Source organism: Ruditapes philippinarum, unplaced genomic scaffold (genome assembly GCF_026571515.1).
Source record: "Ruditapes philippinarum isolate M1 unplaced genomic scaffold, ASM2657151v2 ctg6702_1_1_1_1, whole genome shotgun sequence".
Lineage (NCBI taxonomy): Eukaryota > Metazoa > Mollusca > Bivalvia > Venerida > Veneridae > Ruditapes > Ruditapes philippinarum.
The window spans coordinates 1-50,868 of NW_026861010.1; the positions used below are offsets into that span (position 1 = coordinate 1).

At 33.9% G+C, this 50,868-nt stretch overlaps 2 protein-coding genes across 6 annotated transcripts; one reads left to right on the forward strand and one right to left on the reverse strand.

Annotated features, from left to right (window-relative positions):
- Window positions 1-911: 911 nt before the first annotated feature.
- LOC132714204 (uncharacterized) lies at window positions 912-36,911 on the reverse strand. 5 transcript variants are annotated; one of them, XM_060696997.1, is made up of 13 exons: window positions 36,810-36,911; window positions 26,571-26,717; window positions 24,664-24,765; window positions 20,198-20,645; window positions 18,209-18,289; window positions 13,868-14,002; window positions 10,629-10,741; window positions 9,872-9,898; window positions 7,136-7,340; window positions 5,677-5,823; window positions 4,913-5,033; window positions 4,176-4,288; window positions 912-3,330 (listed from the first exon to the last, which is right to left on the reverse strand). In XM_060696997.1, exons 1-13 carry the CDS (start codon window positions 36,845-36,847, stop codon window positions 3,190-3,192), a joined length of 1,818 nt encoding a protein of 605 aa, XP_060552980.1. In that variant the 5' UTR covers window positions 36,848-36,911; the 3' UTR covers window positions 912-3,189. The 5 variants fall into 5 exon arrangements, with proteins under 5 accessions (XP_060552980.1, XP_060552979.1, XP_060552982.1 ...); XM_060696996.1 differs by lacking the exon at window positions 36,810-36,911 and adding an exon at window positions 31,090-31,268; XM_060696999.1 differs by lacking the exons at window positions 13,868-14,002; window positions 36,810-36,911 and adding an exon at window positions 31,090-31,268.
- An 8,445-nt stretch (window positions 36,912-45,356) lies between these two features.
- LOC132714205 (uncharacterized) lies at window positions 45,357-46,316 on the forward strand. Its single transcript, XM_060697001.1, has one exon. The coding sequence runs from the start codon at window positions 45,357-45,359 to the stop codon at window positions 46,314-46,316; it is 960 nt and encodes a 319-aa protein (XP_060552984.1).
- The last annotated feature ends 4,552 nt before the right edge of the window (window positions 46,317-50,868 follow it).

Genomic DNA, 50,868 nt, shown 5'->3' on the forward strand with positions numbered 1-50,868 from the left:
AGCCCAAATTTGGCTAGTTTAAAAAGGAATAACAAACCAAAGTTCATGCCCTATAAGAATTTGACAACTTACCTGTTTATATAAACAAGGTGTAGAAAGCCTTGGCATTGTGAACCACTATACATGTACATAAAAATATAATGCCATGTTTTAGGAGGAAAAAATATCAAATTTTGCATATTATAATAAGTAGACCATTATAAAGCACTGTAAACTGACTTAAACATTATATCTACAAGAAAATCTCATGGAATATTACCAAGATGATGACTATTCTGAAGACTGCTTTTGCCAGGTGACACTATGTAATAATGGTGGAGAGAATGATTTGTTGATAAAACAAGCAATTTTCATATACATTTGTATAAAATTTTATTCAAATGAGTAACAAAAACTACATGCGAGTATGTTTCATAAATGATCAATATTTGTAACTTACAAATGTAGGTATAAAAAAAATGCATTGAATGAATATTTTTAGTTTACATACATATTACAAGTTCTATACATGCATTTTTTTGGACAGAAGTTAAATTTCTTGGTCGGCTAAAAAATTGTTGGCACAATCTCACTATTCTTTTTAGCTTAATCGAGTTACCTTTCTGTCAGCAAGAGCTTACCAAATTATATAATGGTCGTGTTTAAACTTAAGCCCCGATCGTGCTAAAATGTGCTCTTCCATCTTTAAAATCTCGACCAGGACAAAACGATTTATCATTCTCGGAGGAAAATAAAACCAGACAGCAAGAATGTACTAGCTAATTTTGATCTCCTTTAGACACATAGGTAGAACATGTTGTCGCCAACAGGACAAGAGTTAATATAAGGGATTTTCGTACTCGAGAAGTAAATAGTATTAACATAGATGTTATCGGGAACTCTGGAAATGTGGGTTTTCCGGGGAAAAAGTGATTTACTGCCTGCAGTACATAAAAATCCTCTGAATAGATAGCAAAAAATAGAAAACAATTAAAATAAGATCTTTAGAATTATGAATATTATTAACTAGTTATAAATTCTTTTATACATGTATTTAACAGTTAATTTATAAGAAATTTAGTGGAAGGAGTTTATGTTCATATACTTTAGTAGAAATAAAATGTATCAGCACCAAATTGACCTATCTGGGAAATGGCAAGGATGGAAAAATGTATCTACGCATAAATAACATGAGAGTACAGTATACACAAAACATGAAAATCATGAGATATTGATGATGATTCAAAACAATAATATGGATTAACGAAAATAACAAAAATGCACATATTACTCTGCGGTTGTATTTTCGCAATATAGAACTAATGAAGATCTTTTTAAAAAAGAGCTAAGCAAATTTGCTTAATTTAAGCATAAATCATTTTATTTTTTAAATCTGTTTTATTCAAATAGTAAGTTAAAGATCATAAAAATAAGACTAAACCTTGATTACATTGCCAGTAACTAACCAGTACTGGCAACATAAAAGGGAAAATTAATAGTTGTAACCCAGTAAATCACAAACCCATTCCCTCATTAGGAAAGCAGACACCTGATATAACCACTAGGGCATCAATCTCTATCTTCAAAATTATTTTAGGTACTTAACCGCTCAAATCTATAGTTTTTAAAAAACTGAAAGAAAATGCTTTTCAATATCAAAATATCAAATATGAAACCTAAAGGTTACTTTTAATGTTAACCAATACATAAAAAGCCTGATTTGTTCATATTCCTAATGACTTGAAAGTTGACTGTTGTAACTGAAAAACAATTATGAATGTTCTTCTCAAATACCTTGCCTGAAACTAAGTTTATTACCATCTGAGGTTCCTAAAGGTATGTGGGGTATAATTCTGTCATGGTAAAATAAATTGTAACATATAAACAATGATCTGAGATGATATTTTGATTCCTCCTTTGAAAATAATAAATACCTAATGTGTATTATATAAAACGTATCACAAATACTAAGTTACATAAATAACCTGACCAATTTGCATATTTAACAATAAATACATGTACAAATTATGCAATTAAATAAACTATCTACAAAATATCACAGACATGAATATGATTTAAACTTTCATCTATCTAGCTTCTTTACGCAACATCAGTGGTCCTACTCTGGTGCCCTTCTGCGCATTATTTCAGACAGAAACGGGCACCTGAGTAGAACAACTGACGTTCAGTAAGCTAACTGGATAGCTTTCTCATATAAGAAAGAATCCAAAGCCCCTCTTGGGACTCGATCCCACATCCGTAAGTGACAAGTGGTTTGAAGTCAATGACCTTAACCACTCCACCACTGTGAGACGCCCTTATCCTTAACACAAGCCATCGAATAGGAATCACAATAAAACATAATACATTAACAGTAAAAATGCATAAAATATTGTATTACAAATCTTGCTGCGACATCTTTTATTAAAGAGTTTGTATCACCCATGAAAATGATGTGTTGGAATGTAAAACTTGAAAAGAGTGTACTGTTTTGTTTAAGAAACAGTAATTCTCTACGCAAACTTCAAGAAGAGTTAATTGATATCACCACAATACATGTGAAATTTTCTCATAAATATAGAAATTTAGGAAGTTTACTTCCCTTATACATTAAGAATCTTACTTCTAAATGTTTTACATGACAGACCAACAACAGATCTAAACCAAAGGCAGGTCTTAATTGCAAGGTGTGATGGTCTTAGTAGCGTTTCTACTGTATTCTACTGTAATTCGAGATGAAATTCAGTAAATTACAAAGGCAGAAGTAGAAACTTAGCAGTCAGATGTCAAAAGATTACATGTTGTAAGATATTTTACAAAGACCAATTTTTTTTCGTGCATTTAAAATTTTCTCGAGCAGTCTTTTTTTAACCAAAAAAAACTGGATTTTCCATTTACCCTGTCAGATTAACAGCAATTATACATGCTGGTTCATATTTTTCTATACTAATAATTACAACATGTCAGATTTGATTTAAATGTACTTTAATTGTATAGCGCACATGTTGCGCATGGTTTATATTCCTTCCGCTCGTGACATTTCTTGTCCTGGTAAAGCAGAATAGATCTAATCTACATTTCCAATGATCTTTCGAACATATACTACCATGTGGTGCGGCCCGTAGTATAAAGAACTTTCTGTCTGCACTGATGTGCAGCCCAAAGCATTTATAATTTAACATTATCATTTTGTCCTGTATATATAAATTATCAGGACATTTTAGAGAACATTTTAGAGTAAGGCGTGTGCGGGAACACTGATTGCTGATTTATTCCCTGTTCGTACTCGTCCACATCCAATAGATCCTCGTCCAGTGAAGCTGTCAGCTGTTGTAAACATACGTCTAATGCCTGAAAAAAAAAAATAATAGGTTGAATACCACTGAATAATTTTTCTCTTTTAAATTCCTAAAAGTAGCCTTTAAAATCATCTGCACAACAGTATGTGACTATTGGGCATCATGGAAAAAAAAAGCATTTTCAACAATAATGCATAAAATGCTAGCTTTTGTGTCACAACTTTGTGATTACTCAAATAAAAGTTATACAGACATAAGTGATGCCCCTTCTAAGCATTATTTCAGGTACGAGCAAGCCAATCAGTAGAGTCATCAAACTTCCATAGAGCTAGCTTGTAAACATCCTCATTCTGAAAGAATTCCAAGTCTTAAATGACTATCAAACCTTAAGTTGTTAAGGTAGTAGGCCCCTTATTAAAAATTTTAGCATATTTTTCAAATGGAAGTCTTTCTTATTTCAAAGCATTCAGGACATTATTTGTGTACTTTTAGGAAGTTTTGACCGTGTAATTATACAGAAATAAGAAAATTTCATTAAAAACAGCAACCTTAATCACTAAGCCATAGTATTCCCCAAGGAAAAATACAGTCCTAGTGTTTACACCTTTGGATTATAAAATCTGCACAATACATGTATATATGTGTATCAAAGATTATGCTTAATGATTACAGACCCATATAAGAATGTATGCAAGTTTCCATACAGGTGTTTCCTTAAAAACTGACGTTACCATTGAAAATACTCTTTTATGAATAAAATGAGTTAAATATTGCAAAGACTGCCAAAGAAAGCAGGAGTTTATGGTATCTTATTACCCAACATATTAGTCAATACAATGTTTGACTAATAAGGGTTCATACTTCTTAAAAGTAAACTAAAAACATTTCACTACATACCGCATCGGTAACCAGTTTTTCATGCAATTTTTTCAGTGATTTATTATTCACAGTTTTCCTCCTGCTAACCGTCACACCCAGCAACTGTTCTAGTAGAATACTACTCATCATATCTGAAAGCAAATTTAATTTAAAGAAAAAAGAACATTAACATTCTGTTTATGTCAATAAAATATTCGGATTTCTTAAAATTTCCAAAAAAAAAGAAGACAAAACAGTAAAACTGATAAAACATCCACAATATTGTTTTGAGATTGCTAAAGACCTGTCCTCAATATGAGGAAAATCTATATTTAGCCACAGTGACCTTGACCCAATAGTTACATGGAAATTTAACAATCCGAGAGTAGAGGTCCATGGTGAGCCCAAACATACAACAAATATAACTTATCACTCAATATAAATGAATATACAATGAAAACAGTTAAGATAGAAAGAATGATGGTCAGACAAATTATGATCTGCACTGTTTGCTTTTTGAATTATTAATAATTTTGAACTTTTCCCTTCATATGATGAATGGTTGTGTTCGGATTGAGAGACTGAGGCAAGTTCATTTGAGATATGTAACGTGGTAAGAGTTAAGTAATTTTTATATCAAAATGCCAAAATTTGGGCAGCCAAGTCAGTGTCGTAAGTGTGCAGGGTGGCCTGGCCATACTCTAGTGACATAGACCAGTCATTATCTCAGCTTTGGCTTTGAGGGTTTAAATATTTCAAGAATATTACAAGCTTACCGTCCATAAATTTGTTAGCATATTCACTCTCTCCCCACACGTTACCCTGCCTTGATACAAGATTTAATATATAGTCTAACATGATTGACTCCATGAGGCGGTCACCAGCTTGACTAGATACCTGGAACAGTTCAACAAAATAGTCAACAAAATAGTCAACAAAATAGAAATTTTAACATGATTCAAAATATTTCCCATAGAAAATATGGGAAGTCAACAACCAGTAATTGAAAATAGCTGGTAATATATACTCCCCAGTACATTACTCTGCAATAAAAACATAGCAAGTACATGTTTATTTTATTCCAGCATCCCACCACTAATATTATGGTATTCAATTTCTTTTCTCATCCAAACTTCTTTGCCCATAATTTTAATATTTAGAGACCTTAGTAGGGTTTTAAACCTGGTTACTAGTATTTTTCTAAGTTGAGAATTTTTTTTGAAGTTGAGAATTTTCTTTTAGATTTTATGCTACACAATCAGTCTTATGAGGACTTTCATAGTTTTACTGCTAGAGGAAGACCTCAGAAGCGCCTCCTTTCATTAAATCAGGCACAAACAGACACATGAGTAGAACCACTAATATTCAGTATACAAGTGCAGGATACCAACCTCACATGAAAGAATCCAAAATCCCTGGCAGGATAAGAACTTGCAAGCAGTTTGAGGCCAACAACCTTAACCATTTGGCCACAGACACCCAAGGTTGAGAAAAGGGTCTTTAAAAGAACACACCAAAAAATTTAAATCAGAAACCTTACCTCTTTAAGTTCCCTGCGTAAAACCTTCGTGTCATAGTGAGTGAGGACAGATTTTGCTATCTCTGGTAATTCTTCCTCTAGTTCTGATTCAATCACCACATCTCTTATGAAATCTTCAGCTATCAAATCAATTAATGCATCCTCAATCTGCAATAGAAAATACTTCAATAATTCAATGTTTAATGTTTGTGCTGCTGATTTTGTGAAATAGAGTTTCAGCTGTTCAATTTGGATTTGATCATTGTGATTTTAAGGGATTTTCAATAAGACAATTAAGCAGACAACAATGTAGAACCTTATATGTCTGACAGTACAAATGAGTTAACATAAAACTTTATCAATCTTTAATTAAAACTTCAATTTTCTTGCATATCACACAAGATTATTTATTGTTTACACTGGTGCAACAAAAACCTGGCTATGAATTACTACAGCTATGAATTTTTAATTATGAAATCCAACAGGCTTTCATTTAATGCTTGGCAAAATATTTTTCCACCTGTTCATTTAATTAAGAGGTATGTACATGTTTAGTTCTATTGTGAGAGGTATGTACATGTTTGATTCCATTGTGAGAAGTATGTACATTTTTGGTTCAACTGTGAGAGGTACTTACATGTTTGGATCCATTATGAGAGGTTTGTACATGTTTGGTTCCATTGTGAGAGGTATGTACATGTTTGGTTCCATTGTGAGAGGTATGTACATGTTTGGTTCCATTGTGAAAGGTACATACATGTTAGGTTCCATTGTGAGAGGTATGTACATGTTTGATTCCATTGTGAGAGGTATGTACATGTTTGGTTCAATTGTGAGAGGTATGTACATGTTTGGTTCCATTGTGTGAGGTATGTACATGTTTGATTCCATTATGAGAGGTATATACATGTTTGGCTCAACTGTGAGAGGTATATACAAGTTTGGCTCAACTGTGAGAGGTATATACAAGTTTGGTTCGATTGTGAGAGGTATGTACATGTTTGGTTTGATTGTTCTAGGTATGTAAATGTTTGGTTCCATTGTGAGAGGTATGTACATGTTTGGTTTGATTGTGTGAGGTATGTACATGTTTGGTTTGATTGTGTGAGGTATGTACATGTTTGGTTTGATTGTGTGAGGTATGTACATGTTTGGTTTGATTGTGTGAGGTATGTACATGTTTGGTTTGATTGTGTGAGGTATGTACATGTTTGGTTTGATTGTGTGAGGTATGTACATGTTTGGTTTGATTGTGTGAGGTATGTACATGTTTGGTTTGATTGTGTGAGGTATGTACATGTTCGGTTTGATTGTGTGAGGTATGTACATGTTTGGTTCGATTGTGAGAGGTATGTAAATGTTTGGTTCCATTGTGCAAGTCTGGGTCCATTGTCTCCTTAGTTGCCATAAATTATACAATGTATAAAGAAATTTACCACACTAGGTAAAGAAATTTACTACACTAGGTAAAGAAACTTACCACACTAGGTCCAACCTCTTCCATATAGTCTTGAAAGAGGTCATCAAAAACAATCTCATTGTGTTTGACCTCAACATAATCTCTCGCCATTTCCCGCACTGTCTCCTTAACGATATCTTCAGACGCTTGCTGTACGGCATCGTTCAATAGTCGTGTAAGAAAGCTCTCTAATGGGTCACTTTCTGTCTGAGAGTAAAGCATGTACCTGAAAAATAGCAATACTTGGCTGTAATTTCATTAAAGGCCCAACATGCATTTAATTGTATATACAATATCGAAGGCCAAATAATATTAAGGGCCCAATTCATCAAACTTTACATAAGTGCAGTCAAACCTGTGTTAAAGATCACCTCTGAATAAAGATCACCATGTTGATAAAAACCATTTTTTTCAATAATCAATTGAGTAGAATAGAGTATCCCCAAAATAAAGACCACTTATCTATTAAGGCACTGTGTTTGGTTCTCTCCATTTGCTGACCTTTGTTCACAGGTTTTACTGTAGATGGTATTTTGTTTAAACTTCCAAACATGCACTTTTTAAAACATTATTATATCATGTTGTTCATTACACTTACATCTGAGCAGAATTGCATGTACTGAGTTAAGTTTGAATGCTGTAATTTTAATGTAACAATTTAATGGTCATCTTTCATACTAAATATGTAAACTTTGCTAAAAAAAAGCGTATATTTTTTTTCAAGAAATTTGATTAATGAGTCATGGAATTTTTGAAAATATCCTTATTATGTAAATACACAAAACTGATATAAATATAAAAACTATATCGTATCACATTCTACACACAATTTAAAGAACTACATGTACTAAAGTATAACTGCAATAATCTAAATAAAGACTAAAATTGAATGAATAATATATATGATATTCACATCAAAAAATGTTTTACCAATTCATTCTTCATAATATTTATATAATTATCTATCAAAATACATCTCTATTCATAATTTGTAACCATCACCGATAATTTACAACAATAATAACATAAATCATCTGTTTAAGGTGTTGACCCATTCTGAAATTTCCATTTTTATAAAGTTAAAAAAAGATAATCAAACATAATATTCTAGGTTATAAGAGTTTAGCTTAAAGTAAGTAAAATCATTTTAGAATGTAAGAGTTCTGCTCTGGTAAAGCTTTCAGACTTTCACAATGAGTCAATTAGCTTTTCATGGCTAGAAACAGCTAAAAATAGTTCAAAAATGTAACAGTGATGAAAAAATAATGTATCCTTCCACTATCATTCATAAGAACATCAGTTTGGTAACATTAACAAGAGATGTTGATAGGACAGAAACAAGACCCTGGATAGTTTAGAATTTTCTAAGATCAAAAAATGCCATATTTCTGTCAAAACCAATGTAAGAGTTATTGGGCCTTGGAAAGTGACCTATGATGCTCTCAAATAAGTGTGTGAAGTTTCAACCTATTCCCTGCAGTAGTTTTGGGGATACCAACTTGTACCCAAAAACCAAACAGAAACAGATGGCTATGTGGATGCTGATTGCAACGCCTGATCGAGTACAATAACTAAGCTCTCCCTGTTCTTTGAATAGTCAAGCTAAAATGAAGGCATTTGTTCTTTAACATTTTCTATTATTTTTCAAGAAACAAAAGAGTACACTTCCAAAACCAGTAGAGAAAACATTTTCAAACATGTGAGAAACTTAAGTCCATACATTTTCCCATACAAAAGTTTTCACTCTTCCAGAAACCAAACACATACATGTGGAGATACATTTGGTTAACCCTCAACTGTATAATTATTTAATAGGTACATATACATGTATTTATCAATATTCAAAGCAACTTATTTACCAACTTCTTTTATCAAAAACTTAATTAACCGTTTATTTTAATCAGCATTTTTCAGATTTTAACTTCCACTACCTAAAGCTGAGGCTTCAGATTCATGTCTAATTTTTCATCAAATATCGAATTTAGACAAGTCATAATTTTCTCAATACTAAAATAACAAAACATTGTCAATTCAAGTGTGCAAATAAAAGAAATAAGCACTTCAAATTTACATACAATACCAGAGTCCTACAATGAGTAAAAAATATGTCAGAACTGCCATCCATTTATTAGTTACAGGTTGAAAAATAATCAATTATGTATGCTGCTGAACTTTGCAAAAAACATACAAAGCACCACCTAGATTAATTGTTACATGTACATAACTCTTAACCCACTGCCTGCTGGGGGCAACTGAATGTACTGAAGCAACCAGTGCAGGCCAAGATCATTGCCTGCACTTTTTGTTGTTCAGTCAGTCCTTTTTTTTTAAGTTTCCCTAAATATGATGTATGGTTTTGTCCAGATTGAAAGAACTGGACAAGTCCATTTAAAATATTAAGTGTGGTTTTGGATTAAGTAAACCTAACTTTTTCATTTTACAGGATTTAGCTACCATCAAATTTACTAGCAATCTTAAGTAACCCTATCTTGATCCAAAATATGATAGAATGTGTATAATTTTGAACTTACGTAATCATTAAATCTTAATAATGAAATGATGATGAAATTGTCTCAGTATTGGTGATAATAATATTCTAATTAATTGAATAAATAAGTTGCTTTGAAACAGAAACATAGAAAATTCAGAAAGATTATTTCATCCAGCCCATGTTTAAAAAAAAAAAAATGATAGCAGAATCTAAGAGAAAAATTTCACTCATGCATTCCATATTTCCTGTGCTATCTTTTATTTTACCTGATACGCTTAGCCAAACGTGGTTTCCTGAAAACAACTCGTATATTGTACATCAATGGATATCTTTAAGCCTTAATAGAACAGGTTAACACAGTTATTTCATCTTGAAGGGTTTTTATATAGTCACATTAAGTGTAAACTTCCTCACTCAGGACAAATCAGTTGTAGCGTAATTTTAGAAAAAAAAATTGGCATGACTTCTGTGGTGCTCAAACCATTTATCATAGCTTTATAAGAGTCTATGCCTTAGATAAGCCTTTATGTTGCATGTTTTAAACCTGCATATTGAAAAATATAAATAGTTGTGTGCAACACAATCTTCTTTTCATTTAAATCATACGTGCAACAAAAAGTGTGTGAAATTCCCCATACAAAGGAAGTATCCCCCATCTAGGTTCTGGTTCTATTCACCCAAAACAAAACCATGCTTAATTAGCGCTTCTTTCTTCTAAATTAGGTAAGGCTATGTGAATTTACTGAATATATTGAATTTATTATTATATTTTATTCAACGAGTTCAAATTATTCAGAAATGAACCTTCTATCAATATAATATTCTATTAGTATCACATTCCCAAAATAAAGACTGTTTAAAGAGAAAAAGAATATTTTTTTCATTAAGCATATCTTTACTCTATGTTATTATAATGCAAATGATGTTACATCAAAATTTGTGCACGGCAGTGCCATATCATTTTTACAGAGTCACAAAAGGGGGATAATGTGATAAATATATTTGTTGTAAACAGTTACTTACTCATCGACGAGTTCATTAAGGGTCGTCCGCACTATATCGTGGGTTAAGTCATGCAAATCCTCGTCTAGAATATCGTCCCGTACATACTCAAATAAACTATCTATGGTGCTCGGCTGAAACAAGACATACACAAGTCATATTCATGTATACAAATCAACCTTTTTGTGAATAATATTTATCATAATAAATCTTATCAATTTATTTTATGATACATTATAAGACACTAATAAGTACTTAATTCATCTACTTTTATATTTATACAAAATGCTTGACAATGGTTTTCCAATATGTATACATATATAACTTTAAATCTTAATTGGAATGTAAATTGTTTAAACTATAATATAATATCAAACTTGTAAATATGAATTTTCAATATGGCATATTCCAGAAATATCTTAAGTACATAATCATTCATTACACACTTTTGTCAACATATCTGTCATAAAAGATCCTATTCTGTCGGATTCACATTTTTTTTTGAGACTTACTCTTTATAAAGAATTACCTGAAATACAAATACCCCTAAAATTGTCTCCCCATATCATTTAGAGAAAATAGTATTAAAAATTTAAATTTCTACAGATTGTCTAATCATATTATAATTGATCATTTATATTATATTAATATCATTAATATCATAAATATAAAATGATTAAAGAACAAAAAATCTATCTGTTCTCAGGGATAGAAAATTATAAATAATACAAGAGCAAAGTTTATCAAGGGGAAGACAAACCAAAAAGGGAAATAATCCCATTTAATTTCAAAACTTACTCTGTCACCTCCATTTGGGTACCAGACTACATGTATGAATTATGAAGTTTAAAGAAATAAAACACTTTTGATTGTTAACAAGAAATGAAATTGCATGCATTTATACAAATGCAACTTCAACACATATAAGTTAATTGTGAACATTTGCATATAACAATTTGAGTTTTCATTTCAACTACAAATGTCTAGCATACTATGAAAGGTGCTTTGCATTATACTATGAAACTAGTGAGTTTAGCATATATATGTTAATCTAGTGTGCTTAGCATAACTGATGCTATTTCAGCCTTTCACCAGAATACTTAGCATATAAGTGATGTTATTTTAGCTTTTCACAAGGATACTTTACTTAGCATAAGTGATGTTATTTTAGCCTTTCACAAGGATACTTAGCAAAAGTGACATTGTTTTAGCTTTTTACTAGTGTATTTAGCATAAGTGATGTTATGCTAGCTTTTGACACTAGTGTACTTAGCATAAATGATGTTATTCTAGCTTTTCACTAGAATGCTTAATGCAGTTGATGTCCTTATTGTTTCTTAACAAACTTCAGCTAGCATAATTCTTGTACTTTAGCTTTAAAAGTAAAAGTCGCTTAATTAGCATATGAAGTCATTTTATCATAGAAACTTAGCCTAGTATAGTTACACTTGTTTTGTGACTGTTCATGAGCATCAATACCCTAGTAGCCTTTGTTTTTGGAGGTATTTTCCATGACTTAACCATCACAACTAGAACTATCACTAAATGTGATTAATACCCCCACAAGACTGCTTCGGAAATGAGGATTTTACTAGTAACAGAATACTTTGTAAAAGAATTGAAATATAGAGTTATGGTTGTGGGCAATTAAAGATAGTTGTGGTTCTTATATGTTGCATTTCCTTTCAATGTGGTTGGCCATTGATGAAGTTTAATTGAATTACTCTGTAATAAGTCCAGAAATACAAAGAAAAGGAACAAAGGGCAATAACTCTATAAATACTGAAGATAGAGTTATAGTTCTTGTGCACTGCACTTCCTCTTATTGTGCTTGACCATTGTATGAAGTTGTTTTGAATTCCAACCAGTACGTTTTAAGTTATGCTCCTGACAAGGAAAAGTATCAAAGGGCAGTAACTCTGTATTTTGTCAAAATGGAGTTTTGGCTCTTGTGCACTGCACTTCCTTTTAATGTCCTTGACAACTGTATGAAGTTGTATTGAATTCCAAACAGTTGTTTTCAAGTTATGCTCTGGACAAGGAAAAGTACCAAAGGGCAATAACTCTGTAATTAGTCAAGATGGAGTTATGGTTCTTGTGCACTGCACTTTCTCTCAATGTGCTTGACCATTGTATGAAGTTATATTGAATTCCAACCATTAGTCTTCAAGTTATGGTCCGGACAAAAAAGGCAATGGAAAAGTAACAAAGGGCACTAACTCTGTAATTACTTTAGATAGAGTTATGGTTCTTGTGCACTGCACTTCCTCTCAATGTGCTTGACAATTGTATGTAGTTATATTGAATTCCAACCATTATCTTCAAGTTATGCTCAGGACAAGGAAAATGCAACGGACGTCTGGACCGACCGACCGCCCGACCGACCACCAGGTGACTCCTATATACCCCCCCCCAAACTTCGTTTTTGGGGGTATAAAAATGTCAAAAAGCACAAAAGCGACGTATAAAGTTATGGAAGCCAGAACTAGCATGTACTCTTCTACTCCAAGGTAATATTGCTGGATTGCACACCACCTGGAAGACATATTCCTCTGACTGCCCCAACAAGAAAGGATCATAAAGCCAGTTGCAGAATTCAAACCCATAAACTTGTTCACAAGTTTATAGATCTTAAGTCAGTGTAATACAGTATCCTTCTCATCATGACCTTTCTGTTACTTGGCTTAGAAATTAAGAAGCAATACTGCTTAATGTGAGAAGCAGTCTGTTTTAAAAAATGAAAAGATGATTACTTTTCCAGTCAATTCTATTTAAAACAAGAGCTGTCAGTAGGACAGTGTGCTCGACATTTGTCAATGCTTGGTATTACAAACAAGAGCCTACATAATGTAGAATTTTCTAAGACTACATGTATGACAAATCTGATCCTTTTCTGGAAGATTTTCAGTTTGACATTCATGTGATACACTTGTATTCAAAATATTTGATATATTAAATTGTGCCAAAATGCCCACTCTGTGTTGCCACATTTCAAAGCTACATTTTAAATGAATTTTAACATGTTGACATGTTGGTTTCGTTCTGTATTAGTCAATGTACCTTAAATATGACATCTAAACGTAAAGCTTGCAATAACACTGAAAACAGTCAAAATACCCTGTGAAAAAAGCCAAGCTGTGAAAAAAGCCCTAGAATATAATGGAAGAAAGGTCTAGATTGAACAGTTTTCTAAAAATACACCTGCTGTATATATTTCTATGTGTGTTCGTGCAATTTCTGAAGCATTGTGAATAATTTACCGATCTGCCAATCTCATTTAGCGCATCTATCATTATATCGGGGATAAACTCGTCTAAAGCGTCATTTACAAATGACGTTACAAAATTCTCAGAAAATAATGGGTGATCTTTCATGTAAAATGCTAACAATCTGTCCTGAAAATCAAATACAGTATTGGTTTAAAAAGAAACAGTCAACAGATAAAAGACAATAAATGAAAACTGTATGATAACAAGAAAATGGGTAAGAAGGAGTTACAATTAACAAGAATTGTCAGGTATTAGAAAAGTATAGTAACAATTTTCTTTTTCTAAAATCTAGGGGTATCAGAGCAGTTTCTGTCCGACAAATGTATCGTGGAAAGTATTTCAAATTCAGTACTTCTGACAACGATCAAATTCAATATGTTGCCACCTTTTCTCTTTATATTTATGGGTACTTGTTTAAATATTTTATTGCAACTTTAGATCATTTTTATTTTAAAAAAAAAACAACAGTGAAACAATCTCTACAATATACATTTTCAATCTAATTAAAGATGTTCTATAAAAATATTTTTCAATAATCTCAGTAATCACACAGAAACTGCTCTAATAACAGTAAATGTTTACATTATTAAAAGATTCTATTTCAATTATGTTATTTGCCCATGACAACAATCCTGAAACAATAAGTCAAAAAGGAATGATGTAAATCTAATGCTACTTTAGAAGAGATCATTAGTAAAGCACAACTTTAAAGTAGCCTCATCTCTTCACCCCACCCTCATTCCCCAATGATAAACATGGACTTTAGACTATGAAACTTAAGTAAATGCATGGTTCAAGTCACGCTCCAAGGTGACCACTTGCACTTTACTTGTTTTGTTTGCTGAAAAAACAATACAACAGCAGTCACCAGGGTTTTGCTGAGAGTGTGAGTAGGTAATAATAAAAAACACAGCTCATTTCCCAAACTGTCTCCTACTCTCTTTACTGGCACATTTAAATAGTAATAAAGGATAATAAAACAAGAGGGCCATGATGGCCCTGAGGTCGCTCACCTGTATATAGCCCCCCCCCCCCAATGTTGCAGGGCCAATTTAACTCAAGGGCTTTTATTTGCACAAACTTGGTAGACACCCATAAGAAGATGTTTCATGCTAAACATCTAAGCTCTAGCTCATTGGGCTTTTTAAAAGAAGATTTTTTTAAAGTTTTTACTATACACATATAGTTAAAAACAATGACACCCCTGGGGCCGGGCCAGTTTTGACCCCACGGCTTTTATTTGAACAAACTTTGTAGACACTTACTAGAAGATGTTTCATGCTTAATATCTAAACTCTAGCTATTTGAGTTTTTTCAAAGAAGATTTTAAGTTTTTGCTATACACATATAAAGAAAATCAATGACCCCCGGGGCGGGGCCAATTTTGACCCCAGGTCTTTTATTTAAACAAACTTTGTAGACACTCACTAAAAGATGTTTCATGCTTAATATCTTAACTCTAGCTATTCGGGTTTTTTCAAAGAAGATTTTTTAAGTTTTTGCTATACACATATAAGGAAAATCAATGACCCCCTGGGGCGGTGCCAATTATGACCCCAGGGCTTTTATTTGAACAAACTTGGTAGACACCTATTAGAACATGTTTGATGCTAAATATCTTAGCCATAGCTCTTTGAGTTCTTTAAAAGAAGATTTTTTATGTTTTTACTATATGCATATAGGGAAAATCAATGACCCCCGGGGCGGGGCCAATTTTGACCCCAGGGCTTTTATTTGAACAAACTTGGTAGACACTTATTATAACATGTTTCATGCTAAATATCTTAGCTCTAACTCTTTTGGTTCTTTAAAAGAAGATTTTTTAAGTTTTTACTATATGCATATAGGGAAAATCAATGACCCCCTTGGGCGGTGCCAATTTTGACCTCAGGGCTTTTATTTGAACAAACTTGGTAGACACCCATTAGAACATGTTTGATGCTCAATATCTTAGCCATAGCTCTTTGAGTTCTTTAAAAGAAGATTTTTTAAGTTTTTACTATATGCATATAGGGAAAATCAATGACCCCCCGGGGCGGGGCCAATTTTGACCCCAGGGCTTTTATTTGAACAAACTTGGTAGACACCCATTAGAACATGTTTCATGCTAAATATCTTAGCTCTAGCTTTTTGGGTTCTTTAAAAGAAGATTTTTTAAGTTTTTACTATATGCATATAGGGAAAATCAATGACCCCCCGGGGCGGGGCCAATTTTGACCCCAGGGCTTTTATTTGAACAAACTTGGAAGACACTCACTAGAAGATGTTTCATGCCAAATATCTAAGCTCTAGCTCTTATGGTTTTTTAAAAGAAGATATTTAAAGTTTTTTCTTTCGGTTGCCATGGCAACCAGAGTTCTGCATGGAATTAAATTCTTTGAACAATTTTTAAAGGTGACCACCAAATGAACATTCCTGTGAAGTTTGGATGAAATTGGCTTAGTGGTTTATGAGGAGATGTCATTTAAAGAAAAAGTTTACGGACGACGGACGGACGACGGACGGACGGACGGACGGACGGACGCCGGACGAAAAGTGATCACAAAAGCTCACCCTGTCACTTTGTGACAGGTGAGCTAAAAAAAGGATTACACACAACATGAACAAATATTAACTTTTGACATAAAATAACAAATACTAACAAATACACATTCAAGAAAGAAAGGAATAAAGAATGGATGAATGTGATATTTGACCAAAAAAGTTGAAGGTTAAAGTAACTTAATAAATAAAATATATAAACAAGTATACAAACATAAAAAAATGCAGTAGAGAATTACAATTATAGTTTCAATCCATGCTAAACTCTTGATGCTCTTTAACAATGTTGAACCAGTTCTTGTCTAACAATATTAGTCATAAATACTTCCTTAAAAATGCATATGCATATTTCACATTACAGAAATTGTTTTATACGCTTTTACTAGTGATTGAGTAGTGATAGAGAAAAGCTGTTTATATATATGATCAACTTTTGACATTTGACCTGGCATGTATGACCTTGACTTTTGAGCAACATACAATGGTGTCTTGTTTCAATGAGCCCAACAATTCCACATCAACTCATCTAGTTGCAATGAAAAGGTCTTAAGATAACATTTGACATTACCTCTAAATTTCGCCTTGACCTTTGATCTACTGGGCACACAGATTTGATACACCGCACATTATCTTGTGATGGTTGAGTTTTATATGGAGAGTCATTAGAAAATTCTAATCAAAATATTGGTCCTGGCAACCTAGCTACTAGTAAGTATAATTTTAGAACATTGACATTTGACTTGTAAAAGTGACCATGACCTCTGTTCTGGATACAAATTTATTATGTGTGATACATTAAGCAAACTGCAAAGCAAGTTCTTGCAACTTATACTAATCACTTTCGAGTCTGCTTGCTGGAACTCAACCAGAACTGGTGTCAAAAGAGGTAACAAGAAGTCAAAGATCTAAATTGTTTTACATTCATGCTAACAAATTCTTTGTTTTTTGTTGGTTTTTTTTCCCCATCTATTTTAAAGAAAAATGGAATTGAAATGTATAAACATTTCCTAAAAGTGGTGTCATGCACAATAAAAAGAAGAGAAAGTAAAAAGATAACAACGTGTTTTTAGAGGACAAAACATTAGTTCATACCTGTCCATTACAGTACGCAACTTTTATAGACAAAAACAACATATAATAACATTTTAAAGAATAAAATCACATTGTGGTAAAAACTGCTCATAACAGAAAAAAAGTAAATGTTGATTTGCCTTTTTGTCAAAAATCTTAATTAAACAAAAATGTATTAACTTTTCTAATGTTATTAAATTTTATTTACTTTTGTATTAAGTTTTCTTCTTTTTTTTTGGTTGTTTTTTTTTTGGCAGGGTTAGGAGTTGGGGGGAGGGGGTTTGATAGAATGTACATTTATATATCAAGGGTCTTAAGTCAGACCTAGACCATAAAGGTCAAATGGTAACTTTCTGGTAGATGAAGAACTTAAATGCCTCTGTGTGCATTATTTCGGGCACTTGTGTTAAACCACCAACCTGTCTTAAGCTACCTGGATAGCTTCCTCAAATGAGGTTACTTGCAAAGGCGGTATATGAAATAACATTTTTTTAACTGCAACACAAAAATCTCTGTACATCAATAAAACTTTTTTCTTCCTGTATCTAGAGTCTAATTTCTTATGATCGTTTGGGTAATTAGGTTAAAGGTTAAGGAAATTTGTTAGTTATGAATTTATGGGAACAGTAACAGTTAATTCATTAGTATTGAATTATAAACATCAAATAAAATTGGCAAAATAAAATTACAAATGAAAATTTATCAAAAATAAAATCTTACAGGTTCATCTTTGAATCTGTTATACACGTTATTCCCGTGCATTTCTGATGGTGAATAGGGCGTGTCTCGTGGATCAATATACTACAATATATAAAACTCAATAAATACCACATAATACAACATATATAAACATACTTTTACAGTTTAAACAATAAAATAAATCAACCATATACATTTCTTTTTTTTGTATGGTTTTGAGGTTTTGGTTCCTAGCTCAGGCTTGTTGACAATCTCAGGTATAAATATTTTACAAAAAAATCACATCATAATGGAATATCATTAAAATTTTGATGAACCTTCTGATAATTTAGCTAAACTATGTCATGTGATTAATGGTCAAATAAAAATGTCTGCATCACAACAAAACTAGCCTAGCTTTTAAACTTTCACACAAATATACCAATATATAAAGCCACAATACTGACTAACTTGGCAAAAAAAACCCCAAAAAACTGTTCTTTACTACCTTTGTTATAATAGTTAGCAAATTAATAATATAAAACAAGAGCTCCTCATGTGGTGTTTACGCTTGCCTAGTAAAACTAGAACTCCGCGAGTCGGATGTGTCGCCTTGTGAACAATGTAGTTTAGGGGAAATGGCCAGGACAAAAATGAAATATGAAAAATAACAAAGGGCAATAACTAAAAAAATAATACGTGCAGAGCAGCATTTCTGTACACTGCACTTCTTATCAATAAGATCTATCATTCTATGATGTTTCAAGTCCATAGCTTTCATACTTGAGGAGAAATGACCAGGACAAAAATAAAGTAAGAAAATCAACAAAGGGCAATTACTCAAAAATAAGAAATGCAGAGTATCAGTTCTTATGCACTGCACTTCTTTTTAATGAGATCTATCATCCTATGAAGTTTCAAGTCCATAACTTTTATACTTTCGGAGAAATGGCCTGGACAAAAATTAAGTATGAAAATTAACAAAGGGCCATAACTCAAAAATTAAGAAATGCAAAGTACCGATTCTTGTGCACTGCACTTCTTAATAATGAGATCTATCATCCTATGAAGTTTCAAGTCCATAGCTTTTATACTTAAGGAGAAATGGCCCGGACAAAATTAAAAAATGAAAATAAACAAAGGGCAATAACTCAAAAAAATAAGAAATGCAGAGTGCAAGTTCCTGTGCACTGCACTTCTTCTTAATGAGACCTATCATCCTATGAAGTTTCAAGTCCATGGCTTTTATACATTAGGAGAAATGGCCCGGACAAAAATAAAGTATGAAAATTAACAAAGGGCAATAACTCAAAAATTAGGAAGTGCAGAGTACTGGTTCTTGTGCACTGCATTCTTAATGAGATCTATCATCCTATGAAGTTTCAAGTCTATAGCTTTTTTAGTTGAAGAGAAATGGCCCGGACAAAATTAAAGTATGAAAATTAACAAAGGGCAATAACTCAAAAAATAAGAACTGCAGAGTACCGGTCCTTGTGCACTGCACTTCAGGTTATTGAAAAAAGCATGCATACCAAGTTTGAAGTCAATCAGACTTATAGTGACTGAGTTATGCTCCGGACAAGCTTTAGCGGACGCCGACGCCGACAACGACGCCGACACAGACGCCGCCGACAAAAGTAACCCCTATATGTCACCTTTTCAAGGCAACACAAAAAGGGGGCATAATTCCAAAAATATTGCTTTTACAAATTAAGCCCATGTTAAACAACTGCACCTTGTCATCCAAGTTGTCATCAAAAGATAACTTAGAAAAATGTTTGAATGATGGGCTGTATTAAAAATTTTGCACCACAATAATGACGCCCAGAGATCATAAAAGCTAAAATTGAAACAGTCAAGCTAAAAACGATGCTGGAAAACAAAAAGTTTGTGCTCCTATTTAAACAAGATCCTCCATGAAAGCTCCTCAAAAGTATATAGTACATACAATATAAATAAAGCACTTGAACAAATTGTTTAATTGTACAACAAATTCATTATCATAAGTATAATGTATACCACCCTTTTTACCTTATATCTACCATCTTTCTTTCCTTTCCCATAAAAGTCATCACTGCTATAGTATTGGGGATAAATATATGTTGGAAAACCAGGATAGCCCATGTAGCCATTCATGGGATGTTGAGGTTGACTAAAATGAACACGTTGATTTTGTTTCTTTTTTGACTTCAATGGTAATGACCGGTTAACATCTTCATATCGCTCGGCAAGTGGTTGTCTCGACTGACCAGGACTTCTGCGTGCATTTTGTGGCCGGTCGTAATCATTTTCTGTTTTTTGACGACGTTTTCTTTGTGATTTTGCAGGTGGAGGTGGTGGTGGGTAGAATACTGGAAATGGTGCACCAAACACTACTTGTGGCGGTGCCGCATATTGGTGTGGGTATGGCATGTAATGTCCAGGATCTACGTCCGGCTCATCATCACTCTCCTCACCCCAACTGTCATAATCTGTGTGCCTGAAAAGAAAAATGAAATTGTGTGTCTTTGTGTAAGACATGATCTTTTTTGGTGTCGATTTCAAAATTGACTTTAGATTTTATATATCATTACATAAAAAACTTTTAGTACTTTGTCCATGTGAAAAACAGAAGCCCAACTAAGATATCATATTACCAACAATGACTTGACATTGTTGAGTCAGCAACTTCCTGAAATTAACCAGTGCTGGAGCCATATTAAGAAACATTGTAGTTACTCAAGAAGCATTTAAACAATACATATGAGCTGCGTCATGACAAAACCAACATAATGGGTTTGCGACAAGCATGGATCCAGACCAGCCTGCACATCCGCGCAGTCTGATCAGGATCCATGCTGTTCCCTATCAATTTCTCTACTTGTACTAGATTTGGTAAGCGAACAGCATGGATTTTGATCAGACTGTGCTGGTCTGGATCCATGCTGGCCGCAAACCCAGTATGTTGGTTTTGTCGTGACGCGGCTCATATTAAATTTGTTAACACATTAATAAAGTTGAAAAATTGAATTAGATGTTGCAAAAAGAAATATTTTATTATACACATTGTATAAAATCGGGATAATTCATAAAATCATGTCTTAAAAACTTAGTTTTATAATTACAGTAGTCATTTGAACATAAACCCCATGGGATGACAAGGAATTTGATAGTTGGCAATGGTAACTGGGTTAACAGATGGCTAAATCCCACTCTAATGTCACCCAACACTGCTAGCTAGGGCATCCAAGCTTATGCCTTATGTCTACTATAAATTTCCTCCCAAAAAAAACCCTGAAGTATTATATTCTGACATCTCACACAGTTTGAAGATAAAAACACCATTCATTTCCCTTTTCATCTCTACAGGGGGTAGGCATTTTACAAAATACTACTGCATAATGTAAATTTTACAGAAATTCGAGGGATGGAAAAATTATAAAAAAATACAGTAAGAACCAAGAGAGATAACTATCCCATTACTATTTTGAGAGAGGAGTAAGGGAGTAACCTCTCATTATCAATTCATATTATAATCAAGGAAGCTATATTCTTATCAAGTTTATTACACTCCAAATGATAGTAGTGATAATAAACTATGGGCCTTCAATACAAAATTAAGTCAGGCCAGCTTGAACTATTTAAACATACTGATATTTTATAAATGGACTCTTTCAACCTCATACATATATCTGATGACAAGTCACCTCATACAAACAAACCAACTTGTATAAGATATGGACTCAAAATTAACTTGTATATTACATGAACTCAAAATTAACTTGTATATTACATGAACTCAAAATTAACTTGTATATTACATGAACTCAAAATTAAATTCATCCCTGTTAAAGTAAGACTTTATAAATACAGTAGTTGAATACACTGGCACTTTCAAATAAAAGAAAAATTACAATTTCTGAATATTTGCATTTTGTACATGTAATAGGAGTCCCAGTTATTATATCTATAATTTATGTGTACATATCTATCCAGCTGATCTTTCAGTGATAACAAATCATCATTTTTGAAAAACCTTTATCTTACATATGTCAGCACGATCTACATGTGTATATACGTACACTCCAACTAGGTTATATCACCTCATTACATATTTGATATTATATATGACATACATGTATATACTAAACCAAAACACTGATTTCACCCTAAGCTTGCTGGTTATGTCCATTGTACAGCAAAAGATTCTACCCATGTGACCAGTGCAAACCAAGATCATGGTCTGCCCTGCTCTGTGACTTTTCACACAGTATATAGTTAGAAATTTACCCTAAAATAGATGAGTAGTTTTGTCTAAACTGAAAGATTGACAGGTCCATTTAAGATATTGCACTTCAAAGGGTTAACAAGCTACAGTCAGTAATCCAGGGTCCCCTACCTCCACATATGTGCACAAAATAGCAAGCAAACAAACCAATATTTTACCCTCTGGTTGTCACATTTAGACCACCATGTCAATGCAGTGGTTTAAGGATGAAAATGTGTAACCTGTAATGTATTTCTGGTTATTTGGCAAAGATTTTATCATCTTACTATTCCCACAGGGTGACCATTACCAGGAGTTTGATAAATGGATTCCATGTTATTTAACCTTGGGTGAGATGCTAGGACAACAACTGAAATTGTGCATTATTAAAATTTTGTAATGTACATGAAAAATTCAATCCATTTAAGTTATTTACCTTAAGTTATTAACCTGGGTAATGGTTAAAGCATCATTAAGCTTTTATAAATGTTAAATATGTTATTTTTAGATAAATCGTTAAGTATAATTGTCAAATCTAAAGAATTAATGTTGAAAATGGAAATTGCCGATGATAAAATAAATAAATAATACGGAAACCCCTCAATACCTCTATTCTTCTAGTCCACTCTCTATATTCAAATTAGTTAAGCGAACGAATATTTTCCCGATCTTCTATTTTTAGAAACAAACAGTCACTTACACATTATAAAGAGCTCTCGGAACGCTGGCTTTAAAGAAGGCTAATATTGGGCTTAAAAGTGATATGATGCACTTTTCTAAGATGAAACAAGCAAATTCGATGAATTTATATCCCCCGCCGAGTACTGGTTATTATTAACACAACAACTGAAGACATAAGGCTTTATTTATATATTAATCATGGCATAAACAGTAATATTCTTTGAACTTGATAAATATTCAGGGAAATGACAGAGCCATAACTTTGTGTTAAATAGTAAAATCTGGAAATGCCAATGAGATGTATGCATACTACATAACTAATCAAGGGCCATAACTCTGAGTTAAAGTGTCTGACCAGAACAAGCCGATGATATGCGCATCTCCTCTTGGTATTGAAGGTTCCCATAAAGTTTTGTTGAATTCCAGCCAGTAGTTGCAGAGAAGTAGTGCGGAAACAATTTTTACTCTATATGCATACTACATAACTAATCAAGGGCCATAACTCTGAGTTAAAGGGTCTGACCGGAACAAGCCGACGATATGCGCATCTCCTCTTGATATTGATGATTCCCATAAAGTTTCGTTGAATTCCAGCCAGTAGTTGCAGAGAACTACTCCGGAAATGATTTTTACTCCATATGCATATTGCATAACTAATCAAGGGCCATAACTCTGAGTTAAAGTGTCTGACCCGAACAAGCCGACGACATGCGCATCTCGTCTTGGTATTGAAGGTTCCCATAAAGTTTTGTTGAATTCCAACCAGTAGTTGCAGAGAAGTAGCACGGAATCGATTTTTGCGATGATATGAGCATCACCTCTTGATATTGATGATTCCCATAAAGTTTCGTTGAATTCCAGCCAGTAGTTGCAAGAGAAGTAGCGCGGAAACGATTTTTACTCTATATGCATACTACATAACTAATCAAGGGCAATAACTCTGAGTTAAAGTGTCTGACCGGAACAAGCCGACGATATGCGCATCTCCTCTTGGTATTGATGATTCCCATAAAGTTTCGTTGAATTCCAGCCAGTAGTTGCAGAGAAGTAGCGCGGAAACGATTTTTACTCTATATGCATACTACATAACTAATCAAGGGCAATAACTCTGAGTTAAAGTGTCTGACCGGAACAAGCCGACGATATGCGCATCTCCTCTTGATATTTATGATTCCCATAAAGTTTCGTTGAATTCCAGCCAGTAGTTGCAGAGAACTACTCCGGAAACGAAATTCAGACGGACGGATGGACGGACGGACAAACGGACGGTCAGATGCGCATCTCCTCTTGTTATTGATGATTCCCATAAAGTTTCGTTGAATTCCAGCCAGTAGTTGCAGAGAACTACTCCGGAAACAAAATTCGGACGGACAGATGGACGGACGGACTGAAGGACGGACGGACGGAAAACGTCAAAACTATATAATAAATAATTAATAATAATTAATAAAATACATAGTTTGAAACAACAAAGAATTGTTTTCCTACAGAAAATAAAAGCTAATAGCTACTTTAAAGAGGCATAAAATTTTAAAAAGAGGCAAACAATTTTCAAACATTTTCTAAATACCTAGAGTCATGTCCCCTGGCATCCCTCACTGGTGGAACCACCTCATACCTATTGCCTCGAAGTTTGGAACCTTTTCTTCTCTGATCTGGTGGTGTTTCTAATCTGAAAAATTACATATCAGAATGCTTTATTTAACCATAGAGCTTTTATCACAAATTTACCATTAAAAAATGATAAATTTGTATAATATGAACTTGACTGTCTTTGAGTTTGGAACATTACATTTGTTATCAAGGGATTTCAGGTATGTCACCAGCAATTTAGAGTCTGGTTTAACGACATCGGCAAGCTGGTCAATCTAGTTTTATATTGGTAGCGAAGGTCTGAAATTTTTGCCACTAGCACTCCGAATGTCGGTGATTCTTCTCAGGTGCCCTTCAGTGCCATTGAAATAATGCTCGGAAGGGCAGCTGAGGTCTTCCTCCAACAGTATATCTGCAAAGTTGCCATATGACCTATACTGTGTTGGTGCTACATAAAACCCAACCAATGAAAAATAATAAAGCCACCTGCACTCAAGCGGTCAATGTACATTGTATATGCATATTTATAAATGTATCAGTAATTAAACAAAAGATAACAATATCTGATCACATGGGGTATTCACCATGACATACCAACAATTTCTAGTTCCTGATATACTGCATTCTAGCTCATCCATTCAGATTAGATAATGCAGTATTCAAGTTTTTTTCCGAGTGGTGTAAAGTTAACTAAACACAACATTTTTGGTTATGCCATGTCATTTCCTTGAACAAAATAAAATGCATATTAAAAAGACAAGATGCTAAAAGCTAGTGTCACTATTGAAAACTATTTTTTTGTAAAGAATTAAGTCAAATTGGTATAAGATGACTTTCCAACATTTCAATAGTGATTTAAATGTGGATCATGATGCAGTTCAGATGATAGCACTGGCAATGTGCCAAGATTTTGCCATGTGTTTGACCATATATTACTAGGTCAGGGCCAAAACAGCACAAGATATTTCAAACTAAGTCAGTTTGAAAGCATTTAGCAGTCAAAATGCATTGTCAACTAATTGTTCAAACAGGGTGGGTTCTTTTAATTGGGTTAATCTCATTTTTAGAAATTTCTAGTTGGTCTTTTGTTACTGGTTTAAAGTAAGTCTTGTATGAAAAGGGCAACCATATTTTGCAATATGTTTTGAAGCATAAGGCACTGATCTATTTGTCTTTGCTCTAGGGTCCTCTGAGCTCCTCTCCTCTAGAGAATCAAGCAGGGCTAAGTGCTATTGTAGTCTTTTTTGACCCAGCTGCAGTTTCACGCTGCATTAACTCTATTTGGTCAATGAGACCTCGAGTGTAAGTGACCAAAATACACAACTTGAAGTGTCTTGAAGGCTGTACTTTGAAGTGGTTAAGGGTGGACCTTGATATTTTGTTGCAGGAAGCCTAGTGTTTGGTTTGCTTTTTTAAACAAAGTTGACAATGTGAGTGTTCCAAGTCAGATTTTTTTATTTGGTACACTTTGCTGATGGTACTGATAATCTAGGATGGTAATTGTGCAAGGTATATTATGTTAGTATTGGAGTCTTCCATTTGTGATCTGAATGCCTTGACATTCTAAAGGATTGAGGGATCCTTTGTGAAGTGGCAAAACTTGGTTTATACAGAATTAAACTAATTAGTTTGATTGTGTAGGAAGCTATAAGCTTAAAGATACACTTTCAAATCTGTTCCTGGAACAGACCAATGCTGAGTAAAAACTGTAAAGTTTCTTGCTTTGTCCCTGTTAGGGTTTGAACCCATGTACCTAGCAATCATTAGATTACTTGTCTGATGTTTTAACCACTCTGCCATGCTGCCACTTGGCAAAAGTTGAAAATGCCTATAAGAGGCCTCAATTTTATGTAAATAAAATCCAAACTGATTTTTTCAACTCACCTAGGAAGATAAGGAGGTGTTGACTTCCTGTATTTCCCTAACGGTGAATGGTTGTTTTGCCGATTTCCGCCTACAGGACTTTTCAATGGAGACCATGCCTTAATTGGAGATTTTCTATCACTAAGCTGTGTCTTTATTCGTGTCAATCTGGAAAAAAATGTCATTAATGTGTCACATGGGGGAAAAACAATATGCAGTCTGACGGAGACTTGAACCTGGGACCTTTTTCATTAACAAGTACTAATGTAGCAATGATAAACATGAAAACCACTATTAAATTAAATCATATTTCATCATGTTTAAACACATCATTCTGATTAGAGGTTAACAATTGACCTAAACAAAAGCCTTCAGGACTAGAATTTAACAATTTTTCTACTTATACAATCATTTGTATGGTGATAATTACACATTTTTATATATTTTTTTTAAATGTAAATATTTCATTTTAATCCAAAAAAAATCCGGAAACATATTGCAAATATGACTAAGGCAAAGCCTCAAAGCTAACTCTGACAGAATTTTAAAACATAAACACTAGAGGTTATATGTATTTATGAAACCCATCGGCGGCTGCAAGTTTTTTACTACACTTTCGGGGGCAATTGATTCACTCAACACTGCCAATGATTTAAAACTACACACTAGTGACTTTACTTTAGAAATATGGCTGTTTTATTTGATAACTACATTAAATTCACCCACCATAAATTCACTATAAATCAAATTTTGAAAAAATGATCCAAATTTATAATTCCATTTCAGGAAAAGGATATTGTGAAACGGGAACCTACCAGAAGTTGATATTCATTAAGCATCTATTTTAATTTCATTCTTTATCCTATTGAAAGTCGATTATTTTGACTGTAATTTATCAAATATTATTCAGTACACTAGAATCGGTCAAAATTTACATATTTTACTAAGAGTCCCATTTCGGGAAAAGTACTTTTGCGAAACTATGTATATTTGGATTGGTGGTAATCGACAAGGTGTTCAAAATGTCAATTTTGGATGGGAACAGGGAACCAGATCATACTGATTGCTGGCTGGTTCTTGAATCATAATGCAGGGAACTGGAATGTACTGATTCTCAGCATGCTCCAAAAGTAATAGGACAGGGAACCAAAATATACAAACAATATACATGGAAATTACAAATATAGTTGATTGACAAAACAATAAAATCACACATTTCATCAATGGAGAAGAATATGACATTACAAATTCTTATTCTTAACCAAATCATCATACAAGAACTTTTAAGAAACAATGTTAACAAGTTTAAAGCCACTGACCTCCAGATGGTTAAATGAAAAAAATGAAATAGAATTTCAAGTAAATGGTAAATACGGATCTAGTTAGGTTTATTGTATAAGTCCATCATTACTGACATTTTTAAATTCAAGAAAGAATGCTGACAAAAGCGTTAATATATCGGGTTTTCTTTTCCATAATCTACTACGTTACTAACACAGTAGCCAATATAAATAGGAGAAGATAATTCATTTAACATGGTCACATGTCACAACAGTGATCCGGAAAAATCCCAGTATCCGGTATGCCCGGGATCGTTTATCAATTTTCGTCCTTAAGTAGGCCCCTATCACATTTCAAGCTAAAGGTTAAATTGATAAAATGGTCATCATATAATCATATGAAATAATTAATCAATTATAATTTTAGTGCCATTAATTACTACAAATATAACAAGAGCTGTCGGTAGGACAGCAACGCTCGACTATTCTTAGTGCTTGATAGTAAGAAAAGCCTTGATTAAAAGGTAAAATTTTCTCAGTAAAGAAAAAGGCAAATTTTTTTGTTTAAATCCTTATACAGTTATAGGCCTTGGAGAGAGTCCTACTAGTATGCTCTCAAAGAAGAATTTAAAATTTCAACATGTTTCAAAGCCTTATGTCAATGAACTTTGAAAAATATTTGAGGTACATTGTATTACAAAAACTTTAACGTAAATTCTAAGTCGAAAAATGGGCATAATTCTGTCAAAATGCTTGATAGAGTTACCATTTCCTGTCTACAGGTTGGGGTCATGATGGTGAACAAGTGTGCAAAGTTTCAAAGCCATATGTCAATGGACTTTGAAAATATTTGAGGTATCACAAAAACTTTAACGTAAATTCTAAGTCGAAAAAGGGACATAATTCTGCCAAATGCTTGATAGAGTTACCTCCTCCTGTCTACAGGTTGGGGTCATGATGGTGAACAAGTGTGCAAAATTTCAAAGCCATATGTCAATGGACTTTGAAAATATTTGAGGTATTACAAAAACTTTTAACATAAGTGGTTACGCTGATGCCGACACTCGGGTGACTACAATAGCTCTACTTATTCTTATCGAATAGTCGAGCTAAAAACAAAAGCAGTTATTCGTATCCCTATATGTTTGATAAAATCCCGGATTCCGTGCGTTCCGGAGCACAGGTCGCAATATTGTCCTGTACAATCACGTGATACTAGAAAAAACCCAGATGAAAGAATTCCGTGGTATAATAAAAGAAGGTATTTCCCGTTGTTGGAAAAGTTTCAGTGCAATAATGTTAAAATATGAACATTTTGAAGCGTCATTCGATTTCTATTAACTATATAATGTTTTTGAGCACAGACACTTGGGGTTTAGAGCTCAAAACGCCTTTAAAATCCAAATAAAATGCATATTTGTCAATCCCAGCACATGTACTGATCATATATATCAAAAAAACTTAATATAAGCCGTTTTGAAAAAATTTCATATTTCAACATCTATAATTATTATAGATAAAGTTAAATGCTTGTCTGGCGGGGGGGGGGGGGTGTATTTTTTTTTAGAAGTACACTTAAAAGTCAATAAACGGCCGCATAATTTACATAAGCAGCCCAGATATTAAAGGTCATGCGCGACCAGTTTTGTCTATCAAATTGTGTGACACTAAGAATATATACATAATTATAATAATAATATAAAATTATAATATTACACCATCTTTACATCAAAACATATACACGACAATACGTATTGCAATATATTGCAATACGCTAGGCAAAATGGCAATATATTGCAATACAGTTTTTGCCATATTGCTACACCCCTATTCCATAGGTTTCCAAGGGGTACATGTCCAGGGGGTGTTTCAAAACACTTGTCCAGGGGGTATTTTTTTAGGAAAGTACTTTCCATAGCTTGTCCAAGGGTACATGTCCAGGGGGGTGTTTCGAAACACTTGTTGAGGGGGTATTTGTTTAAGGAAAAGTGCCTTCCATAGGTTGTCCAAGGGGTTCATGTCCAGGGGGGTGTTTCGAAACACTTGTCCAGGGGGGTATTTTTACAGGAAAAGTGCCTTCCATAGGTTGTCCAAGGGGTACATGTCCAGGGGGGTGTTTCGAAACACTTGTCCAGGGGGGTATTTTTTAGGAAAAGTGCCTTCCATAGGTTGTCCAAGGGGTTCATGTCCAGGGGGGTGTTTCAAAACACTTGTCCAGGGGGTATTTTTTAGGAAAAGTGCCTTCCATAGGTTGTCCAAGGGGTTCATGTCCAGGGGGGTGTTTCGAAACACTTGTCCAGGGGGTATTTTTACAGGAAAAGTGCCTTCCATAGCTTGTCCAAGGGGTAAATGTCCAGGGGGTGTTTCGAAACACTTGTCCAGGGGGTATTTTTTACAGGAAAAGTGCCTTCCATAGGTTGTCCAAGGGTACATGTCCAGGGGGCGTGATTTTTACAGGAAAAGTGCCTTCCATAGGTTGTCCAAGGGGTACATGTCCAGGGGGGGGTGTTTCGAAACACTTGTCCAGGGGGTATTTTTTAGGAAAAGTGCCTTCCATAGGTTGTCCAAGGGGTTCATGTCCAGGGGGGTGTTTCGAAACACTTGTCCAGGGGGGTATTTTTACAGGAAAAGTGCCTTCCATAGGTTGTCCAAGGGGTACATGTCCAGGGGGAGTTTCGAAACACTTGTCCAGGGGGGTATTTTTTAGGAAAAGTGCCTTCCATAGGTTGTCCAAGGGGTTCATGTCCAGGGGGGTGTTTCGAAAACACTTGTCCAGGGGGGTATTTTAACAGGAAAAGTGCCTTCCATAGGTTGTCCAAGGGTACATGTCCAGGGGGGTGTTTCGAAACACTTGTCCAGGGGGGTATTTTTTTAGGAAAAGTGTGCCTTCCATAGGTTGTCAAAGGGGTTCATGTCCAGGGGGGTGTTTCGAAACACTTGTCCAGGGGGGTATTTTTTAGGAAAAGTGCCTTCCATAGGTTGTCCAAGGGGTTCATGTCCAGGGGGGTGTTTCGAAACACTTGTCCAGGGGGGTATTTTTTTAGGAAAAGTGCCTTCCATAGGTTGTCCAAGGGGTATCCATCCAGGGGCATGTTGGAAAATTGTTGTCAATAGGGTGTATTTTCCGTGGCATGAGTGGGATGGGGGGGTCAATGATAAGTGTGTCCAGGGGGGGTATTTTGGGGTGAAAGTGCCTTCCATAGGGGGGGTGCGGATATTTTCTGGAATAGCCCAATTTCGAAAATTATCAAATAACTTACGAATCACTGTGGTCTTGCCATACGCTTTTTCTGTCCTGAGCTGAGAGAGACATTTTTATCTAGGAAACACATTATAGACGGCCATTTGATAAAAATAAATAGAAAGGACACTTGAAATCTAAGAACGTTGTTTACGTTGTTGCTCCGGATGTAAGATAAGCGCCACCTTTTCAACAAGGGACGTAATTTTGTCACAAAATTGTGTATATCCTGTTCATAAACGTACCGTACCGTAAAACATTATTTTTATTGATCTGCTATTATGCACCTAGTCCAACTAATTAGACTTGTCAAAGAGACACCGAGATAATTTTTGGACGGGCGCTGTCTTTTTCTAACGGTTTGACAGTAAGGAAAAAAAAGTTTGTAAAATGGGTCAAACCGTTCACGCCAAATTAATTAGGCTATTCTGCACCAAAGTGGCCAATTTAACATACCTTAAGCACAAAGTTAGTATTATTTAATAAGGATTATGTGAAAAACTTGTCATCAATGATAAATCAACACAAAAATAACTATTTTCCAGGAAAATATATAGTTTTGCATAAAATAGAATATATTCCGTACCGTCATGTCACCAATCATGCATTTCAGTTTTTCAGTTTTTTACTAAACCAAGGCATATAATATGCAACGTACTGGTTATAACAAAGAAATGAACAGAAAAATAACAGTCAAAAATCACTTATATCACAATAAAAGAATACAATTATGACTAGCTAAATAAACAAAAAAGGAGATATATTGATCATTTTAACAACTGAACTCAATACAACATGTATTTTACATTGTAAAAAATGGGAACGGAGAATGAGAAGTATTATAATTATCTAAATTTTAACATAATATTTTTACAAAATAAAGATAGTTTTAGTAGATGATTTTTTATCACAACTATTCATTAATCTGTCAAGTTTTAAAAATATTGGGATGAATATAAAAACTGGGAAGAGGAGATTTACGTCTTATGTCATTAAAGTACGAACATTCAAATAAGTATAGTGAAATTCATCACCATATAATATTAGCTTGATACGGACATAAGGAACAGAGCCTTTTATTATGATCAATTACCAAATGTCTGCCTTTTTCAATTGGTAATAGGTGATTCATTGTTCTAAATTTACATAAATATTGACCTTTATCAAATGGAAGTACATCTAGATATTTTTCAAAACAATGAGTATTTTACAATTATGTACGTCATTGTACGATACACTTAGCACTTAGCTAGAATATGTATAAATAGAACTATGCCAGTCTTGTAAAAATTGATCATGTAGTCAGGGACATAGATAATGTCTCTGATGTATTCTAAGCTGCACAATGTTTTAAAATGATTAATAGTATCTACTTTCTGTAAGACATGCCAAGATTACTAAGCGTTTCTTTCAAAAAAATTATCCATTTAGAATTAACAATATTCCTAGAGGACAAAGACAATATTGTTTTATACAGAAGTTTACATATCTAATTTTCCTTAGCATTAATAATTTTACTCCAGAAACACAAAACTCTTGCTTTCACTTGTAAGACTAATGGAAATATGCCTAATGAAGCTTTATAAGCACAAACTATGGTGGCCGGTTGCGGCCATTTCAAACCCGCGAGAAATTTTATATTCTTTTCATAAAAAGTCGCAGGAAACTTACAAATCCGCGTGATTTTCTGCCAAAATTGTACAAAATGTTGCGGGGAACGTATAAACCTCGATATTTTATAACAGTTGTTGGAAATAGCAAGGAACATTTTGAAATCGGTGGCCGGTAGCGTCCATGGTTTGGCTCTACATTTTATCCCTCGTTTATAAAACGTCGAGGAACAGAAATAAATCCGCGACTTTTTTTGCAAGTGTTGTAGAAATTCTACAAAAAGTCGAGAGGAAAAATTATAGGCCGCGACTTTTTGTTCCTGAACAATGACTTATCCTTAAAAAGTCGCGGGTTTTTATACCCGCGACTTTTTGTAAGAAATACGCGAGTTTTTAGCCGCAACTTTTTGCGCAGAGACATTTCCCACAAAAAGTCGAGGCTGAATGTTCAAACTCTACTTTTTACAACGTATGCATCATAACAAAATATCGCGAATTATAATGGCCACAATCGGCTACCTAAAATAGGCATATGTTTGTGTGGCTAAGTCTACTATGTAGACAGAAAATGTCGCGGTTTCCTTCGTAAAACTCGACTTATTACGACAGTTATGTGACAGAAACCTCAAGAGTTTCTATAAGCCGCGACAATTTAAACAATTTCGACATAAAATCTCGCGGATTTAAAAGTTACCCGCGACATTTTATAAACTGCTTAAAAATGGACGCTATCGGCCACCATACAAAATAGTGATAGTTCAGCGTTAACCCAGCTGCACCGGAACTTGCAATTTTATAACAATACCCAAGAGGGTTTTAATTAAATTTGAACCTATACCTTGTTGGATGACAGAGTCAAATTATTTGATTGAAAACCAGATTTCATAAACAAATAGTGTGTCCAAAATTTGATAGACCAGCTAAGGGAAAGGAACTTTTCTCACAAGTTTAATTGTTCGTGTTTCATGTACTAAGCATTTTCATAGTATAACAATTAAAGTACCTTCCATGTATTAAAGGTATGATGTTTTGTTGATGTTTTTTTTTACTACCTTTTTTACCGTAATTTATGAATGCCCATTATTATATATTGGACATCTTCCTGATAAAAATTGAAATTATATAACCCTTTCAACGCGGAAGTGATTTTTCAGATTTTTTTTACTATAGATCTACTGTCTCGATTAAATTTGTGTATATTAGACAGATCCTACTGTATGTATATATGTTTCAAGTTAAAGGAGGGTGCATAACATTTCTAGCATTATATAATACATGTATAGTGCATATTAAAGGCTATGTACAACGTTCGATTCATTAACATGGCACTTGCCATATCATTAAAAACTATATATTTTCAAATTATTTTTAATAATATATTTATTTTATTTAATTTTTTTTCTTGGAAACACGTTGGATGGTGAGAATTTACATTTATGCAATTTCAGTCGAGCAATAGCATAAGAAGTGAACTTCGAAACCGGAGCTAGCACAATTTAATGTCCCACGGTCCAATGACATTCTAGACGTAGGCACCAATTTGTTGAATGTACATAAACGATTATGTTCTGTCCTGTTCTGTTCTGATAAAAAAGGCACATTATGCATCAGAAACGAATATTTTTTTCCTTCTCTAGAAAGTGCAAAAATAAAATGACTTTTATAACGTTTAAAAAAAGGGTTTAGAGAATGTCAAATGTATATCAATTGATCACAGTAGTGCAGAAAGTGAAATTGTTTCTAAGAAAAAAATAGCAAAATGTAAACAAATTAGTATTTTGTCTTCCATACAAAACGCTAAATCACTATAACTGTACTAATTTCCAAGCAAATAATGATTTCCAAGCAACAGATGGTTCGGGTTATTGGCTAATGAATAACTTTTCGGAAACTATAACAAGACGCTGTTTAAGATATAAAAATAAAAAGAATTTCTGAGGCAATAATTGATAACCCGAGATACCACGTAAAGGCATTGAATGTGTTTATCCTTACAATGACTGTAAATAAATTACGGAATCTACATCAACATTACTTGAATTGTATAAGCATTGAAAATTCCATGAGAAAATTGAGATATAACTAGATAAATGACATTTTATCACATATAATTTTTGACGTACGCACATATATTATATTAATATATTGTATATTGTTATTGGTAATATAAATATAAAAAAAAACATAATACAGTGGACAATATTTTTTATCTATAAATCGTTTTCATTAATTATATACATATGTATAAACAGTGCCTTATCCATGTTTGAGCAGGTGAATCATGCCGAGGGTCAAGTGAATATCGTCCCTTGGAGTTCAAGCTGCATTTAGGATTACCATTGGTGTTAGGGGATGCATTGATGACAACATTACAGCAACAATGCATGCCTATCACAAACTAAATCCGTATTTTCCCATCTTCCATATTAAGTAAAAAGTACTTTTGATGATAACTTTTGGGCTAAATGAATAGCTGATGATCAGGATGCTCTACCCGGAGCCGGTAACCAGCTTCAGATCACTTCCAGATACAGACAACTTACATGTATGTATGGTTGTGGACGAACGATCAATTTTACTAAAATAATGTTGCTTCTGGTAATGTTCTCGTGCTGTTAATTGCTATACAATATTGTGTATATAAATGCTGTTGACCTGCTCCACAAGATGACATACAATATACCATATAGTAAACAACAATAACAACAACAACAATAATGATGATGATAATAATAATACTAATAATATAATAATAATAACAATAAATAAGTAAATAAAATAATAATGATAACAATAATTAAAGAAACAATTTATTGTCATTATCAATTGACCATAAACAAACACATCATAATTACGGTCAAGAGATATTCTTCCCCGCATCATATTTGCTCTTCAGGTCAAAAAAGTAGTTCGAGTTTCCGGTTACTCGTCTGCTGCACCAGAGCTTTGCTGACATCAATCAAATTCAACAGTGCTGATATGTTCCCGCCAAAAATATCTGCCAAACTACAATGTATACTGTAGTTGATATACTTTATATAAATTGTGTGCCAAATCCTTTCCGACATCCTTTCCATAACTTAAGTTGTATTGGTCAACGCTATTGATATAATGTTAGTCATTTGATTTCTCCCCACGTGGAATCGAGTTGTGTATGCGAGATTTGGGTCTTTGAAGACATATACAGTTTTAGTCTATAAATAGTCTGTCATCTTTGTGCCATTCCTAGTTGTGTCAAGAGAAATTTATACAGTGGTAGATTATGCATTGGTGAAATAAACTAAACAGCAATGCAAGACCTATCACGTACAAAAAGTCTCTGCTTTCATGCGTATGAAAATAAATCCTCCATTTCATTGTTCCTGTAAACAGGCATGGCGATACTAACATCATCTACATCAATCCAAAAGTTCCACTTCTATACACGTAGAGATGCCTTGTTTTAGAAACTAAATACAATCGTTAGCTATTTATTTTTTAATGATGAAAGTTGAAGTCAGATGTACTTGTAACTTTACAAGGAGAGGTTGTTGTATGCGTCTATATGTATATCCTGTGTCTGTTAAATCACTCTATGGCACAGATATTTCGGTAACATTTTAGAAAACATTTTAGAAAACATTTTAGAAAATTTATAACACACATAGAAAAGTTGTTCAGTATTTCACAATGAATCGGGATAACCGATTTTATGACAGTTGAAAGTTTGACGAAGGTAGTTCGATGTTTAGGTAAGCGTATTGTATTACTAAAAATAGAACACGTCAAAATCGAAAGTAGGAAGGGCGGGTAAAATCAATGAGTTGCCCCTGGAGAACCAAAGTTAAAGCTTTTTATATACATGTACTCCTTTCAATATAGAACACCAACAGCGCTGATCAAATTTATGGCCCCCTTTTTCTGGATTTTATATCTTCTTTTCCTATATAATGTGCAAGTAGCCGATATAATATGGTTATAATTTTAAAAAGAAATAAACAGTCACCATTGCTGAATAGCTATATGTTATGTCAGTCATAAGCGCGGAATGAAATAAATAAATAAAATATATATAAAAGTACAGACTTATTGATACAAGAAGTTAAATTATTAAAAAAAAAAAAAAAGATAACTATTGTGTTACACTTACTTCAGCTCTTCTTCCTGGTCTCGCGACTCCCACGTCATAAATATTTGATCAATATATTTTTATTGAAATATCCACCTAGGTACTTCATTATGTAACGATTTTTACGATTTGACTATATATCAAAGGTTTGCTGTATATATAGGCTTCAAAACTCTCTTCCCAGAACAAAAACAATACCGACAGGTCATTTGATTAAAATTTTTAAATATGATATTAAAAATCAAAGTGCAGTTCACTATCAGCGGTTTCGGGAAAAATGCCAAAAATGCGAATTGCGCATTTGTATCTCTGAGGTGTTAAAATGTACTAGTTACTAATTAATTAAGGTGAGGAAAGATAATAGTATAGATGTTGTTTTTTTCTCTCATATATTCATCTCATTCCCTGGCACAGATATAGGCCGGAAGACCACCCCAAACCCACTGCCCAACAGTCTGTTCATACACAAACTTACATATTCCTCTTCATTGTATCATGGCTCTTAGACAGGAATAGCAACATTAGCAGACGTTCTTCTATGTATTAATTAATTAAAGTCTAAACAAAATTTTAATTGTGAAGTTGAACGTAAGGCCAGGGGAGACAACTAAGATTTGAGTTCAAATCAGCAAACAAGATTTTGCGGAACCTAAGCGGTCTAATGAAATTTAGACTCGGTGTGATGAAACCAATAAGCGGTGTGAAGAAATCAATGTGTTGTTATAAAACCAATAAGATGTGAGCGGTGTAATGGAATCATAAAATCAATCAGCAATGTGATGGAACCAATAAATGGTACGCGGTGTAATGAAATTAGGAAGCGGTGATGAAACTCATAAAGTCAATAAACGGTGTGATGAAATCAATAAATGGTAGGCGGTGTGATGAAATCAATAAATGGTAGGCGGTGTGATTAAATCAATAAATGATAATCAATAAATGGTAGGCGGTGTGATGAAATCAATAAATGATAATCAATAAATGGTAGGCGGTGTGATGAAATCAATAAATGGTAGGCGGTGTGATTAAATCAATAAATGATAATCAATAAATGGTAGGCGGTGTGATGAAATCAATAAATGGTAGGCGGTGTGATTAAATCAATAAATGGTAGCCGGTTGATAATCAATAAATGGTAGGCGGTGTGATGTAATAAGTAAGAAGTGATGAAATTATAAAATCAATAAGCAGTGTGATGAAATCAATAAATGGTAGGCGGTGTGATGAAGTCATTAAATGGTAGGCGGTTAGAGGCGAAAAATACGTTGTAATAAAACTAAGAACTAGAAATGTTACCATAAAACGCATGGCTTGATTGTACGAGGCCTCTTAAATACTCAAAACTATAATAATATATAGTTTGATAAAAAAAGAGTTTATTACAGCAAAATGGGACAATAGCGAAGTTTTGCACTTTCTTATATGAGGCGGTAGGACAATGCTTTGAAATGTCGTTGAATTAATAACCCGCATTCCTTGATGGCAGTTGTAAGCAAATTAAATTGAAAAGTCATCATATATATATTTTCAAGGCCTAACTTGATGACATGTTCAGGTATCAATATATAAGCAAATATTGTTATCAGGACCAGGCGCGTGGACCAGCAAGCTATTTGTCCTGACATAACCTGATTACAGCTAGACAAAATTAATGATAACGTCATTTTTATACATGTGTACAGTATAGATATAAAAATGAAATAAGCAGATAAAAGAGACACGTAAGTAAATATATAATTATCGCTTGATTTTGTTAAACATGATACTAACTCCGTTCTAAATCTTGACCGGATAATGACTATACATATTTCTTTTTTATTATATTTTCGAAAAATTCATTCGTTAGAACTGAAAGTAAAATATTTACATTCTTTTTTCATTTGATTACTTTAGCAAATGACATGATATACGTACGGATTCAAAATATGTTCTTCCCTATATCTTCAAACCAAAAAGTATTACTAAAGAATCGACCAGATTAAATATATGACCGTCATTAAGATAATTTATTGCTTTCTAAACTCAATATATATTCTGTACATTTTTTATTAGGGATTGATTTCAACTTGGTAAGTGTTGTAACTGTATATATAATATAGGAAAGTTTTATAAATCAAGTGAAAAAAAAAACATTCGGCGGAGAATATGTAACATAACAGAACACATAACATAACCTATTTACATAACATTACTTATTAAAATAACATAACCCATTTACATAACATATCCCATTACCAAAACAAAATCCATTTACATAACATAAACCATTTACATAACATATCCCATAACCAAAACATAATCCATTTACATAACATAACCCATTTACATAACATAACTTTTACAAAACCCCTCAATATAACATAACCCATCAATATAACTTTATCCATTAACATAATATAACCCATTTATATAAGATAATTCTTTAGCATAAAGTTACTCATGAACAAAACATAATTTATAGACCTTACCAAAACATAACATAGCATAACCTATTGATATAACATAACCCATTAGCATAAGATAACTCATTAACATATCCATTACCGAAACATAACTCATTAGCATAAAACAACCCATTAGCATAACATAACTCTTTTACAAAACCCATCAATATGACATAACACATTGACATAACATAACTCTTTTACATAAGCCATCAATATAACATAACACATTAACATAACTTAACTCTTTTACATAAGCCATCAATATAACATAACACCATTAACATAACATAACTCTTTACATAAGCCTCAATAAACATAACCACATTAAACATAACATAACTCTTTTACATAGCCATCAATATAACATAACACATTAACATTAACATAACTCTTTTACATAAGCCATTCAATATAACATACACATTGACATAACATAACTCTTTTACATAAGCCATCATATAACATAACACATTGACATAAACATAACTCTTTTACATAAGCCATCAATATAACATAACACATTAACATAACATAACTCTTTTACATAAGCCATCAATATAACATAACACATTGACATAACATAACTCTTTTACATAAGCCATCAATATAACATAACACATTAACATAACATAACTCTTTTACATAAGCCATCAATATAACATAACACATTGACATAACATAACTCTTTTACATAAGCCATCAATAAAACATAAGCCATCAATATAACATAAAACATAACATATATTGGCAAACATGAGACTGCGAGGCCGTAGATGGCACTTATTGTACAACATTAATTGTACTTCTTTGTATAACGTAAGAGGTATTTATTGTACATGCTTTCGTTTGCCCCTTGTCAAACATGACACAGATCGCACGTATCATTACTTGTACTTGATGCAAGTTTTACAATGCACTGGTTTTCATCTTGGCCAAATATATTGTTTCGTACTTAATATTGATCGCTCATGGCACACAAACTAACTGTAAAAAGTCGTACAAGACACTGTTCTTACATGAACTGTAAACGCCATTAATCATACCACGAACAGTTAAAAATGTTGACAGGGCAACAGTTCGTTTTGGCATTGGGCATGAACAGAATTTTAGCGGTTGTAAGTAAGGAATTAGTATTTCTAGAAGGCATTAGGTAATGTTATAATATGGAATAAAAATGTCATGAACTTGTCGTATATTCCGGAAGTTATGTGACTCATACATACATTGGACAGGTGGCGTCTAGAATGATAATGCTTGTGCTAACCCATTGTATGTTTTGTCACAAGTCTACATAACAAGAAAACAAACTCATGCCTGACTATACGCTTGTTACTAGTCAAAGTTACCTCCCTTTCCACTATTAATTAACCCAGAGATCTTTGTCTTTCATAAACCATACATTTTTCGGTTTTTTTTCTTCATTTTTTATGAGGAAATGGCGTTAAATGTCTTTTGGATCAGTACGGAAGAGGCTTCAATTATCAAAATTATTCTATTTGTAAGAGTGAGTATGCCAGCATTTCTAACAACCGTTTTTGGATGACATTCATTAATGTTCATTTCGTGTAGAAACGGAATCTGCGCGTTCATAAAATTCAATGTGTGTAACATATGCTTCACTGCTTCGTTTATTACCAACTTAAATCATTTGACTTGGACTACAGGAAGAATAATATGTTTCTACACGTTGGGAATTTTTCTTCCTTATACTTTCTAAAATATTGCGCTCATCATATGCTACATGTATATAAACTGCTATTCTATTGCGATGTAGCGTTACAATTATAACAAAATCCATGCTCAGAGATGTGTTTAAAGGCCCATAACGTCCAAAAATGCTTTTATTTTCATTTCTCAAATAATTTTTATACGCCCGTTTGAAAAACGGGTTGTATTATATAGTTTCCACACTGGCGGGCGGGCCGCTGAGCGGGCGGCGTCCAATTTTTTTCCGGAGCATATCTCCTACACCCATGGAGGAATTTTAAAGAAATTTCATAGAAATGTTAACCGTTATGAGAAGCCGTGTCGCGCGCATGAACCAGGCCTTTACGTCAAAGGTCAAATCATATTTAGAGGTCATTGAAAAACGCTTGTCCGGAGCAAAATATAATTTGGCACAAATGTTCACCATTGTGAGACGGAGTGTCGCGAAAGGTGTATTGAGACCATTTAGTCACCATTTATTGAGGGATTGAAACACAAATGGTCATTATCATAACTATGCTGGTGTGAAATATGTAATTCAGGTTAATATATGCAAGGTCAAGGTCACTAAAGATCATTGTCAAGGTCACTAAAGATGATGAAAATTTAAGATTTTGTCCAGAGCATATCTCCTACACATATGGAGGGATTCTAATGAAACTTAATAGAAATGTTCACCACCATGAGAAGCTGTGTTTTGCGCATAAACTGGCCTCTAGGTCAAGGTCACACTTAGAGGTCATAGAAAAACGCTGGCCAGAGCAAAACAATTTCGACATTTAAGGCCCCTGTGACCTTGACCTTTGACCTAATGACCCCAATATCAAAAGGAGTAATCTACTAATTATGACCAATCAACATGTGAAATATGAAGACTTTGTGATGAAACCTTTTTCAAATAATCAGCGGAAACCATTCTGACATTAAAGGCCCTTGTGACCTTGACCTTTGACCCCAAAATCAATTTGGGTCATCTACTAGTTATGACCAATCACTATGTGAAATATGAAGACTTTGTGAGGAATACTTTTCAAGATTTTAAATGGAAGTCATTTTAATATTTAAGGCCTCTGTGACCTTGACTTTTAACCTAGTGATCTCAAAATCAATAGTGGTTATCTACTAGTTATGGCCAATCACTATGTGAAATATAAAGATTCTGTGATAAATAGTTTACAAGATAATCAGCGGAAACCATGTGGTCTACCGATGGACAGACCAACTATCCGACAGACAGACAGACCGACATAAGCAAAACAGTATCCCCCCCCTCTTCTTCGAAAGGGGGCATAATTCAGTCAGTCTGTTGAATATGTACATTTTAAAATTGAATATTTGCAATAAGCCACCAGAATGATGACTCCCGGTTGCAACATGGCTTCTATGACTTAAAAGACGCTTATTATTCTGTTAAAGTTGACAAACATTTTCGAAATTATTTATGTGGAAAGGCCAATTAATTAAATACACATGTCTACCAAATTGGTTCGCATGTGCTCCAAGACTGTTTACTAAATTAATGAAACCCGTATTTGGTCAGCTGCGTTATTCACATTGATGACTCCTATTTACAAGGTAACATGCAGTTAACGAGAATGTTTACACAATGTTCAGTGTACAAGATATCTTATTTCGCAGATCAGTGTTTCAACCAACGCAAAAGTTAATATTTCTAAAGTTAATACTTAACGCTATCACTATGCGTATACATTTGACTGAATTGAAACAAACAAAGCTGAAAAAAAGAAAATACAGGAAACACTTGCTATGCAACATAGGGGTATACCTATATGCAAAAAAACGCAGAACTTATCGCGCATACAGTGTGGATTTGTTTATACAAAATTATTAGAACAAGAAAACACAGCTGCATTAAAATGTACAAAAGGCAATTTCGCTCAGAAAATGTGCTTAACACCTACTGCGATTGAAGAATTACATTGGTAGTTAACCTCTGCTGAAACCAATGACGGGTCACCTATTTATAGGCCTCCCCCGCAAATGACTCTGACAACAAACTCTTCATTAATCGGCTGGGGAGCTGTTTGTAATAATGTTAGCACAGGGGGTCAGTGAAGTACATCAGAACTATCTGGTAACATAAATTATCTTAAACTCAATGCTGTTTGTCTAGGAATGATAACCTTTCGTTAACTTAAAAAGATAAACATGTTTGGATCCGGTCAGACAACAGTACCACAGTAGATTGTATAAACCATATGGGGACACGCGCTCAGATCAGTGTAATTTGATTGCTAGGGAAATTTGGCAGTTTGCTCAAAAATGTAATATGTGATCACTGACAGCAACTCATTTGCCTGGTAATGAAAACACATAAGCGGATAAAGAAAGAAAGAGAGTCGCGTGTTTTATGATAATTCTGGATGATTTTTTTTTCTTATCGGTTTCTTATCAGACATTGATTTGCTTGCTTAGAGATTAAATGCAAAACTACCAAAATATATTTCGTGGAAGCCTGATCCGGGGGCTTTATTTGCTGATGCATTTCAGCTATGCTGGACAGATTTTAAGTGTAATGCTTTTTCGCCTTTCAGTGTCATCGACCGAGTTTTACAAAAACTATTGATGGACAAAGCTCAGGGGATTTTTATTCTGCCATATTGGACGACTCAACCTTGGTACCCAAATGTACTGAAAATGAGTGTGTCACACCCATATCGCTGTCCATGGAGAAAAGATCTGTTGACATTACCCTATGCCCCAGATCAAATTCACCCTCTTTATCTAAATCTACAATTGATTGTTTGTCACCTGTCTGGGACATGTATCAGTAATCAAGATTATTATGAATTCGTGGCGAGCTTCCACGAAACAAAACTCCCAGTAAAATGTGTATTTCAGAAAATGACGAGTTTTGTGAACGTAAATTAGCTACTGTCAATCATGTAGTAGAATTCCTGACAAAACTTTTTCATGAAGATTCAAGTTATAGTGCATTAAACACGGCCAGAAGTGCCTTGTCCTCTTTTGTGGTATTATTAGGTAAAGACAAAAGTTTTTCTGTAGGCGAGCACCCTGTTGTTATGAGATTAAAGAAATGTGCTTTTAATTACAGACCAGCTCTACTAAGATACACTAAAGTATGGGATGTTTCAGTTGTGGAATAGATATAAGCAAATTAGCAAAATCAAACGACATAGCTCAGGGCAGCTGCCGTAAGTGCAGCAGGCTGATAGGGCTGGAGTGCCTATAAAAGACATTATGTCAGCTGCTGGCTGGTCTTCAAGTAACACTTGTTCTCAACAATGTATAATTTATATATCCCTTGCCTGTCTTATTCTAATTATGAGATAAGTGGATTAAATAAGAATTTCACCACATCATATTTGTTAACAAAGGAGCACATGTCAATGTTTATTGTTAAATCTATTGTTATTCACGTAAAAGGTCAGAATTGGTACCTTTATCAGAGACCTCATATCATTAGATTTTCGTTTTACATCTATCTTAAACGAACTAAATGAACTAAAGCTTCATGGTTAAGTGTTTTTCCGGCCAAAGGCCGGTCTGTTTTCAGTTTGACTTAAAATTTACAGGGAAGAACTGAATATAAGAAGAGTTTTAATTGGGTATTTTAGAATTACAAAATGAAATCTTGGAATCTCATTGGCCATTCTAAAATAAAATGTTAAGGATAGTTCTTGCCATTGTAAGATAGTTTTAAACCAAAATGTAAGGAATAGTGCTCGCCATAATGAAATTAAAATGTAAAGGATAGTTATGCCATTGCTATGCAAGCTATGCTAACATTTCTATATGTCTTTTTCACGGAACACTGTGAACAAATATAATTATGCAATTCATCCAGTTTTATTTCGACCGAGTATCTTCTTTTATAGATACTTCTTGTTTTATTAAACAGCGTGTCAATGCATCTCATCCGTCACAGTAAAGACATTTATTGTTAAGTTAACCTTGTTACTAAAAGGTGAAATTTTGGGAATTCCCCTTTTCTGAAACATGCAGTATATTTTGATTGACTGTTGTATATAGTATCTTTATATCTATCCGACCATTTACCTCGCGAACTTGGTTGATATTATCATCAAGGACAGTTTGACAGGTTATGATCCGACCACTGTTGTGGAACATATTGAGTAGGTTCTGTAGTAAGCAAGTCTACAAGATATAATAAGCCACGCCTTTAATATCAAATATCGTTATTGTTACTGTGTGTATGTTTACTTGATGTTTGGGAGTTTATGAGTGTATACTTGGATGCAACACATATAATAAAATATATAAACCATCCTTCGGGTCTTGTTTAGTTTGTGTGCTAGTAAGCCATCCAAATAGAAAATATAAATGTTACATTGGCGACGAGGATCGGATATTAAAAAAAAACTGTGGATTAATTTAAACTGACTCTGTGAAAAAAAAAACAGATTTGAAAATGGAAAATTTACCTGCTTTTCCGAAATTTGATGTTTTTACTGATGAAAATTCTCTGGGAGTACGATGGGAAAAGTATTTGGATAAATTAGAAAACTTATTTGTTGGACTGGGTATAAACACTAGAAAACGAAAAAAAGCACTGTTACTTCATTATGCAGGAGATGATGTTTACGATATCTATGATACATTGAATTTAAGAGAAGACAATGAAAACTACGAGGAAACGAAAATTGGATTGACATCATACTTTAAGCCAAGAAAAAACACACAATTTGAAATATTCGAATTTCGTAATATGAAGCAATTGCATGGGGAATCTATCGACCAGTTTACAACAAGATTACGCCAGAAAGCTAAGAATTGTGAATTTTCGGACATTGACTCAGAAATTAAAAGCCAGATCATACAGGGTGTTATTTCACAAAACATGAGAATGCAGTGTTTACAAGATCCGGATAAATCACTTAATGACTTACTTACAAAAATGAGAACCATGGAAATATCAAAAACTCAAGCAGCAAATATGTCAAAGGATGAAAGTAGTCAGCAAGTAGTGCGGGTAAAAAGCAATCCTCGATTTAGCCGTCAATCAAAGGGATTCGCACCTAAACGTTATCAGCAACGTTCATATCAAACTATCCCAGAAGCAAGTTTGTCGTCGGGAAGGCGAAACTACCCTCCAGAACGAAATAAAAAATGCCGAAATTGTGGAGGAAAGTATCCACATATGTCACGTTGTCCTGCTATCGGAGCAGAATGTAACTACTGTCATAAGAAGAATCATTTCATATCGGTCTGCAGAAAACGTCAAAACAAGGTGAAGTTAATTGATGATAAATTGTCGGATTCACAAGTTTTATCAGAGGCAAGCACGCCGAGTGTCAGTTCAAATGAGTGCGATGTTTTATTTGGATTTAAAATATCAGATGGGAAAAAAAGTGCCAAAGAAATGCATTAAATTAAATGGAGTAGATGTTAATGTGTTGATAGATAGCGGTTCATCGTTAAATATTATTAGCGAAATCGACCTCGAGAAAATGAAAATCCGTCCAGAAATCAAGAAAACGAAAACAAAAGCATTCGCATTTGGACAGAAATCTCCACTTCCATTCATAGGCAAATGTTCCCTGCTTGTGGAGTCGGACTCAAAATTTATGACAAAAGATTTCCATATCGTTAAAGGTAACAAAGAATCATTGATCAGTTATGAATTATCGTAGAGCTCGGGATTTTACCGCAAATACAATCAGTTCATAAATCAGTTCAAAGCAAAGACGCATATTTCAGGACTTTAATGAAGAATATTCTCAAAGTTTTCACAGGCTTAGGATGTCTGAAAGACAGAAAAGTTAAGTTTCATATTGATGAAAGTGTTGTACCTGTAGCTCAACCGGCTAGGAGAGTTCCATTTCATGTACGTTCGCAAGTCGAAAAGGGAACTTGAAAAGTTTAGAGGAAATGGATGTTATTGAAAAGGTTATAGGTTTACCGACACCATGGGTTTCGAACTTAGTAGCGGCTCCGAAACCTAATGCTCCGCATTGAAGTGAGAGTGTGCGTAGATATGAGAAAAGCTAACACCGCAATCAAAACAGAGAAAAATGTTTGCCCGACGGTAGATGATATCATCTTGACGTTAAACGGCGCAACTGTATTTTCACGTCTAGATCTGTACAAAGCTTTCCATCAAATTGAATTGGATGAAGCATCACGTGTAATGACAACGTTTCAGACACATATTGGACTGTTTAGGTATAAACGTCTAAATTTCGGGGGTTCCGCAGCACCGATAATTTTCCAAAATGAGCTTCGTCAAGCACTTCAAGGTCTTAAAGGCATATTGAATATTGCCGACGACATCATATGTTTTGGTAAGACACATGAGGAACACGACACAAATCTTCGCGCTTTACTGCAACGTCTTCAAGATAGAAACCTCACACTGAACAGCCAAAAATGTTCATTCGGACAATCTAAAATCAAGTTCTACGGATACGTATTTTCCGAATCCGGAATTTCACCCGATCCTGACAAAGTAAATGCAGTGAAAAATATGGACAGACCAAAATCAATATCCGAAATCCGTTCATTTCTGGGTCTCACGAACTATTTGTCTAAGTTCATAGATGGCTATTCAAGCTTAACAGAACCATTAAGACGACTTACACATAAAGGTGTAAAATTTGAATGGACTGCCGACCAAGAAAAATCGTTCACATCATTAAAAGATACCTTAATTAGTGATAAGGTCATGACATATTTCGATCCTAGAAAGGAAACTGAACTCTGGGTCGACGGAAGTCCAGTTGGATGCTCAGGAATACTTATTCAAAACGGCAAAATAGTATCATATGGAAGCAAAGCATACAATTCGGTTCAGACGCGATATTCTCAAACAGAAAGAGAAGCTTTGAGTGCTGTCATCATGATTCAGCATTTCCATTTGTATTTATTCGGCAAGAAATTTAAACTGATAACAGATCATGCTGCACTTCAGTCAATCTTCAACAATATCAAGACAATACAGTCACCAAGATTAGAACGTTGGCGTTTGAAGTTGACAACGTATGATTTTCAGACAGTTTATAGACCAGGTAAAATGATGATATCAGATTATCTTTCCAGGCATCCACATGCAAGACACGAAACAAATACAGTAGCCGAGCAGTATATCAGCTTTATTACAGATAACGCTTTGCCAGATGCATTGAAGCTGTCAGATGTAGCAAAAGCTACCGAAACGGACTGTATATTAAGCTGTGTAAGAAATGCGTTAGAACAAAATGACTGGAAAACTCAAAAATGCAAATTAGATGAAAATTTTCGGTTATACGAGAATTTGAATAAAAATCAAGAACTTGCAGTTGCATATACGAAAGACGAATTTGTGTTTTTACGGGGTACAAAACTTTGCATACCAGAATGGCTGCAAAAACCAAACTGTTATGCTTTCGCATGAAGGTCACCAAGGCCAATCAAAATGCAAAGGATTATTACGTGAGTATTGCTGGTTTCCACATATGGATATAATGGTGGAAGAAATATGTAGATCGTGCATTGTATGCCAAGCTGCATCAACAAGAATTATTCCAGACCCGATCAAACCAAAATTACTACCACGAGATGTGTTTTCTGAAGTCAGTTGTGACTTTTGTGGACCATTTCCAGACGTTTACATGTTACTAGTTGCTATAGATTTCAAGTAGTTGAAAGAATCAAATCGACAGCCGCAGATACAGTCATACCGCGATTAGAGGCGATATTTTCGATATTCGGATATCCAGAGGTAGTGAAAACGGACAATGGACCTCCGTTTCAAAGTCGCGCATTCAGAGAATTTGCTGATAATTCGGGATTCAAACATAAACGAATCACTCCATTGCACCCACAGGCAAATGGAATAGTTGAGAGATTTATGGCGCCACTGCAAAAAGCAATTAAAACAGCGATAGCGTCTAGACAAGATTATAAAAGAGCGTTAAGTAGATATCTTATGAATTTTCGGAACACACCACAAACAACTACACAAACAGCTCCTAGTGAATTAATGTTCAATCGTAAATTAAAGACAAAATTACCAAAGATGACATTTGACAACAAAGACACAAATATTCGAGACAGGGACAGTCTATCAAAAACGAAAAACAAAATATACGCTGATAAGAAACGTCGAGCTCAGCCAAATAATTTGAAACTGGGAGATCGTGTGTTATTAAAACGGGAACAACGGAATAAGTTTGAAACAGCTTTTGACCCTACCCCCGGGATAATCATCGCTATGAAAGGATCTATGCTTACAATCAAACATAAAGGAAAAGAAATCACACGGGACGTTTCCAAATTTAGATATGTTCATGGAGATCAAGAGCCGGTGCAGACGAAACCTGCAGATAATACATCTTTACCTACAAATAGGCCGCAGAGGAAACGCCGACCGCCGAGACGTTATGAAGATTAAAAGAAAAAAAAAGAAAATGGTTTAATCTATGATACCATTTCTCGTTACAGCTATAAAGGTTAATGACTCAAATGTGTGGGCCATAATAATGCCCTAATTATATTCGCTATCATAGCAGTGTATCATTTATATCCGCTTGCTGGATTTATTAACCTTAGGAAAAAATGATAACGTATGTGAGAACATTCTGTTATTCGTGAAATTAATACTTTTGGTTTTTATTAAATTACCTTATAATTGGGTTTTGTGTGGTAGAACGGAAAAACAAATCATTCTCGAGATAACAATGCTAGTTGTTTGAACAAATGTTGTGATAATAATGTAATTTGCTTGATATTTTGTGACATTCCGAAAAATAGAAAAGATATGACAATTAACAATAACATTATATTTAACATTACTTCGTTGAAACAGATTACTTCGTTGAAACAGATGCCTAGTACACTGATTAGAGTAAATCGCATTGGTTAATGAACTCTGCTGAAAAAGGAGAAGAGTTTATAACAATAGACTTGCTATATAGTTTATTTCATACGGAAAAAATATTTCTTATTACAATATGTTTGCACATTTAAATTTAAAGTTTTGATGATTTAAGTTTATTGATTTTATTGATGAGTTCTAAACTAAAGATAGAGGAGGATGTAGTAAGCAAGTCTACAAGATATAATAAGCCACGCCTTTAATATCAAATATCGTTATTGTTACTGTGTGTATGTTTACTTGATGTTTGGGAGTTTATGAGTGTATACTTGGATGCAACACATATAATAAAATATATAAACCATCCTTCGGGTCTTGTTTAGTTTGTGTGCTAGTAAGCCATCCAAATAGAAAATATAAATGTTACAGGTTCTTGGAGCAAACTTCCCCCTTCGTCGCTGGGGAGTTAAGCTTATTTCAGCTGCCGGGTGTAAATAAATTTAAAGTATTGTATATTGTACACAGTAACCTATCTAAACATATTTTCGTGCAAGGTGTAATCCATGTGGAACGGGACGTACTGAATCAGGTGATGCATTCGCGTTCCTTCTGTTTGGCATGGTGATAATGATATTTCGTACAAATGCTTTCATCGTGTATTGGCCTTTAAGAAAACTCTAAATATCCCACAAATGAACATAGCGTAACGCTATTTAAACAAAGCCAAGGGAATTACTTGTGCGTGGCAGCGTCTATGGAAATTCAGCAACATTGTCTCTATTAACTTCTCCTCCTATAGTTCTTAAGGGCATCTTTTATTTATTTCATTTTCTTACATTTTTGTTATTATCTTTTGTATTTGTTTTCTCTAAAACATATTTTATTTACTATTAAGAATATTGCATTCACTTAAAGATATGCATTATTTTCATTGAGTAATATATCTTAACCACGAAAATTTATTGTAATTTATAAAACTGCTTACGTAATATGTCTAATTTGAATAAAAACATGAATAAACTATGCATTAGAAGCTGCGTTCCCTATAACAGTTTTAGTAAAGTTGGTATTTTCTTAAAAACAAAACAAACAAGATGCCATTTAAAATGACGTTAGTATATTGACGTTA

What these genes read in the sequence shown, in the direction of transcription:
- LOC132714205 (XM_060697001.1), top strand. Translation starts at nt 45,357, where the DNA reads ATGGAAAATTTACCTGCTTTTCCGAAATTTGATGTTTTTACTGATGAA.
- LOC132714204 (XM_060696996.1), bottom strand. Translation starts at nt 31,142, where the DNA reads ATGTCTCTCTCAGCTCAGGACAGAAAAAGCGTATGGCAAGACCACAGT. An exon ending in ACAGATTCAAAGATGAACCT is followed by an intron (nt 14,003 to 18,208) that starts GTAAGATTTTAT and finishes TTTGATTTTCAG; the next exon opens with GACAGATTGTTAGCATTTTA. An exon ending in TAAATGAGATTGGCAGATCG is followed by an intron (nt 10,742 to 13,867) that starts GTAAATTATTCA and finishes GTCTTGTTTCAG; the next exon opens with CCGAGCACCATAGATAGTTT.